This window comes from Gossypium raimondii, chromosome 4 (assembly GCF_025698545.1).
Source record: "Gossypium raimondii isolate GPD5lz chromosome 4, ASM2569854v1, whole genome shotgun sequence".
NCBI lineage: Eukaryota > Viridiplantae > Streptophyta > Magnoliopsida > Malvales > Malvaceae > Gossypium > Gossypium raimondii.
Window position 1 is genome coordinate 44,815,351 of NC_068568.1, and position 52,781 is coordinate 44,868,131.

The following is a 52,781-nucleotide window of genomic DNA, read 5'->3' on the forward strand; positions in this document are numbered from 1 at the left end:
AAAGTATAAAAAGTATAAAAATACTAGCAATAACAACGATATAAAAGGCCAAATCTACAACATAAAAATAACAAAGTATAAAAACAAATGAAATTAAAACATTCATTCAAAATAAAAATGAAAATGAAACAAATAAATAGTAAATACGATTAAATATAAAGATATATATAGGCAAAATTAAAATATATGTATATATATAAATATATATATATGTATTTACAAAGGTTAAAATATGTACATATATATATTAAGAAAGGCATAAATATTACAAAACATAAGAAGGTATGTATGTAGATAAAAATATACATATGTGGATTATAAAAATAAAATAAGATAATATATAATATACGTATTTTAAAAATAAAAAAATAGATATGAAATAATAATATATATAATATACATGTTTTAATTATATATATATATATATATAGATAGATATGTATATAAAAATGAGTGTTTACATATTAAATAAGTTAAAAAAAATACGTATATGCATAAAAACAATTATAATAATAATAACAATAATAATAATAATAATAATAATAAAATTGCTAAAATATGGATTAAATCGAATAAAACTAAGAATCTTGGTAAATCGAAATAAAAAACAAAAGGACCAAATTGCAACGCGTGCTGAAAAGGGAAAGGCCAAAACTGCAAATAAACCACAGGCCCAAAACGCAGCTTTGAAATGGGCCAAGTCGGAACAAAATGAAATTGCAGGGGCTAAATTAAAAATAAGAGAAAATAACGAAAAAAAGGATCAAATTATAACATTTGCAAAATCGGGGATGCAGCAAAATAGTCCAAAAACTAAAAAACACGCGGATCCTCCGGGTCCGGTCGGGTCGACACGCGGATCCCCTGTCTTAAACGGCGCCGTTTCAATTTGGGTATTTAAACCCAATTTTTCTGAAAAAAATTCATTTTAACTGATCCCCTAAAAAAAACCCCACATTTCCTCTCAAAAGCCAGGCCTTTGAGCCATACCAGCGCCGCCGTTGCGCCACCACGGGCGGTGGCCGGCCTCGCGCAAGAGGGCGATTAAGTTCTCGCTCCAAGACCCGATTAAAGGCAAAATCCGTCTAACCGAAAGATCCAAAGGAGAGACCCCCTAACTCAGACTTTCGAGGCCGATTTCAACGATGGGCAGATCCCAACGGCGGCGCAACCGAAAAAACGAATCAGGTGAGTTCTCCTCTTCTTCCTTTTCTTTAATTTATATATATAAATAGACGAAAAAAAAGAAAATACAAATAAATAAAAAAGTTAAAACATCTATGAACGGAAAAGGAAACTCCAAATCACCTTGAATCTCTTTTGTTCTTATATTTCTCTGCTAATGTTCGTTTTTGTGTTACAAAAATCGCTAGAGAAAACCCCAAAATTACATATTTTGATGGCTTTTATAGCCGAAAGAAAGAAGAGAAAAATAGATTTTTCTTCGTTTCTGCTTGCGTGTTTGCCATCTTCTTTGCAGGTGATGTGATGATGGCGGTGGAGTTGGTGGCTACCAGAGGAGTGGCGGTAGGTCTGGGGCAAGTGGCCGATGGGACATGCGGCAAAGATTACTAAGTCTTGGCGCTAGGGTTTCACTTTTTCAAACCCTAGTTTTGGTGTTAGCTTCTTGGGCTAAGACATTGGGCCTCGGGTTTGGACACGCTCAGAATGGGTTGGGTAGGTTAGGTTAATGGTAATTGGGTCTGTTTGTAATTGGGTTCCGGGTTAGGCTAGTTGGGTGAGTTAATTGGTTTTGGTTCTTGGGTCCGGGTCTGGGCAAAATTGGGTTCTACAGCTGCCCCTCTTTGCTCGTTGTCGTGTAACAAGAACAGAGTAAAGACTAAAAAAACCAATTTTGCCCGGTCCCGCCGAGTCTTGACTTCTTTGATGCTTCTCCTCTTCAAGTAGCTTTATTCTAGTCTACTGTGTCTTGTCACTTCAATCCACTCTACTGCACTTCAACAAGATCCGACTTGTAGCTTCAATCTTCTTTGCAGCAACTTTTGGGGTATAGGCATTGGCGCTTCGACCCACTCCTAACGCGTCGGAGATAGAATTATCGGCTTCAATCTGCTCACCGTAATCTCGTGGAGATAAGATCTGAAATTTTTGATTCGTCCCACTGTAATCTCGTGGAAATAAGACTGACGCGATCTACTCTTTGTAACTTCAGAGAGATAAGATCCTTCATTTTAATCCGCTCTCTGTAATCTCGTGGAGATAGGATTACTAGCTTCAATCTGCTCATTGTAATCTCGTGGAGATAAGATCTGAAATTCTTGATGCATTCCATTGTAATCTCGGGAAAGAAGACCGACATGATCTACTATGTCAGTAACCCGAGAGATAAGATCCTTCATTTTAATCCGCTCCACTGTAATCTCGTGGAGATAGGATTACTAGCTTCAATCTGCTCATTGTAATCTCGGGAGATAAGATCTGAAATTCTTGATGCATTCCAATCGTAATATCGGAAATAAGACTGACACGATCTACTCACTGTAACTCGAGAGATAAGATCCTTCATTTTAATCCGCCCACTGTAATCTCGGGAGATAGGATTACTAGCTTCAATCTGCTCATTGTAATCTCGGGAGATAAGATCTCAAATTCTTTGGTCTCATTCCATCGTAATATCGGGAAATAAGACCGACACGATCTACTCGCTGTAACCCGGAGAGATAAGATCCTTCATTTTAATCCGCTCCACTGTAATCTCAGGGAGATAGGATTACTATCTTCAATCTGCTCCGCTGCAATATCAGGGAGACAATATCTGACACGATCTACTCTACTGTAACTTCAGAGAGATAAGATTCTTAGTTTTAATCCGCTCCACTGTAATATCAGGGAGATAGGATTACTATCTTCAATCTGCTCCGCTGTAATCTCAGGGAGATAAGATCTAAAATTCTTTGGTCTGTTCCACTGTAGTCTCAGGGAAATAAGACCTGTATAATGAACCTAATTATGCCTAATGATTAGGATGACATGATCAAAATGAAACAAATGCTCCTAGATAGACATGTGTGAATGGTGTTTGCATGAATGCAGAATTTTATTTTTCGTGAATGATCTCGCTTAGGTTATCACTACTCGAAGTTTATCAAGGTTTTGTGACTGATGTGTTACAGCACCTTCTTGCTTGACTAACTTTTCTAAAGGAACACTTAGCCAAGTTGTCCCCCATTGTGAACGTCAAAGTTCAATCCACTGGGACATGAAATTTGTACCATCAAACTCCCATTGTAACCCAAGGGTAGAAAGATATGGCTTTTCCTCCGTCTTCTTTTATCATAATTCGGGGATATAGGATCTGAACCGTTCTGGTTTCCTACACCATTCTCAGGGTGTCATACCAAAGACTTATGCGCAAATGAAGGCTCTCTTCTCCGAGGTAACCTCTTCCTTATCACTCGGTGATTATTGCTTATTTGTTCACTGAAGCCTTGTCACCTAACACGACCTTTGTCATTTTGTTTTATCCACGTTTGGACAACAAAGTTTAAAAGGATAGTCCTAATTTAGACTTTTTCCTTTTAGACATTTCAAATTTGGTGTGTTCTAAACAACGGTCCTGTTTCAGGTTCCTTCATTATTTAGAAATTTCTAGAGTAATATGCAAAGCTCATTTGGCCTGAACATTCAGTCCATTAATCGTTATTCCAAGAAATTATCACAATGGACAAACAAAATGATATTGAGAACAAATCTCGAAATGAATGAGTTAACAAATTTTCCTAAGATAGGACGAAAAATAAACAAAATGAAATTTTATTAGGGACAAAGCTTGAAATGAATACATCAATCAAGACAACAAATTTTACCAAAATTCAAAATATAAGATAACAAAGAAGTGCCCAGATATCGCAAAGACGAGTTTCCCTGCATAAGTTTCTTTTTTTTACCATTTAATATGTGTTTAGGGAATCTACAGTATTTTGTCGATACCCCAAGATGTCGCCTACCCTTTCTTGTGATTCAAGTATAGCGAGACCACCATATGCCCCAGATTTTGATCAAAATTTGAGTTGTTCCGTTCACCTCATGCCTTATCCAAATTTGAGCCGCCTTTTTCAGGTTTTCAACTCAAATCCCCTTTGGTCTCAAAGCGCCTTTTTACGGGTTTTCACATTGGCCTCTCCTTTTTTCTTCTTCTTTTTTTGTTTTTGTTTTGTTTTGTTTTTTTTTTTTTTTGGACCTTCAAATTTTAAGTGAAATATTTCTTGACTGAGTCTGAGTTCACAGGATTTGGCAGGCTTTTACCATCCATTTCGCTTAAGATTAAAGCCCCTCCTGAAAAAGCCTTTTTTACCACATATGGACCTTCCCAATTTGGCATCCATTTTCCTCTAAAATCCTTTTGTAGAGGAAGAATCTTTTTCAACACCAAGTCCCCCTCGTAAAATTCTCTGGGACAAACTTTTTTGTTATAGGCTCGCATCATTCGTTTCTGATACATCTGACCATGACGAATAGCTTTTAACCTCTTTTCTTCTACCAAGTTCAGCTGGTCATATCGAGATTGAATCCATTCAGCCTCATCCAACTTTAGTTCAGCTAATACTCGAAGAGAAGGAATTTCAACTTCTATGGGTAAAACTGCCTCCATCCCATAGACTAAAGAAAACGGCGTTGCCCCCGTAGAGGTCCTAACAGAGATACGATATGCCAGAAGGGCAAAAGGTAATTTCTCGTGCCAGTCCTTGTAGGTTTCAGTCATTTTCCCTACAATTTTCTTGATATTTTTGTTAGCTGCTTCCACGGCACCATTCATTTTTAGACGGTACGGTGACGAATTGTGGTGTTTGATCTTGAACTGACTACAAACTTCCGCTATTGAGTTGTTGTTCAAGTTTAGTGCATTATCTGATATAATCCTTTCAGGCATCCCGTATCGACATATGATCTCTTTTTTCAGAAACTTGCTAACTGCTGACTTCGTGACATTTGCATACGAAGCAACCTCCACCCATTTAGTGAAGTAATCAATAACCACAAAGATAAAACGATGCCCATTAGAAGCCTTCGGAGATATTGGCCCGATAACATCGATTCCCCACATGGAGAAAGGCCATGGAGAAACCATAACATGAAGAGGCGACGGTGGTGTGTGCATTTTGTCACCATAGATTTGACATTTATGGCACTTTTTGGCATAATTAATGCAATCCCCTTCCATTGTGGACCAATAGTACCCAAATCTCATAATTTGTCTGGCCATCGTGAAGCCATTGGCATGCGTTCCACAGATACCTCCATGCACTTCTTCCAAAATTTCTTTAGCTTCGACAGCATCCACACATCTCAACAATACTTGATCTTTTCCTCTTTTATACAAGATATCCCCATCCAAGACATAATCGATGGCTAATCTCCTCAATGTCTTCTTATCATTTTCCGTCGCATGGTCAGGGTACTCACGACTCTTCACATATCGTAATATGTCATGGTACCAGGGGCGATTATCCTTTTCTCCTTCATTGTCGATGTTGCAACAATGGGCTGGAGCCTCATAAATGCTGATCTGGATAGGCTTCATATCCTCTAGCTTGTTCACTTTGAACATAGATGCCAAGGTAGCCAAAGCATCAGCCATCTGGTTCTCATCTCGTGGGAGATAACTAAAGGTGACACTATCAAATTCCTCAATCAATTCCATAACCAATTTTCGATAGCGGACTAACTTGGGGTCTCTTGTTTCCCATTCCCCTTTGAGCTGGTAAATTACTAATGTAGAGTCCCTGAATATCTCTAGCACCTTAATTTTCCATTCTATGGCTGCTCGGATGCCCATAATGCAAGCTTCATACTCAACCATGTTATTTGTACAATCAAAATCCAATTTGCTAGTAAAGGGTAATGATCTCCACTAGGGACACGAGTCGCCCCAATTCCGTTGCCTATAGCATTTGAAGCTCCGTCAAAACTCAACTTCCAAGGACCACCTTCTTGGAAATCTTTCTCTACAGTTACGATATACATCAAATCCTCATTTGGGAAATCGAAGTTCAATGGCTCATAATCATCCAGAGCCCTACTTGCCAGGAAGTCCGCTATTGCACTCCCTTTTACGATTTTACGGTTCACATAGACTATGTCAAATTCAGATAGGAGAATTTTCCATCGGGCCATTCTTCCATTCAAAGCAGTTGATTCCATCAAGTATTTCAGAGGGTCCAATTTAGAAATTAACCAGGTGGTATGGTACAACATGTACTGTCTCAGTCTCCGAGTTGTCCAGATCAGGGCACAACATAACTTCTCGATTGGCGAATATCTTGTTTCGCATTCGGTGAACTTCTTACTGAGATAATAGATTGCTCTTTCTTTTCGTCCTGTCTCATCATGTTGACCAAGCACGCATCCCATAGAATTTTCAAATCTGACCAAATCTGATGAGCGGTTTGTCTGGGCAAGGTGGCATCAGCACTGGGGCGTTGGATAGGTAATGTTTAACTTTTTCAAAAGTTTTTTGGCACTCCTCATCCCATACACCTGGATTATGTTTCTTAAGGAGACAGAATATAGGATCATATTTCTCGGTTAATTGTGAAATAAACCGAGCGATGTAGTTCAGTCTTCCTAGAAAACCTCGAACCTCTTTTTGAGTACGCGGCAGAGGTAACTCTTGTATTGCTCTTACTTTGTCAGGATCAATCTCGATTCCTCTCTCACTGACCACAAACCCAAGCAATTTTCCTGATCTGGCCCCAAATGTGCATTTTGCTGGATTTAACTTTAGCTGAAATTTTTTCAACCTCATAAATAATTTCTTAAGGACCTACACATGTTCCTCTTCTGTTTTAGATTTCGCAATCATGTCATCAACATAGACTTCCAACTCCTTATGCATCATATCATGAAACAGTGTTACCATGGCCCTCTGATACGTTGCCCCTGCATTTTTCAACCCAAATGGCATCACTTTATAGCAAAAGGTTCCCCATAGGGTTATGAATGTAGTTTCTTCATATCCTCAGGATGCATCTTAATTTGGTTATATCCAGAGAAACCATCCATGAAAGAAAATAGTGAATGCCCCGCTGTATTGTCTACCAAGGTGTCAATGTGCGGCAAGGGAAAGTTATCTTTTGGGCTAGCCTTATTTAGATCTCTATAATCTACACACATTCGTACCTTCCCATATTTCTTAGGGACAGGAATGATATTGGCCACCCACTCGGAGTATTTGACCACTTGGAGGAATCCAGCGTCGAATTACTTTTGCACCTCCTCTTTTATTTTTAATACAACATCTGGCCTCATTCTTTGGAGTTTTTGCTGAACTGGTTTGCAATTTTCCTTTATAGGAAGTCGGTGTACTACAATGTCAGTACTTAGCCCCGGCATATCTTGATATGACCATGCGAAGACATCTTTGAATTCTCGAAGCAACTCAATGAGGTCTTGTTTTACTTCTTCAGCTATGCATGTGCCAATCTTCACCACCTTTCCCTCTTCTAGGGTCACTGTCTCTACTGTCTCCTTGTGAGGTAGGATTTGTTTCTCTTCTTGCTCTACCATCCTCAACAAGTCCGGAGATAGGTTGCAATCTGTGTTATCTTCAAAATCTTGAGATTCCTCTAAACACACATCTCGATCAAAAGGATTTCCCAAGTCCATAGTAGAGTCACTCATGTCATTGATATCTTGAGACCTGTTATAAATACCGAAAAATGTACAGGGAATGTATGAATTTAAGAATTCTTATTTAATATGGTCATGAATGAATGAAAGAATGATCAGGAATGAAGGCATCCAAGATGACTATTCATGTGAAAGAATGTAAAGAATTTTAAAAGAATATATACTCAAAATGTGAAAATATATTTCATTGAAATCACAATGTTCAAATATAAGCCCCTTTCATTTCACAAAAAGTTTCATTTTCTCTAAGCTTATAACAATTAGCATGTTTTGAATATTACTCTGAAAAAGCTCTAAAAACTTCAGGCATTTCTTCTGCAGTCCAATTGTTTAAAACACTCCCAGGTTCAATGGGATAGATGCCTGATGTACTTCCTTCTTCAGATTTTTCTTCCGATATGGCATTGATGTTCAAGTTTCCTAGCATTTCCTCTGTGATCTCCCTTCTTGGAGTCCTCATCCGAATACATGGTTCCTCCCGATACAAAGGTCTTGGATATGTGGGGGAAAGCCATCGGTTCCCAATCAACTTCTTTTCCGTTCACACGTGCCTTCCTCCTCTCTTGTCTTTTCTCCAACTCTTTTCTTCTTTGCTTAGCATTTGGTTTAAATCCTAAACCAAAACGGTCTTGCTTGTCCTTCAGCACTGGTGCCTCTATCATTCCTTGAAGGCATCTTCCCAGTCCTTTTCCGAGCATAGCTCCTTTCCCAACTGTCATTTGTAGCCCCATCCTCGTGGCCCTAGATATGCTGGGCATCAGGATCTTCTTTTCTTCAATAACAGAGGTTGCATTTACGAACTCTAAGGATCGAAATGAACATTCAACCGCCTCATCATCTGTTCCCAAATATGGTGCGTCACTGGTTACCGATGCAATGATATCTTCCTCAGCGTCAATCGTAATTAACCGTCCTTCTGCTACCAATTTCAACTTCTGGTGTAATGATGAAGGCACCGCTCCTGCTGAATGAATCCAGGGTCTTCCTAACAAGCAGTTATACGAAGGCTTGATATCCATCACTAAAAAATCCACCTCGTATATATTCGGGCCAATCAAGAGGGGTATTTCTATTCTTCTCATTACCTTCCTTTCAGTACCATCAAATGCTCTCACTATATTCTGGCATGATTTCATGTGAGAGCTATCCACTGGTAACCTATTTAAGGTGGATAGGGGTAAAACATTCAAGGCTGACCCATTATCAATTAGCACTCCTGCTAACGCATACTCCCCGCAACGAGCAGTGATATGTAATGCTTTGGTGGCTCCTCTTCCCCCTGGCGGTATTTCGTCATCATTAAAGAAAATGAAATTGTCGGCACTGATATTGTTAACCAAGCGGTCCAACCTATTCACTGAGATATCGTGAGCGACATAAGTTTCATTTAGCACCTTAATCAACGCATTACGATGTATCTCCGAACTTATAAGCAATTCGAGCACCGAGATACGAGCCGGTTGTTTATGCAATTGTTCTACCACGCTGTACTCGCTATGTTTCAAGAATTTTAGAAATTCTCTAGCCTCATTTTCAGTTACCGGCTGATTGACTCGCGGTTTAATTTTGTCTGTTTTTACTTTTCCCAACTCAACCGCTAAGGCTTTTCCTTTTCCGGATTCCACTCTCGCGTTTGCCAGATCATAGCGTTTTCCACTTCGTGTATAGAATCCTTCATCTTCTCCTGAAGCGTTTACCAAGCTTTCTTTCCCTGAAATTGTTACATTGCAGTCGTAATTCCAAGGAACCTTTTTGCTATCATTGTAAGGAAAGGATACATGTTTTTGGATTATGATCTTTGGCGCTATTTGAATTCCAGATTCTCTGCTCATTGGTTTTGAAATAATTACCACTGGATGGCTAGCCTTTTGGACTTTCCCCGTGGATCCTTCTTCTGCAGCATAAACTTCTCCTTCTTCTAGTTCATTAATCTCTTCGTAAAACTCCAACTCTTTGTTATCCATTAAGTTTTGCACCATGGTTCTGAATTCGGTACATTTTTGGATGTCGTGGCTTTCTTCTGCGTGGAACTCACAAAACTTACTTGCTCCTTCAGGCCTTTCTATTGAATCTTGCTTGATGCGACCCCCTTTCACCATTTGCTTCCAAATCCATTCAAGGGGGGTCCTTATCTCTGCTACATTGGCTTTGACTCTCCTTCCTCCATTCTCAATTATCGCGTTCACCCATTCATCATGATTGGGCAACGGACTTTCCGTGTTAGGTGAATCACCAAATTTGACAACGCCCAATTTGATAAGTCCTTCCACTACCTTCTTGAAAGCAGTACAATTTTCTATTGAGTGTCCTGAAATTCCGACATGATAGTCACACTGAGCGTTTGTGTCATACCATTTTGGATATGGGGGTTGTAGAGGACTCAAGTAACGAGGAGCGACAACATGCGCATTAAATAAATTCTGGTACAGCTCCTTATATGTCATTGGAATGGGAGTGAACTGGGGCTTCTCAGTATTTTCCCTCATTCCCGACTCTTGCTTCGATGAGCCCTGTTGATTAGTGACCACTTTCCTTGGTTGACTTACAGTAATTGATTTACTGTAAGCATTCACATTATTCACTTCATTTTCTCTTTTCCTCGGGGCTGTCCTTTTATTGTTCTCCCCTCCGTCTATTCTTCCACTTTTAATAGCATGCTCGATCATTTCGCCGCTCATGATTATATCCGAGAAATTCTTTGAAGCGCTTCCCAACATGTGAGTGATGAATGGGGCTTTCAATGTATTAATAAAAAGCGTCGTCATTTCTTTCTCCAAAAGAGGTGGTTGCACCTGCACTGCCATTTCTCTCCACCTTTGTGCATACTGTCTAAAGCTCTCGTTTGATTTCTTCTCCAAATTCTGCAGATTTATCCTGTTAGGCATCATTTTTGAGACATGATCGTATTGTTTCATGAATGCCTGTGCCAAATCTCTCCAAGTAGCAATTTTAGATCGGCTTAGCTGATTGTACTATTTTAACGCCGCGCCTGTAAGCCTATCCTGAAAGCAGTGTATTAATAATTGATCATTATTAATATACCCCGTCATTCTCCTGCAGAACATAGCAAGGTGAGCCTCAGGGCAACTAGTTCCATTGTATTTTTTGAATTCCGGCATCTTAAATTTGTAAGGAAGCACCAAATCCGGAACTAAGCTCAGATCTTTCGCATCTATTCTACGATAGCTGTCGATACTTTCTATCGCCCTAAACTTTTCTTCAATCCATTTCCATTTCTCCTCAAACTGCTTTGGTAACTCTTCCTTCATCTTGTCTTTCTCCGCTACTTCATCGAAATCCGGGACAACCAGATTATCACCAAGACCAGAACCATATCCGACCTGAAGGTTCTTCGATATTGAAGCATCACCTTGACAATGCTGAGGCTTAATCGAAACAGAAGGTTTTCGTGTATGTGTTTCAATCTGAATTTGCGCATGCGGAGGCGTGAATCCTGGAGGAAAAAGTGGTTCATCATTGTTCCCTTCTTCATCGCAAATTACAGGACTTTTCCCTTTATCTGTTCCCTTTATTAATTGCATCAATTTAATCATTAGGTCATCTTGAGATTCCTTCATCTTTTGTACCATGTCTTTCTGGATCTTTTCCACCTGTTCTTTCATTTGCGCTTGCAACTGGTCTTGCATTTCCTTTTGAAGCCGTTCTAGTTTTTCCAACCTTTGTTCCATTATTTTTGACTTAGCCTGGGTGCCGTAACAATGTCGATTTTCCAGGTTAGCTGAAATAATTTTATTCAATTAGGGTCCTTTAATGGTTGTTAATGCATATAATGTGATGCAATGCATGAAATGAATGCAAAAAAGGGACGTTGATTCTAATTCAATTCCATTCTGAAAACTTTATTAGAAAACAAACTTCTTTACATAAGGTGGATTACAGATACGACTTAGCCCTAATACCCAAAACTCTAATTTTCTTAAGTAACGAGGCTAACTCTTGTCCTTGACTTGACTCTAATTCGTACTTCACGCTCAACACATCAGCTTGTACTGCTAACGTCTGCAAATGGTCAGCCACCTCTCTGATTTGAAGCACGGCTTCTCCCATAATGTGATCCCTATCTCTTACTTGGTTCTGAAAGTAGTGCAACTGCTTGGCTTGACGATCTTCATTAGATTCCAAGTACTCAATCTGAATCTCGCAATTTCGCAATGCTGCTTCTAACTCTTCAATTCTTTCCTTCATTTCTTCAATTCTATTTAAGCTTGCCCTCAATTCCATCACAGAATTCCGATTTCGATGCCGATGAAGAGATCCTTCTAATTCAGTCACTCTATTCTCCAGCTCCCCTTTCTCTTTCTGATTCTCCGACAAACTCCTCTTTAAAGTCTCGTTCTGTGCTTGAATTTCTTGGAACCTCCTTTCCCATTCATCAGCCTTATTCTTTTCTTCTTGAATCTCTTTGCGCCACTGTTCAGAAGATTTTCCCAACCCGGCAGTCCTTATTGATAATCGCAACTTCTTATAATCTGTTTTCAAACTATCAAGATCTTCTTCAGCCCTAGCTTTCCCCTTTTTTAATCGTTCAGCCTCGAGCTTCTGAACGTCTGCGTCCAATCTTAAGTTCATCTTTTCCTCTTCCATTTGCTCTATCTGTTTTTCCAACTCTGCAGTTCTTCTTTCGAAATCCTGTTTTAAAATTTCCAGTTCAGAAGGGACGACATTTAAATGTTCTTCTAATGACTGACTGCCTTCATGACTCGATTTGGGAATATTGTCATTGATTCTTCCGACCTCCATTCATCGTACTCAGAGTCGTCATCGGTCCCTGACCAACCTCTTCATCCGTCGAGTTTGGTTCCACGCATTGGATATCTCTCGAATCTTCTTTTTGTAACCATCACCCCCATACGCGAATTCACACACGGCTAGTCCCTGGGTTGCGGGTATAAACTGTCTTGACCGGTATTGTCTGAGCACTAATAACGGGGCATATCCAATAGCTCCTCAGATTCCAAGTAGAGGGACCCAATCAAAATCACCACACCGATACAAAATTTCGTCTGGAAGTAACCACGGAGCTCTCCATTCAATGTCCTCTTCTTGCAAGGTCTGAAGAATTGCCATCCATTTTTCCATCGAAATATCATCTCTTCTCGGTGTACCTACTATCTCCTTTAGTGGCGAATAGTTTTCAGAGAAGACCCGATATGACACCTTATCCACTTTCCAAAAATGACTGTGGAACCACGCAAGTAACAACTATACACATCCAACGAATCTGCCTTCACCCGCTCGTCGACAAGCATTCAATGATCTGAATGTTTCTGCTAAAATTGCTGGAATCGGAGTAACTCCCTTGTCGAGACGGTCGAATAGATCAGTGACTGCCTCATCAATATGCCCCAAAGCTTTGGGAAAGATAACTAAGCCGTATAGGCACAAAGCGAAGACATCTACTCTCTTTTGTACATCTGGATACACTAGGACCACATCTTTCAAATTCCTCCAAGAAATACATTTGTTATCCCCTTTTTGTTTGATTCGGGCTGTGACCCACTGCTCACTCATGCCTGTTATGTTCATCAATCTTCTCAAAAAGGGTGCATTTGCAGCTCTTGAGTAGATTCTATCGACTTGACTCTTCGAACACCGAAGTAAAGCCATATATTCTTCTATCGTAGGTACTAAGTCGACTTTTCCGAACGTAAAACAACTGTAGGCGGGGTTCCAAAATTGCGCGAGAGCCCGAAACAGGTGCTTGTCTACCTTCATATCTAGCAAGTACGGCAAATCCCCATAATCGGAATAGAACAATCGTCTGTCCTCCTCGTTCCACTGGCCCCAAATTTCTTTCAATTCTTGCAAATTGTTCTGGGTTACACTAATACGAGTGAAGTCCCATAACTCAGATTCATATCCTTCAGCCAAACTATCCCCTTTCTCTCGTTGTGTCGTTTCTGACCAAATTCGGACCGCCGCATTATCTTCCACCTTATCAAGAAATCCCTTTTCCATGATAAGCTTTCTTTCTAGAAACCGAATATGAACCAACGTCTTTTATAATGAAATGCCATGCAGTTGAAATGTCATGCATCCAAAATAAAACAGCAAACGTTAGTATGAGGTATAAACATACAATTCAAAACAATACAGAAAGAATAAAAGCATATATCGGTGTTTCCACTAGGGTTTGGAGTGGCTCTACCTAGGGTAAGGTCCTAAGGTTCACTACATGAGGTTTGGCTCTAAAGATAGGGTACCCGAACCAGCAGATTCCTCGATCTTCACCCATTATAGGCTCATACAGACCGAGTTCGGTTCAGGGGAATACATTTCCCTATGGCTGCACGGAGATGAAAATCTCACGAAGACATAGGTACAGATGTATCCCGAAAGTGATCCACTATCCTGCACGGAGGTGAAAACCTCACGAAGGAGTAGCTTCTCACTTCCACTTAAAAGGTGTGACCAAAGGTCATGCAATGCAATGCAAAAGATACCAAAATTTAAACAAACAGAGCAATTATAAACCACAATGATGAAAATTATAATGAAGAATGAAATGCCATGAAAGGATCGTAAATTTAAGCCAAATTTTCAATTTTTCGACAAAAAGACAAAAAGTAATCGACTCGTGGCTCGACTCACTTATTTTGAAAAATTCCCCAGCGGAGTCGCCAAGCTGTTGACACCATTTTTTGGATGGAAAACGGGGTCGACTTGGGTTTTTTAAAAAAGAAACGGGAGTCGCCACCAATCCTTTTTGAGGTGTGATTGGGTCACCTTGAAAAAGGTTGTTTTTAATAAATAATTTGATTTTTATTAAAACAACGGTTTTGGTCTCTGAAATTTAGAAAACAGTACGGAGTCGATTACATACGAGGAAGGATTAGCACCCTCGACACGCCCAAAATTGGTACCTAGTTGATTAGCTAATGTTTTGATGTCGAAAATTGAGAACTTGAAGGAATTAAAATACGATCCTTGTATTATATATAAAAAATTGAAAAGAAGCATATTTCACGTTATTCGAGAAAGAGAGTCATATCCGATGAAGTTAGAACACGATGTCTCGAATTCCGATACGTGAATGAAAATGTTTATTTAAAATTTTAGCCCTCTCGGATTTAAACGAGATCACGACCAAGAAGTTAGACGCGATTTTTTAACCCGAGATCATTTAAAATTTGAGTTCAAAAGATTCGTACATTTAGATTTATCGTGAAAATCGAAACCCAGTAAGTTAGGTACGACCTTCTCGAATCTAAACACGAAATATTATTTATTCAAAACAAATTTTGTTAAATCGAGTATAATAAAACACGAAAACCGTAACAAAAAATACGAAAGCAAATTACATTTTTATGCATGGTAAAACCATAATGAATATGAAAGTATAAAAGTATAAAAATACGAGCAATAACAACGATATAAAAAGGCCAAATCTACAACATAAAAATAACAAAGTATAAAACAAATGAAATTAAAATATTCATTCAAAATAAAAATGAAAATGAAACAAATAAATAGTAAATACGATTAAATATAAAGATATATATAGGCAAAATTAAAATATATGTATATATATAAATATATATATATATATGTATTTACAAAGGTTAAAATATGTACATATATATATTAAGAAAGGCATAAATATTACAAAACATAAGAAGATATGTATGTAGATAAAAATATACATATGTGGATTATAAAAATAAAATAAGATAATATATAATATACGTATTTTAAAAATAAAAAAATAGATATGAAATAATAATATATATAATATACATGTTTTAATTATATATATAGATAGATAGATAGATATGTATATAAAATGAGTGTTTACATATTAAATAAGTTAAAAAATACGCATATGCATAAAAACAATTATAATAATAATAATAATAATAATAATAATAATAATAATAATAATAATAATAAAATTGCTAAAATATGGATTAAATCAGAATAAAAACGGAAGTACTGGGCGAAATCGAAATAAAAAAACAAAAAGGACCAAATTGCAAGCGTCTTTGAAAAGGAAAGGCCAAAACTGCAAATAAACCACAGGCCCAAAACGCAGCGTTGAAATGGGCCAAGTCGGAACAAAATGAAATTGCAGGGGCTAAATTAAAAATAAGAGAAAATAACGAAAAAAGGATCAAATTATAACACGCTGCAAAATCAGGGGGACTGCGCGCGCAAATAGTCCAAAAACTAAAAAACACGCGGATCCTCCGGGTCGAGTCGGGTCGACACGCGGATCCCCTGTCTTAAACGGCGCCGTTTCAATTTGGGTATTTAAACCCAATTTTTCTGAAAAAATTCATTTTAACTGATCCCCTAAAAAAAACCTCACATTTCCTCTCAAAAGCCAGGCCTTTGAGCCATACCAGTAGCATTGATTGCGCCACCACAGGATGTGGCAGGCCTCAAGAAGAGGGCGATTTAGTTCTCGCTCCAAGGCCCGATTGAAGGCAAAATCCGTCTAACCGAAAGATCCAAAGGAGAGACCCCCTAACTCAGACTTTCGAGGCCGATTTCAACGATGGGCAGATCCCAACGGCGGCGCAACCGAAAAAACGAATCAGGTGAGTTCTCCTCTTCTTCCTTTTCTTTAATTTATATATATAAATAGACGAAAAAAAAGAAAATACAAATAAATAAAAAGTTAAAACATCTATGAACGGAAAAGGAAACTCCAAATCACCTTGAATCTCTTTTGTTCTTATATTTCTCTGCTAATGTTCGTTTTTGTGTTACAAAAATCGCTAGAAAACCCCAAAATTACATATTTTGATGGCTTTTATAGCCGAAAGAAAGAAGAGAAAAATAGATTTTTCTTCGTTTCTGCTTGCGTGTTTGCCATCTTCTTTGCAGGTGATGTGATGATGGCGGTGGAGTTGGTGGCTACCAGAGGAGTGGCGGTAGGTCTGGGGCAAGTGGCCGATGGGACATGCGGCGGCAGTACTAGGTGCGGCGCTAGGGTTTCAGACTTTCTGAAACCCTAGTTTTGGCTGTTAGCTTACTGGGCTAAGACATTGGGCCTCGGGTTTGGGCCTGTTCTGTAATGGGTTGGGTAGGTTAGGTTAATGGTAATTGGGTCTGTTTGTAATTGGGTTCCGGGTTAGGCTAGTTGGGTGAGTTAATTGGTTTTGGTTCTTGGGTCCGGGTCTGGGCAAAATTGGGTTCTACAATCACTGCATGCAATAATCAATGTCAAGTTATACAACTTTAAGAGAGCCAAAACTAGACGTTAAACATTGTTTTTTCTTTAACAAAAATACTTATTTAAATTATTGAACTTTTAAAAAGCCCAAAAAATACATTTTCATTTAATTAAAATTTTAATTTTAAGCAAAAATTGAAAACCAATTTGTCAAGCCCTACCTGCCCACCATACTCCCTCACTGAGTTGTAGAATTACCAAAGATTATTTTTGCCAATGAAAATTGACCACTAAAATATTACCAAAAAACCAACTGCTCCTTACTGGTGAGGTAAGCTAATTAAATACTTCTTACGGCAGCAGCAGCTGATTAAATACTTCTTAATCTCACCACCATTGTGTCCGATCTCGCAGCAGCTAATTAAATACTCCTTGCAGATGAAGCTTATAATTGAATACTAGCAGCCTATCAAATATCAATAAAGAAAAACAACTACATATTCTAAATGCACCAACAGTTCTAATAAAAATAATAAATGCAAGATTAAAGTTGTTCCACAATTTAGTTTCATCTAAGCAATGAAAGCCTAGGCAAAAATTGACTTAAGTTTACTGTAACCAAAACAAGCAAGATAGATGAATTATTTCACCTTAATGCTTTTTCAATCTCTTCCTTGTTGTAGAGGTTCCATTTGCATCTTGAAATGTTTGAATTTGAGCTCCTGCAGTAGCATAAGTCCTAAACTTCTCAAGGATCCTCCTCTCACTTATTCGTAACATCAAAGAATGATACAATTTCCTTTCTGTCATGCAACATCTCTTTAGAGCTTCGACATCTTCATCTATCGACTTCGAACCATAACAACTCTCACGAATGTCCGCAAGTGCCAAGAGGGCACGACAAACTTTTTCTGTCAACAATAAGTCCTTGCTGATTTCTGAGCTTGTGCTCCATGTAATATCATGTTTTTCTGATAAGATCATGCCAATGTTTGCACTAACCTTGTCTGCAGTGCAAATGCTAATATCCAACTTATGACATGTATCATCTGGCAATAACATTATGTATAATAATGTCAATAGTTCCAATTCAGGTTCCCCATCAGATGAGACCTCAAAATATTCAGAGTTCTCACTTACGCTTCCAGAGATATTTATTCTTCTCCAAAGGGATAACCTTGCTCTGCAGTACCGACTAGAGAACAGTGAACAACCCCACTTGAGAACCAATTCCAAATCGATGTTCACTATATCAAAAGGATTATTAGCCTCTGTAAATCCATATCTATGAAGTAAAGCAGCATTGCCAAGTGACCCGTATGTGTTAAAAACCTGAGATAAGAAATTTTAGATTCACCGTGAAAAGGAAGCCAGTGAAAAATAGAGAAAAAGCTGGATGTGAGAACTAAAACAGGAAATTAATGTTAAGCAGATGAAAACTACCAAACCACCTAAGATGTAAAGTAGACATGCTTTTTAATCACGCCCCAAAACTGGGACATAAGACTGCCTTATCATCCCAAACCAAAGCCATCTTATCTCAAGCAATGCTCCAAGATAACACAAATCACTTCTTTTTCCAAACCAAAAAGCCCAAAAGACATTCTTATTGCAAATCTGATATTGGAATTCAATACAACTAACTTAAAGGTCTCTTCAAGAAACAAAGAAACTACACAAAATATGCACATATCTTTACGCTATATGATCTCATAGAGCCAATAGCATCTCAATACCAAGAGTAAGCTCCCAATTTGTCTCAGTTTTCCACCAAATTAAAGCTTTTAACATTTTATAATCTGCAAAAAGTAAAGGAATTTATGAGCAATCCACCGCTCAGTAAGTATAGGCTCACAGTTTAAGCATCATTTTCAGTATACCACATAAGTTATTCAAGAACCTTAAAATCATGCCATCCAAACAGTTAAGAAATCATCAAAGCATCATAATCATATAAAGAGAGCAACAAGTTTGTCTTGGCTGTGATTGGAGATTGGAGGTGATGTTCTTTTTCAAGAGTTTTCAAGTCTTTGAAGTAGGAGACTGGTTTTCTAGGAGATTTTGTGAAGTTTTGGATGCGAGATTGATCTGTGTCCGCCGTTGTCTTTTATGCTTTAGTGTTGTTTTGTTTCTTCTGATTCGGTTTGGTGTTGTATTTTTGACGAATTGCTTCGGTGTTGGTTTTGTTGTAATGCTACTGATTCTCAGTTGCATCTCCTTTTTCCAATAAAATGACTTTTGGCTGAGAAAAAAAAAAGAGAGCAACAAGCTACAAATGGGCCTTTATAATTAAATATAAGCTAATGAGTTAGTTGAAACATTTCAAGCAAGCTGAAAGGTTTAAAGCAACGGTACTAGCAAAGGGGTTTACACAAACTCAAGGATTGATTACTTTGGAACATTAGCGTGTGGCAAAAATTACAACTATCCGAATCTCGATATCACTTCCAGTTAAGAGATTGGCAACCATATCAATAGGATATTAAGAATGCCTTCCTCCATGGAGACCTAGAAGAGGGGGTATAAATGGAAATCCAACACAGATTGAACATTGATGAAATCAAGAACAAGGATATATTGGCAGAAAAAGGCAATATACAGACTGAAGCGATCTCCAAGAGCATGGTTTTGAAGGTTTGGGAAGATAGCTATGTTTATGTTACAAATAGGATTCCACCAAAGTCCAGGGGACCACATGTTACTCATTAGGCATAGAAGAGAGGGGAAATGATTATACTAATCGTATTTATAGATGACATCGTGGTGGCTGGGGAATCTAAAGTGTGGTCTAGTTTATGTACAAAACATGCAAGTTTTTTCATTGGTCAATATGCGTGATTTCCTTATGGTCAATGTTTGTCGTTGAATGCTCAAATATTGAAAATATAGAGTTTGATATTATCCCTTTCTTACTAGTAAAGGTATATCAAATGAAAACTGTAAAAAAGATTAAAGAGAAATTCAAACAAGCGGACTTTTTTCTATGCTTATAGCCTTACAAACAAGCACACCTAGGCGCACCACCTGATCTAATAGGCCTCGCCTGGAAGGGTCTGAGGCGTTTTTGTTGTATAATACGCAAGGTGCAGGTGTGCCTGGCGCACATATTGACAACATTGGTCCCAACTCCCAAGATGAGAAGAGCCTATCCAAGCCTAACACAAAACTTCGCTTTGTTTGGCACACAAAACAGAGCCAAGTCCTAATCTCCTTTACCCCATATCTCTCACTCTCAATCAATTTACTCCGACCTCCTTTCACCATCTCCCTTACCACTCTTGCTCATAATGGCCTCATACAAAGTTGAGGAATCTGGGACTGTTGGCCTCATAATACAAATCTCACTCGCTACTAGGGGATGCAAATATTAGCAAGAATAATGTAGACTGGTAGCAATATTGCCAACATGATTTCCCTCGCAACTATTACTAAAACTTTATTGCAATACTTGGTCATTTGCCTTTTGCTTTTGGAAGCAGAAACACAAAAAGTTCATTTTAAATATGAAAGCAAAATGTTTTGCAAGAATTATACACAGTAGTTTAGACGATAAAATGCATACTTTTCCTACGATCGGTGCTAAGTTGTAAGCATTTGTCCACCTCTAATTATTATGCTATTGCTCAATGTTGTAAGGGTGCAAGGCACACATTGTGCACTAGAATCCTTACATTTCCTGGGGTGTAAGACACACACACACACACACATGCACAAAGAAAACATGCACCTTAAGTGAGGGAGGGTGCAATACATAGATACCTGCAATATCGTATTCATATCTATGATCTATATACAGAGTAAGCTTCAGATGAAAGATTCTGATAACAAATTCTAGAGAGTAGTCCATTTATAATAGAAAACATGGAAAAGTTTCTTTCTATTTTGTTGATCAATATGTATGATTTCCTTATGGTTCCATACTTGTTGAATACGCAAAACATTGAGAAGTACAGAGTTGAATATAGTCTCCCTTTTGCCTATAGTTAATCAAAAAAGAAATAATAACTTGAAGAAAAACTTCATTCAGACAGGCTTTTCTTGTGTCTACCACATTACAGAAAAGCACTCCTAGGTAACTGCTAACTCAAACGTATCTCCATACTTGGGGAGCATAAAAGAAAAGTGAGGTGGTTGAATAAAAAGCCTTCAATCCTAACTCAAAAAGAGACCTATTTTCCTTAAAAGTCAACCCAGTGCACTTGAATCCACAATCCATCAACGAGCTCCTCATTTTACTCAAGCCCTAGTTCAAGGGCAAATTTGAGAAGCTAACAATATAACACTAGTAGAATTTAATCCAAAAAAATCAATACAAGGCACAAGTTGATGCTAACCTCATCACCTGATTTTACTTCTCTCACCATAATCATTTGCAGCATCATAGGATCCTCTCCTGTAACTGATGAGTAATCTGATTCCGAATCACTATGAATGTACGAATTTTCACAGGTGGAATCTCTCTTATCATGGCCAGAAATTTTACTTAGTTCGTTATTATCACCATTTTCACTGTCAACATCATCTTCATATTCTTGATTAGGGGATACAGAGGTGAAGTGTACATCCTCTGCTCCAGTCTTGTGATTAAAGCTGGAATTAGTAGAAAAAAATAAAAGAAAAGATAAAAAATAATGAGGCTAAGAATATAAGTACTATACGCTTATCATGTTAAGCTATCACAGTACATTCCTATATAGAATAAGCGACGTCAAAACCCTAATCACAAACTTAAAAACCTTTTAGGCATTTTGCCTACATGCAATGGTTGCAAAGGTTAGGAAATGGTACTATGAGCTATACCTACGACAGCTCCGAGTTTGAGCAATGAATTGAGGTAGAAGCTGCACCCTTCATTAGGATGCAAGCATTTTAGGTAATTCGAATACACCATAATATTTGTAAATGGATATATATTTCACAACTTTATTTAGATATTAGGAAGTTATCATAAAAATTGCGAGGGTACACTTACAGATCTGCCAAAGGAACCATCCCAAATCCATGGTATTCATCTATCTGAAAAGATCGAGAAGCAATAAGACTTCTTGCAGCGAAGTATTCTTTGACACTAAAAGAGCTTGGATTAAGGGATTGAGGTGCCGAATATACGAGGGGCAGAATATTTTCTTTCCAATCCTCATACATAAGAGTTTTGTCTTCCTTAATTGCCTGCCTATTATAGAACAAATTATCAGAAAGAGAAAATGACACCTCAAGAAAAAAACATGTTGCTCCTAAATCATGCCAACATGTAGAGAGCAAGATCCCAACAAGCCAACACCAAAAACAGGAAGAGAATCAGTTAGAAGATGAATCATACCTTATGAAGTTCAGTCCCAGAGAGTAAAGAATCAACCTCACCCAGAGTCCAAACCAAAGGCAAGCATTCTTGAGGTGGCAAAAGCTGAAGGTAACCAGCCCAAGGAGAATCCTGGGCTAAGCTCTTTTCATACATCAAAGCCACGGAGAGGCCTAAATGACCATCCAAACCAGCGGACTCAATCATTTCCCGAGCCCCACTGGTCTTGATAGTAAGGCAAGCGGTTTTTGGTATTTTGGCCACCACATCGCCTTCATGTAAATCAGATAATGCTCCCACAGAAATCCCTTGTTGGGGGCAGTCTATGAAGTCGAGGGTATCGCTGCATTGGATTCCTTGGGATTTCATCCACCTCTTGAATGCCCTTAATCGTCTGCTAGCATGCATAAAGAGACAATAGGAAGCGCTGAAACTCTTAGCACTTTTGTTAATGGAGACAAAGCAGGTTAACAGAGATAATAAGAGAATGTTACCTGGAGGCCATGAGATTAGAGGAGAAGTAGTTTCGACGGCTGCAGCTATGTCTATATGGTTGAGGAGGTAAAGGGGGATTCAGCGGGGCGGCTCCTCCTATTTTTAACATACGTTGGAATTGAGAGAAACCTTCGGCTTTCAAATAGACTAGGCCCGGCCTCTCAATTTTCAATGTGATTCAAGCCTCATCATAACTTCCATCTAATTCCAAATCACGTTTTTTATTTTCCTATGCATTTTTTTACTGCCTCCATTATTAAATTTCTTATTATTTAATTTTATATCATATAATGCTCCAAAAATCATATCATAAACTTTAAAATACAACAAAACTCGACTTGTGAACTCGTTTTTCAAATTTAATAGTAGGCTTTTTTTTTATATAAGGTTTGTATTTTAAAACTTAAATATTAGCATTTTGGTTTTAATACAAAACAAATAAGTCTTCTGATTCAAATAACAAAATAAAAGGAGTTTGATTTGTTGGCCTTCCTTGTAGGATGATTGAAGTGAATCCCATATTAAAAAAACTCTCACAAATCAAGAAAGGGCTTCATTAACCATTTCAGTTGTTAGCTTTACCCCCATCTTGGATTTGCATGCCATTACCACCCACACATTAATACTGATTCCTAAACACATTATCTGCACTATTCTCGCATCTCAATCATAAAAGCAAGGACCATATTATCATAATTCCTTTTTTGTTTTATTGCAAAAGCCAATCATAATTAACATATCAAACTAGACCTTGAAATCACTAAACCTGCCACAAAAATAAAAACCAGCCTAGAAGGAACAAGTAATTCAACTCATTCTACAGAGTCAAAATGCCAAAAACAAATTAATCAGATATAATGAAATAAAATAAGGAAAAGAGAAGATCTTGATACAACCATGTTAGCCAGCTTCACATGGTACCACAATTCTGAGACCAAGGTTCTTAAACTGTTTGTACTTTCATTCTTTCTATAGCAATCCTGATGAGAAGGCATCGGTCTGTTATCGAACCTTCTCTGTCTCTTTCTTTCCTGCATATTTTTCTAAAGCAACCACACGAAAAGTATTCGTCTTGGAATTTTGCGTTTCTTTGCACTACAAAGTTGCTAAAGCTAAACTAACGGGAAAAAGAACAATCAAACCAAGCTCAGTTGGTTTTCTTCTCATCTTCTTTGGCAGTAGTAATATCTGTATTGCTAGGCGTCTGCTCATCCTCACCCCCGAAACCAAATTCATTTATTCGTTTCTTATCCACAGGATATACCCACCTCTGGTACAGATAGATTAAAAATATAAGATCTGCAAAATAAGCATGAGAATGAGAATTACACCTGAATAAGTAAAGAATACAGTATGTACTCACAGTACACCTGTTGTTCAGAATTAATTTTTTACACAGATTATATATATATATATATATATATATATATATGCAAGCTTAGCATTTTTTATTATGCATACCTAATCTCTCTATGGTACAACTATATATTTTCAAAACCAAAAGTAACTTCAAAGAGTAAAAGAAAGGTCAAGAAACACAGTAATAGCTAAGCAACCTCTCACCCCTTGTGCATTAAAATATAATGGCTGATGAGATGCAGACTATGCAGCACTTATCTCAAAAATACATACCAAGTTTATGAGTTCCAAGTTTCTGTCCTTTAATTTTTTTTTAAAATTGTGGTTTACTGAGGGTATTTCATAATTAATTTGCCCTTACTAAATCAAACAAATAATTGGGTAGTGACCCAGTCTGCCCTTTTTATCACTTAGGATTATAAATCCAAAACAAACTTGGTAAGGATGAATGAGAAAAGGATGGAAACTTCTTTAATGCAATGGTTACATTTCATAATTCCCTTCCTATTTCGTAGCTTAACCATTGGTTAAAAACCTTTTCTTCTTCTCTTTGCATCCCCCAAACCAAACAAAGCATAAAGGGAGGAAAGGTACAAAACAAGAAATAATAATATCTTACCATCACGGAAGACAGAAAGTCGATGAAGTGTTGGCATTTTTATGACAAATGCAAAGAGATCATCAATGATGGTGTTGAGGAACTTATAAGTCATCTGCCTCCAAGGTAAATGAGCCACAGACTTAAGCTTATAGTTTATGAAAAGTTGAGGGCACATCATAATAAAACCTACCAAAAACATATAGGAAAGCAACATTATTGCAGTTCAAATATGCACAAATTGAAAATTTTGCAGCAAATAAGCAAGTAAACGAAAAAATTTCAATAAAAGTTATAGATGAAAACGAAAGCTATTATTCACACAACAAGCAGAGGTTGAGGTTCATTGACCAAACCAATTTATGCGGTCATAAGGACAAAGAGTCAAATTCATCATTATTTAGATGGCCCCTTTCTCTTCCTGATATATAACTGATAAGCTTGATCATAACATAATTTCACATAATGATTAGATATTATAAAACAGACAAAAGACCAAGAAGTAAAAGCCCAAATTCCATGAGTTATGTTAATCTTCAAATGTCCCTGCTCACCAAGTTTTTTGTCCTCTACCTAAGTGCGGTACTTGGTTGCCAAGGATTGAATCCTCATTAGTCCAGCACATCAGACCACACAGCTATGGCCTATCAGGAGCTTTTCCCTAAGCCTGACAGGACATGATATCTCACAATTGTTTTGCCAAATAAAACAGCACAGGCATGTCACAATAAGAAAGAATATCAATGTTGTTTGTATAAATAGTCCAGAGTTCTTATACTAGTTGGAAAAACTTATGGGAAAATGAAATAAGGACCAAGACTGAAAAGCTTTACCAATGCATAAAGGTTAAAAAAAGAGAGCAGATGACAACACTAAAAGACCCCAAGGAAAGAAACGTTTTAGAAGTAACTGTTATTTTCTTCTCCGATGTTAATGAAATCAAACTTTCACAATGTCAATAAGTTGTAGTTGTCAGTAGGTCACCAACAAAGTTATCAAATAAAGGAACAGGAGAGGACAAATGGCTTACCGAACATGTAGACACAGCTTGTGAGTGAAGAGAGAACCCAAGAATACCAGCTCTTATGGCGCTCATACATAAGGGAGTAAATAGAAAAGCCTGCAACAAGGAGGAAGAGCACGTAGGACAAATACTTCATTGCTATATCATCATATTCCTTAGTTTTATTGCTTGCATATGAATCACGATCTCGGAACCTCAACATAGGTATCTTTCCGGTTCTATCGACCTGAAGATGAAAAAGAATTATTGCAAATTTTGATATTGTTGCGATGAATTAACTAGAAGATAGCAGATAAAAAAATGAGTTCCAAATGAAAGGTGAGGATAGTATAAGATATATGCAACATTCAGTGAACCTACGCAGACATACTACCAAAATGTGACCAGGCTTTCAGATGTCATTCAGACAAATAAGCAGAATAGCATGCCAAGAAGAATTATGGATCTATTTTAATCTTTCCAGCGACAACAAAAGAGAAGAATGAAGCATCCAAACAAGAATCATGTATGGAAAAAAGAATTCAATTGATAATATGCCCCCAAAATATTTGAAAGCGGATTGAAAATGATGGTTTTCTGCATCCAGTTACACATAGAATATAAGATTTATACTCAAAGTATATTAGCAATCCTCAAAATAATGGCCTTTGAATATAGAGCACAAGATTATCTACTATACAAAGTTGCCTTTCGTTAGTATCAAACTTTCAGTCCAAATGCATCTAAAGGTTGGTCTTTCGTTTTTCTTTTTCTTTATTAGAAGAGTGCCCGAGATATAAATGAGATCCAGCAAAATAATTGCATGCATGAACTCATACCTCTATGTGCATTGCTTTCCCTATCTTCCAAAACTCGATGCAGCAACCAATTCCAGAACTTGCCAGTATCATCCATGAGGTCTCATTATCGAGTAGATAGAGGAAAACTATAAGCTGACACAAAAAGCTCACCACAACAGACTTTGCAGACAATCCTTCCATAGACTTATTTTTGTTCCAAAACTGGATATCTGCAGAGAAGAAAAACCAGCATGCTAAACCTAAGTTTCCAGAGTGTATAAGAGAAATGTAAAAGAACCCATCCATGTGTGGAACAAAACATTTTCAAGATAACAGAAACATTTACCATTCTTGAAAGCCAAGAAGTCAAACACAGAATGAAGCAAAGAAACGACCATTGTGATCACTAGCAAGTACGGATTTCCTTCCAGGAAGACCCTCTACAAAATTTATCAAGTAAATGTCAGCATTTGAAAGATAAACGAGAATAAAAGGATCCTTAACGTCACAGTAGCAGCATCCACCCAAACTAAAAATAAACAATTATCCCTTTCAACTTCTGTGGTTCATTACCCATAACTTTTTTATTTCCCTCATCAATGGAAGAGTATAGCATGTTTTCAGTTCAAGAGTTACAAACAAACTGAATCTAATGACAAAAAGAATCCAATTAATATTTATACATATATATGAAAAAAGAGAGGTGCTTGAGAATACCCTCCTGATGGTTCAGTCAGTTAAGAAGAAAAGAATCGGTTGCTAGAGGAAGACAGAAGCAAGGGAAGGAGAAACTATTCTTGCTTGAGTGGAATCAGTTTTATTTGTAATTCCACTTATTTTACGATCATATCTCTTTCAACTTGAGGAATTTCTTTGAAAGAAGAGACAAGAGCAGTTATGACATTTTCCAACCCCAGAAAAGCAACTAAGAGCCTCTCAATAAAGGACTCTGCTCAATAAGTCACCTACCTTCGCTAGTGGATTAGTTTAGTTATAGGTGGGATGATACTACAGAGCTTAAATCTATTCATGACCTGACCAGAGTAAATTTAAATATCAACATCCTAGTACCCAACTAGCAGAATAAATCAACCCTAGTTTGAAAAGAAACCCAGTCCATATAGATTATCTAAGGATTATATTCACTAGTATGGCAGCAAAATTTCTTTTTATCTTCATTTACTTACCTTTTTCTCTCTTTAAATAGATTATGAAGTCACTGGAAAGCAAACAAAGCACAGAGAAAGTACACACAAAAAATTAAAAAACTAGTGATGTAAAATATCCATAGGCTCTTCAAAAAGAAAAGCATCTGACAGATAACAGAATTCTAGCACTTACATTTCATATTGATTATATATCATGGGATGCAACTTTGAGCAGCATATATTTGTCATATGCCAGGCGCTCAACCCAGAAAACTAGCCTAACAACTGGGTGTCCAATCTTCTATATGTGAACTCACCCTATCATAAATTCAATGCAACTAGCACGCACTTGTGCCGCATGACAGCTCCCTAGACTAACCACACATGCCTCATTTCATTCATTGAGCCTACATTAGATGAGGGGTTTGATGCCATTATGCCTTCAAGTCTACATTATAACACCCCCAACATGGCTCTTTACCCCATGTTACAGGCATAGCCCTCAACAAGAAGACTAACTTATTAGGTGAGATAACCATCCCCCCTATTTATTCTCAAAATTGACCTAGTACCATTTCTGATGTGAGACTTAGCACTCACTTGTGGCATGTTAAGCATGTTTCTAACGAAGAGCGGTAGTTAGCCTCATCTTATACATTCAAACTCCAATTAAAGCATTTTGGTGGTAAGGGCTAGTTTATCCAAGTCAAAGAGATGATAAGATTTATTCCATATCCTACATTTATTTGCTTTCTTTTGCGAAATGAGATTTCATTTTAGTTTTAAATTTCTGAAATGTAACTTTAAAGGTAAAAATCATATTATATAACCAAATCTTAAACCTTTTAGCCAGTCATTCTTCATAATGATTTCTAAGATGACAACATTCCAAGGCAATAAAAGATAGGAATACCTTAAGTTCATCAGCCTCGCCTTCAACCATGCTGCCATAACTACGATGAATTTGGAATGATTGGTCAATCTGCATGAATAGTTGCCACTTCATCATGCTTATGGGTCCAACCTCCAAATTGAGAGGTAATACTGTCACTGTCTCATTGATTGCAATCAACTTATCTCTAAGTAACCAAAACTCATTGAAGGAGATGGTAGGATAGTAATTTCCTTGACTAGGATCAATATTTAAGTCTGCAAATCTGAAGTCAAGAAACTCAAAGCTGGTCTGCACTTTGCAGCTATAACACATTAAAATAGTAGCTACCAGAGGTGACTATCGGATTATCAAATATCGGCTCAGTTCAACAAACATACTATATCCAGCAAGATGGTTTCCAATTAAGAAAAAAAAATGAAAATTAGGAGCATTTTTCTGGAAGATACGGAGATCACTGTCAGTAAGCTAGCTATGGTTATATTATGGTTATATCTAAAATTGTTTCCAACAAATTATGGTAAAAATCAAACAGTGTTCCAGGATCCAAATCATACTATGTAAAATCTAAATAATTTTCTTTAAGAATAAAAATCTTTAACAAGACCATAACAGAAAACCAAGAAAGTGGCAAATTATGTGTAAGTCTCAAACAACCGTAATTGAGATGTGGAATGAAAAAAGGGTAAAGAACTGAAGGATACAAGGAGCAATATTTGGTGGTACAGCATTATGCGCATATCTGGAATAGAAAAAAAAAAAGAGCCGAAATATTAGTTTATTTTCCAGAGAAAGAAAAGAGAGCAAAAACAAAAGCCACAGAATAAAGATAAACAGCAATCTATTCTTTTTACATTGTATTACAGAAGCATGACATTAAGCAGAAACTTACCTTGTAAAATCTTCAACCAAGTTAATGGTAATATTTGGTTTCCAATAAGAAATCCATTCAACAGGGCCCTCATCTTTAGAGTCAGCTTCAGTATCATCAGCCACCTGAATCAATATGATTCGGCACTTAGATCACTATATTGTAGTAAATTTCAGTGGAACTGAAAGGGAATTAAAGATTGGAATTACAAGAGATGTTATTATGAGGAGCATCAAACGATTCAAAAGAATAAACACCAAGAGCGTTTAGATCTACCCTACTCGAACCCAAAATAGTTTTTCTTAAAGGTAACAACATTGTTCAACATAAATAAGCTATGCCGATACTAGTAAAGAACAAACCTGTGGCTCAGGTTCAAACACTTCACCGTCCTTGGAGTTCCCAAGAAGACTTTTCCTCTTATCTGATCTTGACTTGGGCAAATATTTCACCACAGCTGAAATCAATTAAAAGGAGGTTAATTGTTCACCATTAATCTCCAAAAAGAAATGTAATGACAGAGAAGGGAACTCACGGTGAGTCCTCCCAAAGGCAGCTTGAGGCTGGTATTCAGGGTCATTTGGATCTGGAGGGTAACCCGAGCGAGCAAAGAAAACATGAGCATAAAGACTGCCATTGTTTTTCAAGGTCTGAGAGATTAAAACATCAAACTTCATCAACCGTTCTAAACTCTAAAGAAAGAAACAAGCGAATTGCAAGCAAGTAAAAGACAAGACATATTGTCGAACACCTTACATCGGAAGGATGGTAGTCTAAAGAAAGAGTACGAGTGCTTTCAGGACCCCAAGTGGCATAAGGTATATTAGTTTCATGCCAAACAAGAGAAGCTTCGTTCCCAAAGTCATTGAACCTTTGGTGCTCAGAAAGATACAACCACATATCCTGAAAAACGCCAAAAAAAAAATCATGCAACAATGAAAAGCAAAGAAAGAGGAAGTTTCCTAATTGAGGAACAACCGTACCAGGGGTTCGCCCTTCTGGAAGAGATTGGAGATGAGGTTAGAAGGATCGACGGGCTTTTTGGGAGAGAAGAATTTGGAAGCGAAGTACCAGAAGACGGCGATCCTTATGATTCCGGTTATGCTCTGTCCGAATCCACCTTGTTGCTGCTGCCGCTGAGGCTGTCCTCCTCCTCCGCCCGCTGCCGCTACCGCTGCTGCTGCTGGCGGCGACATTTCTTTTTTCCTTTTCTTTTGTTCTAGCTCAGATGGGGTTTTCGAGATTCGATTACTTCGAGACGGAAAACTGAAAAAGAGAAAAGAGAGACATTTTTGTTTATTTTATCATAAACCAACCAAGCAAGTTGTTTGGTTCTAACGTACTGCCAACATTTCTATTTAGGGGTGTCCAAAAATGGGGTAAAATCGAAAAAATTTGGTTAACTGATCGAATTCGGTTAATCGATCGGTTAATCGAATTTTTTCTATCGGGAGTCGGTTAATTATTTTTTAATTTTTTAGTTAATGGTTAATTCGGTTCGAAACTGGTCGGTTAACCGAATTTTTTCGGTTTAACCGAAAAAATTAATAAATAAAATTATAATATATAAATATACCCACTATTCACCTAAACTCAATTCAAACCCAAGTATTCAATTCAATCCAATTACTCAATCTAATTACCCAATCCAACCCAATCATAAAAATTACAAATAATTTAATAAATAAAAATAAAATTCTAAAACTAAAACTAAAACTAAAGTATAAAAGTCTAAAAATAATTTAATTAGGTATGATTCAATTAGGTTAATTCGGGTAATTCGGGTAATTCGGGTAATTCGGTTAATTCGGGTAATTCGGTTAATTTGGTTAATTCGGTTAATTTTTAACCAAAAATAAAAAAACATATAATTTTCGATTAATTCGGTTAACCGACCGAATTAACCAAAAAAAATTCGGTTCGGTTAATTTTTTTTTTTAAAATTCGGTTCAGTTAACGGTTAAAAATTTTGAAAAGTCGGTTAATTCGGTTAATGCTATTTCGGGTCGGTTAACCGAATGAACACCCCTATTTCTATTTATTTACCATTTTTAATTTATATTTTACATTGAAACCCATCTTATATTTGTAAAATACAAAATTACCCCTCTAATTTAACAAATCTTTCAATGTGAAACCTCTACTTCTAAACATTCGATGTGGTACTTTAACTTTAATTTTCGTGTATCAGTTTGGTGCTTGACGTATAACAACAACAATCATAAATCATGAAGTACACTCTTTACTAAATTAGTTATTTATAACATATTGTCTCAAATTTTAGTAAAACCGATTTGAAATAAAATAAAAGTTTTAGTTAAAATATTATTTCAATGTTCAAATTTTATATATATTAATCATATTTTATCTATAATATATATAAAACATAAATTTTGATAAACTTTTAAACTTATGAAAATACATTTTATTGTTAATATTATTATGTTCGATTTTATTAATACTAATCGTATTACTAAATTGACATTAGAATAATGAATTATTAGCATTTTATGTGATAATAATAAAAGTAATATTAATTAATATGATGATATATTAATGAGAAATTATTTAATTTGGTCATATTTTTTATAACATAATATATTATAAAGTAATAAAACTATGAATCTATACAATCATTGAATATAATTTGAGAATTTGTTGATTGAGTCTTACATTAATTGGTATGGGCATTGTTGCCAATACAGGAGGACGTAGGTTCGAGTGCGATGAAGCACATTATTCTCTTATTTATGGGTTGGAGAGGGGCTATGGTTAATTCTAGACATGATGTTAAAAAGGAACATATATGATCATAATCTATAATGTGATTATTCAAAAAAATTAATAATTAAAAAAATTAATTTTTTAACTAAAAATAATTTATTTTATTTTAAATATTATAATAATCAATAGTTTTTAAATCATTTTTTATAATTAATAAAAATTAAATGTGTGAGATTACTAATATATATATAAAGATAATATCAATATTTGGTAATGAAATTTATAACGTATTAATTAATTTATTTATTTTGAATAAATATGTAAATATGAATGATTGATGCCCACGTGAACTTAGTAAAAGACTAGGATACAGTTGGCACGCCAATAGGGTCATATATGCACTTATCTACGGGATAATTGATGATATGGAGATTATAATAGGTTATTTTGGGATTCAGCATTTGTTGTGGATCATCGAGTATTCATTGTTTCTACAGAGACTTTGGTGTGGTGGAGGGATGTATTCGAATATCTTTAAAGATTTGATACCTACGGGCTTCGCACTTCAGTGCCTTGATGTGGTGTAGTTTATGCTTGTAAGAGCTATCTTGGTGTAGTGTAGTTCACCTGCGTGTCCAAATCCGTTTTACTAGGGTTCTATTGAGAGAAACCTTGAAATTAAACTTTGAAACAGAAAATTGGAAATGAATCGAATTTAATACGTTAAATAGGTACGCAACTAACATGTTTAATGCATATGAATGCTTATGATTCTTATGTTCACTTTGTTGTGACATTTAGTGCCACATGTTAGCTAAATGTATGCCTAACTTTTGATATATTACATACTCACCTATGAACAAGATAAGTGCTGTAATTTCTATTTGAATTTACTAAGCATTGAATGCTTACCTATCATTGTTTCTCCTACATGTAGATTCCCCAACTTGTGGAACTCACCAAACCGGATCAGTGCGAATAACACACTATCAACAAAAACAGTAAAATTATGTTATTTTGAGTCATAATATTGTAACATGTATATAAAATCTTTATTATGCAAATGGGCATCTTTACTTGTGAATGTAAAGGTTGTATTTGTGGCTAAGGGTTAATTCGTATGTTAAGTTTGATATGTCCCCTAGTTTGTGCTTAGTTTTGACCATGTTTGATGCCATTTGGATTCATGATTTCAAGCTTGCATAATGAGTTTTGTGCCTTTTCAGCATTTGATTTCAAAGTGTGATAAGCTTAAATTGGTATGGTTTGGCATGGTATAATGAAATTATTTACCATTTTTTTTAAAAAAATTATTTGCCCGTAATGAAATTTAAACTTAAAACTTTATAATTTTTAATATCTTAACTTTACATTTTCTTTTTAATATTTACACATAATGGGATAAAAAAAGATGATTGAAGAAAGTTCTATAAAAAAAAATGGATGATTGAAGAAGGGTCACTTAGGCTCTCTTATGAAGCAATCACTATGAGCACATGCCCCAGTCAATACATGGTAAAATTGCACTTTGATTTATTGAAAAACTTATATTCAATTCTAACCCCTCAAAATTAAAAACAATTATAGTTTAATCCTCTTAGAAATTGTAAAATGATAAATTTATATTTTTCTATATAAAGAATTTTCTGGATTCGTTTGAATTGACACTTGCATTGCATTGCATTGCAGCCTGCAGGTGGTGTTAATTGTCCCACGTTATATCTCATTTTCATTTCTGGAACCGCACAAGTTTCTCATAAACTTGAAAATGTCAACTTATATAGTAACTACTTAATAGGAATTAGCCATTGAAAGTTTTAGCACAAAAAAAGAACTTACTTCAAACTGAACTATTCAATTCCTTAGCTCCATTTGACTTCACCCCGAACGCGTCTCCCAAATTGATCGTCCTTCTCATAGTTCTCCTCCCAATACCTCCATTGCCCTTCCTCATCATTGCTGCAAACTCCCCATAGTCTATTTGTCCATCCTGTTTATTACACAATACATTCCATTAACTGTGGACATACATACAAGCTTTTTTTTAATGTGTGGTGAAGTCGAGAAAGCAAAACAAACTCACGTTATCTTGATCGATTTCTTTGATCATCTCGTCAAGATGGACGTCGCTTAATCCAAACTCTTCGCAGGCTTGTTGAAGCTCATCAATGGTTATGTATCCACTCCCATCTTTGTCGAAAAAGGAGAAGGCACCCACCAGATTCTCTTCCCTTTCCAGTTTATTCAAGTGCACCGTGGCAGCAAGGAATTCACCGTAATCGATTGTCCCGTTGTTGTCAATGTCTGCCTGCCAAAACAACATGAAGGTTTGTCCGTTTAGCAAAGGATAAAAAGTAAGTGCAACAGGTGTACACAAGGATTGCCAAATAACATCGATGGAATTCCTTACTGCATCCATAAGATCTTTGATCTCGGATTCCATAAGTTCAGAACCCACTCGTTTGAGGCCGTCTTTTAATTCTTCATATGTAATTGTTCCACTATTGTCGGTATCTATCATTTTAAATAACTCTTTCAGACCACCGATTTCTTCTTCCGAAAGCCTTTCTGCTATAACCTAACATTGTGTATGAAAGTCAGCAGAATATTTGCACAACACACATAATATGAGAAAGCCCGAAAACAGTGTTTTTTACAATATATTCCTAATGATGATATGGAAGAACAAATCACAAGTAACAGAGGTTATGAATTATATAACATGGAAAATAAGAGATGCAACCAATCTTCTACTCCGAGCTGAAACCGATCAATCTAAGGCCATCAATAAATATAGGTAACTTGTAAATACTTGGTCAAAACTCGAGATGGCAATCCATGTTTGGAAAACTTCAGCAGTTATCATATAAGGGATGGAAAGGGAGAGAAAAAGGGGAAGCCTGCACTCTTTTTATTGTCTTGCTGGACTGTCCTAACTCATAAGAGCTTAGGAAAAGGTCAAGTTTCACAACATTGAAAGTACCGCCATATCAACAATATTTCACAAAGAAATTCGCTCAACATCAACAAAACTCGCTATACCCCTATCAATCGAGGATAGACTTTTGTTCAATCCTAAATTAGAAGTTAAGGTTACACATCTAGGGAAAATGCATCAAAGTCCAAAGAGGATCTCATGAATGATATCCAATGCTTTAAGAAAAACGGTTTTACATGTTCAAGAAACCAATCATAAAAGCAATTGATTAAGAACTCTATCTTGAGAGCTTGCGACTACTAAATTCAGCAATATCATATACGACAAGTACACAACATGAAATAAAAAATTAAAAAAATAGAACACAACAGAAACATGAGATGATGCAAAATAGTAACATAAACACGATACGTATACATGAATGCCTCAAAATCATTTTAATACAAATTACTAACATACCAAAATTTAGAAATATAAAAAATAACTTAAACATGATTACAACATGGTAAGAATACATAACACGAGATGGAAACACGAATGTGTAAAATATTAGCATGTTCTCGACCATTCTACCAAGAACCAACTCCAACACTCAGAAGTACATGAACTGCACTTCACTCATACTTCTATTAAAAAACTGTTTAGAATCATTCCACTAAGCTTCATGCAACATACTTCATAGGCCGTGGCCATGAGCATGTACACCAAGATTAAGATGTTGATTTTCAGGTCAACAAATCCTTTGAAATTTTAGAGATTAAACAATGTGCTGCTAACAGGCAAGAGAATGTAGAATCCATTCAAAACAATAAACAGTGGGTGAAAAAACAGGCTAATCCGTAAAGAACCAAACAAAACCCACACAAGGCATACACATAGGATGGGAGGGAGACCCACACATTGCAATTGCAGATGGTGGGACTTGAACCCAGGCCTTCAAGGTCTGGGAGCTCAGCCTTTGCCAACAATGCAAAAACCTCATTTGCAGGATGAGAGTCTTAAACCTCTATAATTGGGATGATATCTGTCTTATTTAGGAAAGATAAACAAGTCCTACAAAATTTTACATGACTTGAGAGTCCACCTTATAGTACTAGCTTAAATATATATGAGGTAGATAATATTCACTAGATTTACTTCAGCCGTTATAACTATGTCGCATTATCTCTAAAGTAAAACTAGAAAACTAGTAAGAAATTTGCTCATCACACTGATCTTCCTTGAAGCCTTTTCTATAAGTGAAACTGAGAAAGGGTATCGACCCATCAGAACAAATAAGAAAAAAACATCAGAGAATAAATTATTTACACAGCATACAGTATTTCAAGGATGTAAACAGAAAAGTGAAGCTAACAGGAGCCAGCAAAATGCTTCAAACATAAGAAATCTGCTCATCTCACGCTGAACCAAACTAGTATAGATGCAAATGAATATTTTCCAAAGAAATTGAAAAAAGAAATGTTAAAGAGAAAAACAAATAAGCTCTAGCAGTCCAAGAACATATAAGCTATCTAATTAAAAATTAAAATACATATTATGCATTTACTTACTCGCAAAGCCATCTTTTTAAGTTTGTTCATTGCTGAGAACTGCTTCAGGCGTGACAATACTGCAGAATCAAGAGGCTTATCGGGTGCAATGGTGTCATCTACAATCCATGGGTGGCCTGACAGAAATGGTTACAACCATAAGGTTGTGAGGACATCAGCAGTAAATTTCCTGACAATTCTTTGTTGTGTTTGGGACTATAAATTTGCGAAAGTGGATTCGGTTTTGATTTGAATATAGATGATGAGGATGAAGGCTCACATTACGTAAATACTAGTTAAGATGCAATACACTTATGTATTTTAGATTGCATAACAAGATGGATTTCAATTCCATATTTCATTCAGGTATTCTAAATTCACCATTAAGCAGAGATCTAGGAAGTAAATGAAATCAAAATAATCATGAAAGTCATGTTCTAATGATTCTATTACACATTTTATATTAAATTGAGATTGAAATCCCTTCTTACAAATTCAAGTTCCGAATCTCAATAATAGCCATATCTGACAAATCCATTATCCCCTTTATGCAGCAAGAGAAACTTACACAAGACTTGATGAGCAGTTAGCCTTCTCTTTGGATGGCGGTCAAGCATTTTTCTTATGAGATCCTTTGCACTATCAGAAATAGCAGGCCAAGGTTCTGAATCAAAATCTATTTTCCCTTGTAAAATCTGCCGGAAAATTCCCATTTCAGTTTCTGTAAGGAATGCAAGAATGTCGCCAATGATCAGATTTGGAAGTATAAAAAAGAATTGCTCCTCAAAACTACAAACTTTTTCTACCAGCAATTTATACACTAAAAGAATCTCTACCTGCCCAAAATGGTGGCACCCCACTCAATAATATGTACAGAATAACACCAGCACTCCACACATCTGCTTCAGGTCCATAATGCTTCCGTAAAACCTCTGGTGCAACGTAGTATGGACTCCCGACAACATCAGAGAAAGATTCACCTAGAAAGATAGGGGAAAAACTATAAGTTTTTGTAAAAGAGTGATACAACAGAACAACTTAATAAGACATGCTTGAAAGTTTATAACACTCGGAAACATTAAATAAGGCTAAGAAACACAATCCAGATCTTGAAAGTTTTTTCCACCACAACAAAAGCGCTACACAGCCATAGAATAAAAAAAGATCTTGCTGTAAAATCAAACACGATATGATAAAGGGGTTTCCCTACATTTTCTGCTGCTTATCGTTGCAGTTACTGGCACCAAAACATTAAAGACAGCATATTAGTAACTTCTAGGGTTTTATGGTTCTGAAAGGTCCCTGCAACCCACACTATGCAGTATGCACTTTTAACCCCTATCAGCACTCATTCCTCCTTCCTTTCACCCTTTGCACACTCAAGTAATCATCAAGTACCTATGTTTGTTGCATTCCAGTTAACAGGCTTCTCCTTTTCATCATCTTAAATTTTTAGCCCATTGGCCTTCCCACTGTATGTGCATGTTGACATGTATATTGTTATACACAACAAAAGCATATAAGGCTTTCTTCCGCAGCCTACTTCTACCACCTGCAAGTAAGTCCATTTCCTCCTATCGACTATTGACACACCTTAATCCGACTAAATCTCATCTCTCATTCCCTTTCCCTCCCTTACTAACAAAAAGTGTATCAAATGATATTCCAGCTAATACTAAGCTAGGCAAATCACAGTGCTCGTATCACTGAAAATGAAATTGATGTGTTTGACTAATTCAGGACCAGGATTTCATTGCCAAAGCCCAAATAAAAAGTGAACCCTAGTTTCCCAACAAAGAGAAAACACAATATGGCATCAATGACAACCAATCAGAGAAGAAAAAAGATAGAAAAGAATAAACCTGGCTTGTAGAAAACAGACAACCCAAAATCAGTGGCCTTGAGCGTAGCATCTTCCTCAACCGTATCAAACAAGAAGTTCTCAGGCTTAAGATCTCTGTGCATGACCCCAAGAGAATGACAAGCCTCAACAACTCCAACAATGGTTTTGATCAACTTAGCAGCTTCCCTCTCACTGTAATGACCTTTCTGGACTATCCTATCAAAAAGTTCACCGCCCTCACAAAGCTCCATCACCAAGTGCACAGATAGCTGATCCTCGTAGGTACCCCTGATCCTCACCACATGTGGGTGCTCGGATAAGTGGTGCATTATCTGGATTTCTCTCCAAACATCATCGTAGTCCTCTTGACAAATCAGCTTCCGCTTTGGGATTGACTTGCAGGCGAAGTGCTGCCCCGTTGGTTTGTGGGTACAGAGGTATGTAGTCCCAAACTGACCTTGCCCAAGTTTCTTCCCTATGCTGTAATGCTCTGTCAAGCTTGGGGTCTGGTAGGGAAGAACCATTGTGGGCTTCGTCCCTGAGCTTGTTCTACTCATTTCCTTTTCCTTTTTTCTACTTTTCTTACTGTAAATTTTCAAACTTTGAGTGAATAGAGAAGAAGATTGATTTTTTTCCCTTTCTTTTTTCAGTTTCAATGCCAATATCACATCGTACTCAATCAATCGTATACTCTTATAATGTAAGGATTGAACGGGTACTGCGATACTCAAAAAAATAAAAATAAAAATCAAGATAGACCCAAGACCTTGACGATGAAAGGGCAAAGCTTTACCCAAAGGAGGGGCCAATCACTATTAGCATTAAAAAAGTAAGGCCAAAAAAGTCTTCACGAATTACCATACATGGCCATCATCAGTATAAGCTTTACCCATTTTGCATGTCAGTCCCTGTCAGCAGCTGATGTCTTATTAACCATTTTTCTTACATTTAACTTTGTTTATTGGTTCTTCAAGACAAGATCTGTGTGCTGTGTTGGATTCCCCGTTACTCTTGTCATTCCTTTTTCCTTTTGTTTACTATTGAAATTCCTATGTGCTACCCGCTCTCTTCAACCATAAAATTATTGAACAAATATTTCTTTTCTGATTTTGAGTTTCGTGCATAAATATTATATTCTAATTCGTCATTTTGATTTATGTTTTTCACGTGCGAGTGTTGTTTATAATTCACAAAAATAAAGGCAAATTGTACAATTTGTCATCTAATTTTTATAACTTCCTAGTTTTCGTATTAAAAAATTTGTAATTTTGCAGCTGCTGGGGAATAGTGCGCGATGAGACTGAAGTTTAAGGTTTTTGGATAAAATCAATATATAGAAAAGTGTTTGATTTTCGATGTAGAAATTTGGGACATCTTAGGGTGAGTTTAGATATGCGGTGCGTTTAACTGCGGTTAGTGTAAAAACAGCAGTGGCAGTGAGATTAGATACTGTAGCGATACTGTAGCGTGAGAGAAAAAGTAAGCTAAACGCACCGCACCCAATCGTCTATCCAAACCCACCCTTAGAGGGTTTCAAGCTCATTTAACGTGGCGGTTACGATAAGGTGATAATCTAATTAGATAGCCTAGAAGTTGTGAAAGTCTTACAATAAAATTTTTTAACTCATCGAACTTCGCATTGATTAGACTAATACAATACATTTTGTCACAGGTTTTTGCTTTACATTCCTAAAGGCACAACCAGGTTAGAGATTGTTTAGCAAAATTGACTTTGGTCAAGAAAGAAGACTTGCAAATTTTTTATTCACCCCAAATGAGATTTTAGCTTTTATTGATTCAGACAGACTTAGGGTTTTATTCCTTTTCAGAATAACTTTATGTAATTTAGATAGGTAATTGTTCTTTTTTCACCAAAAAAAATGTAATATTCATCTTAGTCACTTTCGTTGTATACTTTTATCATTTTAATATTTCGTCGTTAATTTATTATATACATTCATTTTAATTATCAAACTTTAATAAATTTTTATTTCGATCATCAAAATAAGTATAAGTAATAACAAATTAAAATTTAAAAATTAGATTTAATTGTTTATCTTTGTGTTGTTATCAATTTTGAGTCTATGTCGAGTTAACTCGTGACATAAACTCAATCAAATATAAAATATATTAAAATATTAAAATAAAATTTTATTTGAATGGTAAATTAAATATTTTACTAATAAAATTGGTTCGGTTCAAATCCCACCATAAGAATATTTTTTGGGGGTTTTGTTTAAATGGAAATGACTTAAGTGCTACCGAATAATATAATTTATTTTAATTATAAAAAATATTTTCATAATTCAATAACCGAGTTGATGACTCAGTTGAAGGTGACACAAATCTAGTAAAACACTTAAATAATAGTGTATATATATAATATAATAATATCATATTCGGGATCCAAAATAAAATATTTTATATTTCATCAACTAAACGCCCTTAAGTTATTAATAATGATAATAATTGTACGAATTTAAATTCATTTTAGATAAGATTTAAGATTTAGTCCTGTGTGGAACTTTTTTATCGTGACAAAAGAAAAAAAAGCATGTATCATGTAATAAATATATATTGTGTATTTTTAAATTAAAATAATAAAATAAATAAATTATATTTATTTTTTATATTAATATTAAATATATTTAAATTAAAATGATATTAAAGGTTTTATCAAATATTTTAAATGTATCCAAACTTAATTTTTATTGTTAATGTATACAATATAATGTTTGAAAGTCTCATTAATTTGTACTTAAATTATATTCACTTTCTCAGTTATACTAGATATGATAGTACATAGTTTGTGTACCTTTGAGTCAAATAATACCGTCATGGGCGAAGCCGAAAAAAAAATTAGGAGTGGTCATAATTAAGTTGTATGTTTGTATAAGAGCTAAAATGTAATTTCGTTATTTTAATAGTTTATATAAATTATGAAGGATTAAAAGTTTTTTTTGAACAATCTCAATATAAATTATGATCGTATCTTTTTTTTTTTACACAATGCCTAGAACTACTCATAGCCCCTCCCTAACCCATAAATAAGAGGATAATACATTTCAGCGCACTTGAACTCATGTCCTTCTGCATTAACAATAATGCCCATACCAATCGTGTTAAGACTAAATCAGTGGCGGAGCTAGGATGTTAATCTCAGGCGAAGCTAAAATTAGACATGCTACGTAACAATAAATTTAAACATATAAACAATCGATTCAAAAGAAGCAATATTCCAACATAACAATCGATTTAAGCATATAAACAATCGATTCAAAAGAAGAAGAAGTAATATTCCACCATAACAATTGATTCAAAAGAAGCAGTATTACAACATGACAATTGATTTAAACATACAAAAATTGATTAAAAAAAAGCAGTATTCACAATAGAGGTGCTCATGGGCCGGGCCGGACCCAGGAAAAAATTTTCGGCCCGTGTCCTAGGCCCGGGCTCGGCCCGAAATATGGGCTTGAAATTTTGTCCAGACCCAACCCGGGAAAAAATTTATAAGCCCGAGCCTGGCCTAGCCCGGCCCATTTTTTTAAAAAACACCAAAAAAAATTTTAAAATATATTTTAAAAATATTTTAACAATAAAAAAATAAAAAAAGTATTTTAAAAATAAAAAATAAAAATATTTATTATATTTGGGCGGGCCGGCCAAAAAAGTGTTGCTTGAGGTCTGCCCGTTTTCTAAACGGGCCTCATTTTTTTGCCCAAACCCATATTTCGGGCCTATATTTTTACCCAAACCCTCCCATATTTCGGGCGGGCAGTCGGGCCGGGCCGGGAATGAGCACCTCTAATTCACAAGCTATCATTTGACATAATTTTAAACAAAATGACCTAGGTTTTCTTTCCCCTATTCACTTTGGCCGAAACTTACTATAACATTATCTAGCTATTTTTGTTTCGTTTTTACACTTCTAACAAGTTAGAATTCGTCTCCTAATCATTTTCCATAAAAAATATACACATTTCACTTAATTTTACAAGCTTCCATCAATATCATTTCATGGTAACTTTTAATGTACTTGATAAGATAAAAAACTATTGGTACATATATGTAAAACAAGCTTCAAAGATTCAAAGTTCATGAAAATTTTAAAGAAAAACATACCTTATACTAAAATTTTAGAGGAAAATGATGAATATTTTTTTCTTTTTTGCTAGGCACGAATATGAAGAAGAAATATGATAAAAATATGTTCATCTTTTCTTTTATTTTCTTTATATATATATATATATTATATTACTTATAAAATATTATTATTTTTAGTAAAATATTAAATTATTATTTAACAAAAATATCATTCAAAAGTTTTCATGAATAATTTAGCTTATTCAAGAAGATTTTCCCTTTGTTTTTAGGGTTAAATATAAAATTAATATCTGAACTTGTCCACTTCTCCCAGATTGATGCTTATGAGTTTTTTTAATACCATCGGCTGGTTTGGTACTTTTTTAATATCGTTAAGTTTGGGACAGGTGACAGTATCAAACAACGACACATGTCATTAGTGACATCATGATTATATCATTATTTTTTCCTTTAATTTTTCTAATTTTTTACCCTTCCACTTTTCCTTGCACATTCCTCCTAGTCCCTCCATTTTTCTCTCTTATTCTCTTTCCTCCCTTTTCTCTTTTTCTTGTCTCATTGCCACTGCCGTCGTCGTTGCTGATATGAATTGCCACTCTCCGATATGAGCTGCCGCTCTCAAACTTTCATCCATGTCAGGAGAATAAGATCGTACGAGAAGGCTTTCTGGCATTATTTTGGGGAGCTTTTCCCTTCCTTTTTTGGACTATTGATGGAGGAACTCATGGGGTTGAGCATCAATTGGAATGGATGAGTTTTTAACAAATATATTTTTTATTTTACACATTTAGGTTAGTTCCTGACAAATGAAAATTTTGAACTAAAGCTCTAAATTTCGCAGATTGGACTAAGTGTTTTACAAAGAAAACTTTTTCTTTTGTTGCAAATTTGCTTCAGTGTGTACTAAAGAAAATTTTAAATTTTGGGGTTGGGTCTAACACATGCATGCCATAACTGTGGATCTAAACTCTTCTCTGATTCATTCATTGATTTTTCGATTCGGCCTTTGAAAACAAAGAAGAAAAAAAAAACCCAAAAATTAGGTATGAATTTAAGCTTGAAAAAAAATTGAAATTAGTTCATTAAAATTTTCTCACATTTTCTTGTTGTTCTATCTTTATTTTCTCTCACTTTCTCATGTGAGGATTAAAAAAAACAAACTAAAAAATGAACACAGAAAATAGTTGATGATGGATTTTCAAGGGAGGCAAAAAATGATGGTGTCGCCGTTGGTCAGAGAGCTCACCGAAGGAGGCCAGACGGTGGCCTAGCAGTGGTGTAGAAGCAAGGTGGCTAGGGTAGGAAAAAGAAAAAGAAAAATGAAAAAGAGAGAACATGAAAAAGAAAAATATCTATAAAAGTAGTCCACGTGGCGCCACGTGAGTAGTCAACATTGCCACGTCAGCGAAATCTTAACACCATTAGGATCAGGTACCAAAATAGTGGACGAACAAAAATTGAATATCAATCTGGGACAAAAAACCATAGGTACCAATTTGGGAGAAGTGGACAAGTTCATGTATTAATTTTATATTTAACCATTATTTTTATCAAGAATAATTTTTTTAATATTATTTTAATACTATAAAAATATTAGAGGGGCCTACTTATATTTTTGAGAGGGTTATAGTATATATACAAAGGGAGAAATTGCAAAAATCTTAAACTTTTTTTAATTTTCATACATTCAAAAACAATTTTTAATTTTCATGAAGTATAAAACAAAATTCAAATAAATTAAAGTAAAAGTAGTGATTTTTTTAAATTTTTATAAAGTGGAAGGATCAGGATTAAATTTACGGGCAAATTACCAAAAAAAGCCCTTTTTTTTCAAAATTTACTGAAATGGGCCCTTTATGTAATTATTTACCGGAATGGTCCGTTTTCCGCGAAATCGCGTCTACGTCAGAGCGATGTCGGGGTACGCGCCAAAAAATTGCATCCACGTAAGCGCGATTTGCTGACGTGGACACAAATCGCGCCCCCTAGGACGCGATTTGCTGACATGGCATGAAGAGTTTATGTTTTTTAGCTTGGAAAACTTTGAAATGCCATAACTTTTCGGTCGGTTATCCGATTGAGACGAATTTTTTTTTGATTTCAAATAACTTTTCGAGATCTATGCGCTGACAAATTGCCGAAGGTGGTTTGCCGCAATTTTTGTCGAAAAAGATCCTTTTTTGCCCCTAAATTTCGATTTTTTCGGTTTAAAATTGAATTTTGAAACATTCAAATCATTATTTTCCTTATTTATTTAAAGTAAACACCGGATTTTTTTACAGAATTGTTGTATTATTTTTTTTGATTTGACACGTATATGGAATAGGTCCGATAAATCGTTAGAACGTAAGTAATATAATTAAGATAATAACAGTATTTTTATAATATGTCAGCGCGTAGATCTCGAAAAGTTATTTGAAATAAAAAAAATTCGTCTCAATCGGACAATCGAGTGAAAAGTTATGGCCTTTTAAAGTTTTCCAAGCTAAAAAACATAAACTGTTCATGCCACGTCAGCAAATCGTGTCCTAGGGGCGCGATTTGTGTCCACTTCAGCAAATCACGCTTACGTGGACGAGATTTCCTGGCGCGTACCCCGACATCGCGTTGACGTGGACGCGATTTCGCGGAAAACGGACCATTCTGGTAAATAATTACATAAATTGCCCATTTCGGTAAATTTTGAAAAAAAAGGAATTTTTTTGGTAATTTGCCCTAAATTTACAATTATAAAATATATATTTAAAACTTTTAATAGATAAGCATTATCTGAAATAGTTGTAAAAATAATAGAGATTTCAAGTTTCAAGGTAGTCCATGATGGATATGGACAGATTTAAAAAGATGCTTTTCAATATATTTTGATTGTATGATTCCAAGTTCAACCTCCTTACAATTTTGTTCATGTTTGCACATGTTTACCACACTTTTATTTTATATCACATGATACTCTTGGTTTCTTTTTTACACAAATAATATAAAAAATAAATAATTATGAAAATGAGACAAGTAAAAAATTTAATTACGAATTGAACAGTTTTTGTTGGTACTGTCTGACATATCGGCGGCACCACCCCACTTTTCTCCCAATTATACGGTCATCATTAGTTAATTTTTTTGGTGCCATCACTCTGTTAGACAACATCAATATGTATTTTTTTTTTAAAATTCGAAGAAAATACATCTGATGCTGATAAAAAAATTGATTGGAAATAAAAAAAATAACCGTAAAAAAAGAAGAAGAATAAGAACTCCAAATCTACTTGCAAAATTGTTTCCTTCATCTTTTATAAGAACAGGGAAAAAAAAACACTAAAAGCTTTGAGTCTTCACTTTTTTATTGTCTCCCCTATTTTGTTTCTCTTCTTTAATTTTCAAATGTTAAGAAAATTAAATATCCTCAATTGTTGAAAAAGATGAAATGTATTTAAAGATTAAAGTATAAAATAGTACACTTAGATTGGAGGTGTCCATGGGCCGGACCGGGTTGGGTTTGGGTCGGGCCCATAAAAATTGTTGGCTCGGATCTGGTCCGGCTCGAAATATGGGCTTAAAATTTTGTCCAGGTCAGCCCGGGAAAATTTTCTAAGCCCGGCCCGGCCCATTTTTTTAATAAACACCAAAAAATATTTTAAAAATAAAAAATAAAAAAAGTATTTTAAAAATATTTTAAAATTAAAAAATAAAAATATATATTTATTATATATTCAGGTCGGGCCCGGGCCCAAGCCAAAAAAGTGGTGCCCGAGGCCCGGCCCGCTTTCTAAACGGGCCTCGTTTTTCCCAAAACTCATATTTCGGGCCTATATTTTTACCCGAACCCTCTCATATTTCGGGCAGACCGTCGGGCCGGGGCGCCCAGCCCATGGACACCTCTACAGTTAGATATAGACTTTTAAAACTTTTAAATTAAAAGTTGTTTTTTTTTTCTTTGATAAAAGAATTAAAAGTAGTTTCGATTCTTTAAAAGATGAGGAGCTAGTTAGTTTTAAGTTATCTTGAGAATAAATTATTTAATTAACATCATTACGAGGTATCACTATTGATTATGTTATTAAAAAGGCTAGAAATGAAAATGAAAATAATTATATATATATATATATAGGATAAAATTTTGTTGATTGATCTTGTGTACACTTCGTGTATAATTCAATTAAATTCTCAATATTTAATTTAAAAAAGTATTTCAAATATATCCATTTATAAAATAATATTAGATAAGAAATTAGGGTTAAAGATAGATTTTGAATTCTTAAATTTTTTATTAATTAATTAATTATTAATAAAATACATTCAATTAATTTATTAATAATAAAAAATTTAATTTAAGGTTTTAAAAATAATTTCATTGTTTCTTTCCATAAAAGCATTTCAGTCAACTTAAAATAATTTAAGTCAAAGGAAAAAAACAAACTCTTTCACACAGTCTATGATTTAATTGTCTAACAAATTAAAATTTATTATTTTTAGACTATTAACCATCCTTGGTATACAACAAATTAAAAATTGTTTAGCTTGATTTTGATGTGTTCATAGGGGCATGGGACCAAATTAAAAAAAAACACTCCCTTCTTTTTTTTTTTCAGTTTTTTTTTTATTTTCAACTTTTTTTTAATAATATACTTGGTCAATTAATAAACGACAACAAAAAGTGAAGACCCATAGCTTTTAGTTTTCTTTTTTCTTTTTCTTTTTTTTTCTTATAAAAGATGAACGAAACAGTTTTGCAAGTGGATCTGAAGTTTTTACTCTTCTTCTTTTTTTAGGGCTATTTTTTTAACTTTAGTTTCCAATCATTTTTTTTATTTTCTCTGGTCCCGCCTAACAGACCAACGGTACTATTAAAAAACTATTTTTTGTTCCCTAGTATACTCGTATTTTCTCAGATATTTTAGAAAAGATATATATCGGTGCCGCATGATATAGTGGTGACACCATTATTTTTTTCAACTAATGATGGCCGCATGATTAGGGGAAAGCAGGATAGTGTCGCCGGTGTGTCAAGCGGCACCGACAGGAATTGTTCAGTATACTTATTTTTGTAATTATTTTTATATATTATTTGTGTAAGAAAGCCAGTATTCTTTATTTTATATCATGTTGTTCTTTTTTTTAGTGCTAAAAAGTATGTTATTATTTTTATATACTTTTGTTAGTAGTTTTTTTAATATAGCAAATAATTTTTAGTTTTCATACATCTTAAACACCCCTTTAGTATTTATCAATTTATAACATCTTTTGAAATTGAGATGGATATATCACAGTATCAATTATAAACTTGAAGCTTAGAGAAAAATTGTTAGCACAATGTAATTTGTCTTATTCTATTGGCATGTTTTGAACAACATGGATTTGATCCTTTAATTGTTGAATGATAAGTGTACGGGCCCAATTTTACCCGGGCCTTAAACACAAAACACAAACAATAAAACAAAAAGTCCAATTGCAGACCCACAATACATGGCCCAAATCAAATCACCACAAAAGCCCAATACCAAGGCCCAAAATAAAGTCAACTTGGGTTTCAGAAACTGAAACCCTACGCGCCGCCCCTGCTTCAAACTGTTGGTCTTCTGTCGCCACTCGTCTCTAACCCTTGGTCTCCGAGCCGCCGCGCATCTACCACCGCCATCACATCGACTGTCGCCCATCAACATTGCAAAATGAAGAACTCGCAAGCAGCAAAATAATACAAAAAATAGCATGAAAATAGAAACCAATCGGCTATAAAAAGCCAAGCACCATCTTTGTATATTCTTCTTTTTTTACAACGTTTTAATAAAAAATAAAACAGATCAAAAAACTTGAGAAAAAGGTTGACTCCCATGTTCTTCTCTTTCTCTGTTCTTACGCATCTTTCTTTTTTATTTTTATTATTATTTTATTATTTCTTTTTACTGCTCTTTTCGACTAAAAGAAAACAAAACGAAAAAGAAAAGAAACAAAGGATACTCACCTGTCTTGAAAGCCCGTCGCCGGAGACCATTTTCGGCGTTGGAATCGGACTGGAAGGGGTACGAAAGACCCCTCATTTTTCATCTTTTCGGGACTAAAAGGGCGGATCTTTAAGTGGGAATCGAGAACGGGGTTAAAAGCCCCTCTTTTTCTCGCTCCGACCACTGCCCATGACGGAGCCTCAGCCTCAGCACGGCCGTTCACTGGCGGGGACAATGGCCGGTGTCTGGGTTTGTTAAAAAGGGGGGAGAGAGTTTTGCTTTGATTTTTAAATGTTCTCGGAAATTAACAAAAGATCGTGTTCTAACTCACAGGACATGACCCTTTTAAACTCAAGATAATCGAACTCTTTCAAAATAAATAATTGTTTCTTTAGGCATTTGTTCTCGTATCGGGAATTATAGATATTGTGTCCTAACTTACGGGATGTGATTCTTTTTCTCGAATAACGTGAAAATATGCTTCTCTCCCTAAAATTATACAAGTTTTTATACAAGGATCGTATATTTAAAATTCTTCAAAATTTCTATTTTCGACATTAAGACAATAACTAATCAACTAAGTACCAATTTTTGGGCGTTACGAGGGTGCTAATCCTTCCTCGTACGTAGCCTACTCCCGAAACCGTTTTTTTGAATTTCGTGGATCAAAATCGTTGTTTTAATAAAACCAAATCGTTTATTAAAAACAATCACTTTTCAAGGTGATTCGATCACACCTTATAAAAAAGGATTGGTGGCGACTCCCACACTCGATTTCATTTTTCAAAACCCAAGTCGACCCCATTTTTTATCCAAAAAATGGTGTCAACAATAAGAATCATACTTTGGAGACAATTGAAGTTTCTATAAATACAATAGTTTATTTTTAAAAGTGTTTGATTGCTAGACAATTTATAACACTCTATACTTGTATTGACAAAGACTATGGATTAACATTGTTACAATTTGTAACACCCCTTACCCGAGACCGTTGCCGGAGTCGACCATGAGGCGTAACTTGGCTTAACTTGAAAGTTCGGGGCATAAAAATTTACTTTTAAAAGTTATTTCACTGTTCATAATAAGGTTGTTCACCTGCGCAACAGTCACTAAATTAATTATAACTCAAGCTACGAAACTCAAAATTTAGATCCGTAAATTTTCCCTGCAAATTTCAAATCACAACCAATTCCAGTATTTCAATTACTTCATTTAAATACTAATAAAGTTCAACCAATCAACCATTTCAAGCTAAAAAAAACATGCATATTGCAATGTCTAACACAACCATCACATTTAGATTTACTTTGCATACTTAGTTATTCATTCTATTACTTTTTACTTCAATTCCCTATACATGCCATATAAATCAAAAAGTTGTTTAACAAAATCTACCGGAGTAAATCTGGATAGTGTGATTACTGATGTAGATCCGATCCTCCGAACGTATTTATATGTCAATCTACAAGAAACAATAAACACACACAAGTAAGCTTATAGAAAGCTTAGTAAGTTCATAGGCATTTAAGATAAATCTTACCGAACTAATCATAATAATTCACATCTTATTATTCATTAACACTTCCTGCCATACACAATATCCAATTGGTAAAATCATTTAATTGAGCTCAATTTCAACAACTACGATAAATCTACCACTTACCGACTTTATTAAATTAGTGAACGTCTTACGGAATTGAGTACTTCATTTACTCGATGCCATAGTCCAATTATGGTCTTTCACATAATCACATAGCACATACTGATTCCATAGCCCAGCTATGGTCTTACACGGAATCACTTATCATTTATCTCTTGTCACTGATCAGATAAGTGTAGCTAAGCTACCACTTATCACTTATCACTTGTCACCTGTCACTGATCAGATAAGTGTAGCTAAAGCTATCACTTATCACTTGCCACTTGTCACTGATCAGATAAGTGTAGTTGAAGCTACTACTTATCACTTATCACTGATCAGAAGTACTCAAATCTGGCGTTCCACTCAATTTGATCATTTATTCGGTTTTCGCATTTTTATTTTATTCCCATTTCAACAATAAATATATTTCATCACACATTATATAATTCGTGAAATTAACATTTAATCATTAAATTTCAGCCATATGAACTTACCTGGGTCGATTTGCAGAATTTGTAAAAGTTCAGGGACTAATCAACTACTTTTTCTTTTCCTCGGCTTGCTTCGGGTTCTCGATCTAAAATACAAATTTATTCATTCATCAGCATCTAATTCAATTCTAATTCATTTCACAATTTATGCCTTTTAATTTTCGAAATTACACTTTTACCCCAAACTTTATAGTTTTTACAAATTGGTCCCTACTCAATTAACCTCTCAATTGATCTAATTTTTCTCAATTAACACCTTGTACAACTATTTTAGACTACTATATAGCCTTTGATATTCAAAACCGCAACATCAAACCTTAATTACAAACCTTTTTCACAATTAGGTCCCTAAAATCAATTTCTATCAAAATTACTTAATAAAATCATCATATAATAAAATTAAAGCTCTAATTCCATGTTCATTCATCATAAAAATTCAGCATTAATCAATGGTAACTCTCAAAATCAGCCATGAAATAAAAAACTAATGAAATAATTGTTGGACCTAATTGTAAAAGCATCTAAATCACAAAAATTAGAAGAAATAATCAAGAATTAAACTTACATGATTCAAATATATGAAAAATCAGCTTGGAGGGACCATTCAATGACATTTTTACTGAGAAATATGAAGAATTGCCTAGAAACTCTTTTTATTAAGATTTTTATTTGTTAAATTTTACAAAATTTCCAATTTTACCCTTATTACATCACTTTTTCAGATTTTTCTTCTCTTATGCCGTCTCAACTATTCCATATTGGCATATTTATGCCTTAAGTCCCTCCTTATTTACCACTTAAGCTATTTAATCAGTTTTAACAAATTTACATTATTTTCAATTTAGTTCTTTTTAATTAATTGACCACCCAAACGTTAGAATTTTCTAACGAAACTTTAATACCAACTCAATGACACTCTATAAATATTTCTAAGAATATTTATAGCTTGGTTTATGAGTTTGAGGTCTCGATACCTCATTTTCGATTCTAATTATTTTAATATTTATTCCTAGTATACTATTCACTATTTCAAAAATTTTCCTACCTTCACATTTAACTTTAACTCACTAAATTAATAATATTTTCTACTCATTTGTCAGATTTAGTGATCTCGAATCACCATTCCGACACCACTGAAAATTCAGGCCATTACACAATTGATGTTCAGATCCATCTACTAACTTACAAATCAAGATTTTGGTCTTTATTAAACTCAATTTTGATGATCAAGACTCAAGTATAAACATTAAAACATCTTTTAAACTTATTAGGTCAATAAAAATCTTGTTTTTAACAAATCGGGCTGTAAGTATCGATACCCTGCAATAGGGTATCAATACTCTATCCCTTTAAAAACCTCATTTAGATACTATTTGAGTAGGTATTGATACATTGCTCCCTTAAGACTAAATTTTAACTACTATTTGCCCACATATTGGTACCAATAAGCCAAGTATCGATACTTAGGTGTAGGACTTCAAAATTTAAGTTAAAAGATCACTTTTAAAACCATACCAAAACCAATCAAAACATATCATTTTTATTCTGGTCAATTAACAACATTAAAACATCTCATAATATCATTTGGATAAGCATAGATTATTGAACATTCACTTGATAAACAACATGCATGCTAAGACTCGTACAAAAGATCAATAATTCATAGAAAAGCAAGTTAAAATAGTTTATCTATGCCTTGCTTTCTTTCTAAAATTGATCCTAGGTGCATAACAAACTAAGACCATAATTAAAAATACAAAAATGTCCAAAAGTACATGTTTTCTTTGCAAGTGATGTGATCCAAGTTGAAGCGACATGATTAACATCTCAATTTATGGTCTCCAACCCACACATAAAATCAACAAGCACACTAAAAATATACAATGTTAGTAAGTACACAACGAAATTACCTTACTTTTCAACCTACGCAAAAAATCAACAAACGCACTAAATATATACAATGCTAGGTAAGTAGCACCTACTTGTAATAGGGGTAAATTACTTGTAGGTGGGTGATTCAATTGGACAAAGCCATCCGCCATATATTGAGCCAAATTAGTTAATTGATCAGCATATTTGTTGCATAGTCAGTAAAATTAAAAGCTTGAAACTCGTAATTTTTATAATAATTCTGTCCAGAAATTCTGTTTGCGCAATCTTTACTAAAACAGTCGTAACTTGAGTTCTCGAACTTGAAATCGAGTGATTCAAAGATAAGAGATATATTTTCGAACGCTATGAATACATCTTAATCTAGAACTGCCTTAATCCCATCCAAAAATTTATCGCAAGTTAACTAATTTTTTCAGGTTGAAAA

At 35.2% G+C, this 52,781-nt stretch overlaps 5 protein-coding genes across 9 annotated transcripts; all 5 read right to left on the reverse strand.

Moving 5' to 3' along the window:
• Positions 1-4,177: 4,177 nt before the first annotated feature.
• LOC128031934 (uncharacterized) lies at positions 4,178-11,339 on the reverse strand. The gene is given in 5 exon segments (XM_052629276.1): positions 4,178-5,862; positions 5,865-6,382; positions 6,384-6,975; positions 6,978-7,709; positions 8,198-11,339. Coding segments are annotated over 5 exon segments (6,636 nt in total). The 3' UTR covers positions 4,178-4,210.
• Positions 11,340-11,544: 205 nt separating this feature from the next.
• Positions 11,545-12,411, reverse strand: LOC105778942 (uncharacterized). The gene has a single exon (XM_012602701.2). The coding sequence runs from the start codon at positions 12,409-12,411 to the stop codon at positions 11,545-11,547; it is 867 nt and encodes a 288-aa protein (XP_012458155.2).
• A 4,896-nt stretch (positions 12,412-17,307) lies between these two features.
• LOC105779724 (ribosomal lysine N-methyltransferase 3) lies at positions 17,308-22,750 on the reverse strand. Of its 2 annotated transcripts, none has more exons than XM_052629702.1 (5): positions 22,583-22,750; positions 22,110-22,482; positions 21,762-21,958; positions 21,151-21,379; positions 17,308-18,121 (listed from the first exon to the last, which is right to left on the reverse strand). In XM_052629702.1, the coding sequence occupies exons 1-5, from the start codon at positions 22,690-22,692 to the stop codon at positions 17,441-17,443; spliced, it is 1,590 nt and encodes a 529-aa protein (XP_052485662.1). In that variant the 5' UTR covers positions 22,693-22,750; the 3' UTR covers positions 17,308-17,440. The 2 variants fall into 2 exon arrangements, with proteins under 2 accessions (XP_052485662.1, XP_012459078.1); XM_012603624.2 differs by having other exon boundaries at positions 21,124-21,379.
• Positions 22,751-23,270: 520 nt separating this feature from the next.
• Positions 23,271-30,578, reverse strand: LOC105779723 (uncharacterized). Its single transcript, XM_012603622.2, has 12 exons — positions 30,238-30,578; positions 30,011-30,157; positions 29,790-29,904; positions 29,617-29,711; positions 29,276-29,379; positions 29,088-29,125; positions 28,405-28,640; positions 26,690-26,783; positions 26,383-26,573; positions 25,571-25,790; positions 24,562-24,729; positions 23,271-23,882 (listed from the first exon to the last, which is right to left on the reverse strand). The coding sequence occupies exons 1-12, from the start codon at positions 30,448-30,450 to the stop codon at positions 23,731-23,733; spliced, it is 1,773 nt and encodes a 590-aa protein (XP_012459076.1). The 5' UTR covers positions 30,451-30,578; the 3' UTR covers positions 23,271-23,730.
• Positions 30,579-32,257: 1,679 nt separating this feature from the next.
• On the reverse strand, positions 32,258-39,087 carry LOC105780096 (calcium-dependent protein kinase SK5). Of its 4 annotated transcripts, XR_008195372.1 has the most exons (8): positions 38,308-39,087; positions 37,282-37,425; positions 37,014-37,166; positions 36,467-36,582; positions 34,062-34,556; positions 33,818-33,968; positions 32,891-32,964; positions 32,258-32,605 (listed from the first exon to the last, which is right to left on the reverse strand). XR_008195372.1 is itself a non-coding variant. In XM_052629703.1 (7 exons), the coding sequence occupies exons 1-6, from the start codon at positions 38,843-38,845 to the stop codon at positions 33,819-33,821; spliced, it is 1,596 nt and encodes a 531-aa protein (XP_052485663.1). In that variant the 5' UTR covers positions 38,846-39,087; the 3' UTR covers positions 32,677-32,964; position 33,818. The 4 variants fall into 4 exon arrangements, 3 of the variants coding, with proteins under 3 accessions (XP_052485663.1, XP_012459668.1, XP_012459667.1); XM_052629703.1 differs by lacking the exon at positions 32,258-32,605 and having other exon boundaries at positions 32,677-32,964; XM_012604214.2 differs by lacking the exons at positions 32,258-32,605; positions 32,891-32,964 and having other exon boundaries at positions 33,676-33,968; positions 34,062-34,286; positions 34,389-34,556; positions 38,308-39,080.
• Positions 39,088-52,781: the final 13,694 nt, after the last annotated feature.

Excerpts from the sequence above, each read along its gene's own strand:
- LOC105778942 (XM_012602701.2), bottom strand. The coding sequence starts at position 12,411 with ATGGAGGTCGGAAGAATCAATGACAATATTCCCAAATCGAGTCATGAA.
- LOC105779724 (XM_012603624.2), bottom strand. The coding sequence starts at position 22,692 with ATGTTAAAAATAGGAGGAGCCGCCCCGCTGAATCCCCCTTTACCTCCT. Across the intron at positions 21,959-22,109 it reads CTGGGACTGAACTTCATAAG|GCAATTAAGGAAGACAAAAC; the intron begins GTATGATTCATC and ends TATAATAGGCAG. Across the intron at positions 21,380-21,761 it reads ATGGTTCCTTTGGCAGATCT|CTTTAATCACAAGACTGGAG; the intron begins GTAAGTGTACCC and ends TACTAATTCCAG.
- LOC105779723 (XM_012603622.2), bottom strand. The coding sequence starts at position 30,450 with ATGTCGCCGCCAGCAGCAGCAGCGGTAGCGGCAGCGGGCGGAGGAGGA. Across the intron at positions 29,905-30,010 it reads TAGACTACCATCCTTCCGAT|ACCTTGAAAAACAATGGCAG; the intron begins GTAAGGTGTTCG and ends TTAATCTCTCAG. Across the intron at positions 29,126-29,275 it reads TTGGTTGAAGATTTTACAAG|ATATGCGCATAATGCTGTAC; the intron begins GTAAGTTTCTGC and ends TTTCTATTCCAG.
- LOC105780096 (XM_052629703.1), bottom strand. The coding sequence starts at position 38,845 with ATGAGTAGAACAAGCTCAGGGACGAAGCCCACAATGGTTCTTCCCTAC. Across the intron at positions 34,557-36,466 it reads TTAAAAAGATGGCTTTGCGA|GTTATAGCAGAAAGGCTTTC; the intron begins GTAAGTAAATGC and ends ACACAATGTTAG. Across the intron at positions 33,969-34,061 it reads AAGAAATCGATCAAGATAAC|GATGGACAAATAGACTATGG; the intron begins GTGAGTTTGTTT and ends TGTAATAAACAG.